We start from the raw sequence: 72,089 nt of genomic DNA on the forward strand, positions 1-72,089 counted from the left end.
TCAATCTTATTAATTCTTTCAAAGAACCAGCTCCTAGTTTTGTTGATTTGTTCACTGTTCTTTTGGTTTCTATTTCATTGATTTCTGCTCTGATCTTTATGATTTCTCTTATCCTTCTGGGTTTAGGCTTTCTTTGCTGTTCTTTCTCCAGCTCCTTTAGGTGTAAGGTTAGATTGTGTACTTGAGACCATCCTTGTTTCTTGAGAAAGGCTTCTATTGCTATATACCTTCCTCTCAGGACTGCCTTTGCTGTGTCCCACAGATTTTGAACAGTTGTGTTTTCATTTTCATTTGTTTCCATGAATTTTGTTCAATTCTTCTTTAACTTCCTGATTGACCAATTCATTCTTTAGTAGGATGCTCTTTAGCCTCCATGTATTTGAGTTCTTTCCAACTTTTCTCTTGTGATTGAGTTCTAGCTTCAGAACATTGTGGTCTGAAAATATGCAGGGAATGATCCAAATCTTTTGGTACCAGTTGAAACCTGATTTGTGACCCAGGATGTGATCTATTCTGGAGAATGTTCCATGTGGACTAGAGAAGAATATGTATTCTGTTGCTTTGGGATGGAACGTTTTGAATATATCTGTGATGTCCATCTGGTCCAGTGTGACATTTAAGGCCTTTATTTCCTTGTTGATTTTTTGTTTGGGTGATATGTTCATTTCAGTGGGGGGGGGTGTTAAAGTCCCCTACTATCATTGTATTATTGTTGATGTGTTTCTTTAAAAATTTTGTTGTTAATTGGTTGATATAGTTGGCTGCTCCCATGGTAGGGGCATATATATTTAAAATTCTTAGATCTTGATGGACCCTTTAAATATGATATGGTGTCCTTCCTCATCTCTTATTATATTCTTTGGCTTAAAATCTAATTTACCTGATAGAAGGATGGCCACCCCAGCTTTTTTTTGCTGTCCATTAGCATGGTAAATTGTTTTCCACCCCCTCACTTTAAATATGCACATGTCTTTGGGTCTAAAATGAGTTTCTTGTAGACAGCATATTGATGGGTTTTGTTTTTTTATCCATTCTGATACCCTGTGTCTTTTGATTGGGGCATTTAGCCCATTTACATTCAGGGTAAGTATTGAAAGATATGAATTTAGTGCCATTGTACTGCCTGTAAGGTGACTGTTACTGTATATTGTCTCTGTTCCTTTCTGGTCTACTACTTTTAGGGTCTCTCTGTACTTAGAGAACCCCTTTCAATATTTCCTGTAGGGCTGATTTGGTGTTTGCAAATTCTTTTAATTTTTGTTTGTCCTGTAGATATTTTATCTCTCCTTCTACTTTTGATGACAGCTTAGCTGCATATAGTATTCTTGGCTGCATATTTTTCTCATTTAGTGCTCTGAATATATCATGCCAGTCTTTCTGACCTGCCAGGTCTCTGTGGATAAGTCTGCTGCCACTCGAATATTTCTTTTTTTTTTTTTTTTAAAGATTTTATTTATTCGTTTGACACAGAGAGATCACCAGTAGGCAGAGAGGCAGGCAGAGAGAGAGAGAGGAGGAAGCAGGCTCCCCGCGGAGCAGAGAACCCGATGCGGGACTCGATCCCAGGACCCTGAGATCATGACCTGAGCCGAAGGCAGCGGCTTAACCCACTGAGCCACCCAGGCGCCCTAGAATATTTCTGCCATTGTATGTTACAGACCTCTTGTCCCAAGCCGCTTTCAGGATTTTCTTTTAGTGACTTAGTGACTTACAAGTCACTAAGACTTATAAGTTTTACTATTAGATGACGGGATATGGACCTATTTTTATTGATTTTGAGGGGGGTTCTCTGTGTCTCTTGGATTTTGATGCTTTTTCCCTTTGCCATATTAGGGAAATTCTCTTGTATAATTTGTCCCAATATACCTTCTTTCCGCCTCTCTCTTTCTTCTTCTTCTGGAATCCCAATTATTCTAATATTGTTTCCTCTTATGGTATCACTTATCTCTCGAATTCTCCCCTTGTGGTCCAGTAGTTATTTGTCTCTCTTTTGCTCAGCTTCTTTGTACTCTGTCATTTGGTTTTCTCTATCACTAATTCTCTCCTCTGCCTCATTTATCCTAGCAGTAAGAGCCTCCATTCTGGATTACACCTCATTAATTCCTTTTTGATTTCAGCTTGGTTAGATTTTAGTTCTTTTATTTCTCCAGACAGGTTTTCTTTAATATCCTCCAGCTAGAACCTTGAGAATTGTCATTCTGAACTCTAGATGTGACATATTACCAATTTCTGGATAGATTAAGCCCCTAGCCATTGGTACTGCCTCTTGTTCTTTTATTTTTTTGTGGTGAGTTTTTCTGTCTTGTCATTTTATCCAGATAAGAATATATGAATAGGACAATAAAATACTAAAATACTAAAAAATACTAAAAATACTGAAAGGGTGGCAAAGACCCCAGAAAAATGTATGCTAACCAAATCAGGGGAGACCCCAAACTGGGGGGAGAAGAAAGGGGATAAAAAGAAATTAAAAAAAAATATATATATATACACACATATATGTAATATCTTATATATATATATATTAGTGATATATATATGAGGGGAGAAGAAATGGGGTAAAAAGAAATTTAAAATATATATACATATACATTTTTAAAATTCTTTTATATATACATATATGTGTATTTATATTTTAATTTCATATAGATGTATATATATTAGTGTGTTTTAATTTCATATATATATTTATATATATATTACTGGTGAGTAGAAAAGAGCCACCCACTTGATCTTGGGTGTATTTTGGTCTCTTAGAAGAAATAGTCTCCCAAGATTTTAAAGAAAGAAAAACTTATATATATACAAAAATAAGGGTAAACACAATGAAGGGATGGAATATGACTGTAAAGATGAAAGTTTTTAAAAAATTCTAAAAAAGTAATTGATAAGTGGTTGGTAAAAGAAAGAAAGAAGAAAAAAAGGAGAGGGGAGAGAATGTGCTCAGGCTGGAGACTAGAACAAAGCCCTGTCCTATATTTAGGGTATATTTTGATCTATTACAAGAAATTGTATTCCAGAATTTTTAAGAAAAAAAAAACCCTATATGTAAACAAAAAATAAGGTTATATATAACGAAGGATAAAATATGACTATAATAATGAAAGTTTAAAAAGACTTTTTTTTAGAAAGGTATTGTTAAGATAAACTAGTTAAAAATGTTCAATGAGGAAGGAGGAAAAGTGAAAAAATTAGAATAAGAAAAAAAATAAAATTAAAAAAATTTAATTTGACTTTGTAAGACTAAAGGATTGTGGGGAGAAAGCCATGAATTCCATCCATTGCTTTCCCCTATCTTTGGAATTCTGCTGTTCTCCTTGATCGGTGAGCTTGGTCTTGGCTGGATATTCTTGCTGATATATATGGGAGGGCCTGTGGGAGGGTGATTCTCAAATGTCTTTGCCCGAGGTGGAATTGCATCACCCTTGCCAAGGGCCAGGCTAAGTAATCTGCTCCAGTTTGCTCTTTGGAGTTTTTGTTTCCTGAACACTTTTGGTAGAGCTCTGGAGAACAGGAATGAAAATGGCGGCCTCCCAGTCTTCAACCTGGAGGAGCCAAGAGCTCAGGGCCCAACTCCTCAGTAGCTCTTAGAGAAAAAGCTCAATCCCTCCCATCTCCCTGGTCTCTGGCCACACTCTGTGTCACCTGGCCTTTGACTGAGCATTTCTGTCTCTGATGCACAGCCCCATTTAGAGTCTCCAAACCAAGCAGATTCCTGCCTCCAGAGGAGGAAAGTGAGGTTACCACTTGGATCTGCCACTTGTGGGGTCCCTGCTCAAAGAGCAGTGGTCCAGCTGTGCTATGGATCATTAACCCTGAGCTGAGAGCTCACTCCTTGACTCTGTTCTGTAGTTGACTTCCCCACTCTGATACCTGGGAGCTCTGCCACACACAGACACCCCCAATCTTTCAGGGACCCCACGGGTCCTGAGACCACACTGTCCCTGAGAGGGCTCTGCCCCTGCATAACCTCTGGAATGATGTCCCTCAGGGGAGCCGACTTCCAAAAGTTCTGATTTGGTGCTCCACTGCTCTGCCACTTGCCAGGAGCCAGCTTCTCCCCTGTGGTCTATATTCCTGTCACCTTGGATTCACTTCTCCCCACATCCTACCTTTCAGAAAGTGGTTGATTTTCTGTTCCTGGAATTGCTGCTCTTCTTCTCTTCGATCTTATGTTCTTTGTGTTTTTTCTAAATGAGTTTTTATATACTTGATATCCTATAGCTGGAGATCTGTGAATTAGAGCTTCCTGCTTGTAGTGTATTTCTGTATATTTCCCTCTGGTATCTTTTACAGTTTCTGCTTTATCACCACTGATGCCCCATCATTGGGCTCATGCATATTCATAACTGCTACATGTTCTTCTGAATTGCAATCTTACCAGTATAAAATTGTCTTTCTTAGTCTAGTTTATTCACTTGGTTTTTTTGGTCTGAATTCTACCTTGTTGAGAGCCCTACTTTCTTTTTGTTTGCTTTTTTTCCCCCTGAATTTTTCTGGTTTTGATTGTCCTTTGTGTCCCACCTGAATTTTTTCAAAGTTATTCTCATCCTTTTTATATTAGTTGACATGACAGATCTGTCTGTGTTTCATTGTATTTTATTTTTGTTTGTGATTTTTAAATTTTTTTTTTACCATGTGTTGTTTACTTTGCTTCTTCTGTATCATTTTTCTGTATCATTTCTGGGTTTTCTTTGCCTTAGAGTTTACCTTTATAATTATATTTTAAAATATGGTTAGGCCTGTATTTGCTTAAATAACTGAAATGGCTTCTTCATGTGAAGTTGTGTGATAATGTACCTTCTTAAGGTCCTCAATTAATGGGTGATGGAGCCATAATTTATTTCTGTGGAGTTTTTTTTTGTTTGTTTCAGTTTGGTTTGAGTTAGCATACTATCTAAAGACTGTCTGGAGATACAGTTCAGTGATTTTGTACATTTTCTCCAATTCCCAATGTTCTTTCTGCACCCTAAGTTCATAAATACATGAACCAAATGAATAAAAGAATGACTTGAATAAATGATTGGTAAAGATGGGGAATTTTTAGGGAATTGGCTTAACATGATAAGATAAGAAGATGTGTGACATTTCTGAAGTGAAATTTCTTTTTGCTCTTGTTTTATATTTTTCCAATTGTCTTCTTTTCAAAAACATATATGTCAGGAGTATATTAAACATTATTATGCCTTTATGAATTTTCTAGTTTTTAAAAGACTTTATGACACTCAAGATGAAGAAAACTGGGCTGATGTTTTGTTTTATCCACTTGCCTTCTCTCTTAGATCCTTTGCCTTTTTATGTAGGAAGCCAAAAATTAGCAACAAATCATCCATTTAAAATGAAAGCTTTTCTAGAGATATAATAGTTGCAAATGATAGACCAGAGGGATACTTGTATCATGTATTGTGTAGAGAGGAAAAAGAAAAAAAGATGCACAGCTTACCTGACAGCCACTTTTAAAAATATCTTTGAATGAATTGAAAATGGAATCTCTGCTACATTTAATCACATGAAGAAAGTTTTCTGAGCTTAACATTTTCTTTCAGAAAATGACCAATTCATCTCATTCAGAATCTTAAGACATTTGTCATTTTACTCAAATATAATTTACAAGGAGAAAAATGTAGGTTTCTCAAGCTGGCAAGAGCCATTGTACTGGAAAGAGACCCAGTTGTTTTAGAATCAGAGCTCCATTTTGTTGATGGAATGTTTCTTGACGTCTCTGATGTTTGGTTTTCTGAGCTATAGGGTGGGGGTAACAATGCCTGTCTTTCAGAAAGAAGGTTGTTTAATAGCACAGTGTATTAGGGTTGCTGATGTACGTAGACAAGAGCAAGAATTTCCTTTGTATAATCCTTGTTAAATTTGAGGACTTCACAGTTAGTCCAAAGACCTCTACAGAGTAGCTCAGTTCATTTAAAAGCAAATGAGAATTTTTATTGCACAAGCTGGACTTCATAGGTCTATCATGAGGGTGGCCTGAAATGAGGACCCCCCAAAAAAGGTCCTACAGGATTATAACACTCTCAAGCTGTGGGGCTTTGGTTTATTTTCTGAAGAATGGCATTTTATTCTCTTCCTGACCAGGCTTATGGAGATTTAGGATTCTCAAAGCTTTCTTAAGCGAGTTGCCTCATATAAATGTTCCTATTGGTAAATTTGCTTGCTAATACACGTAATGCTAATAATAGACTCAGCAATGAAATTTAGTTTGCTTTATTAATTTTTCAATATTAAATTTCACTAAAAGATACATTAAAAATTAATTGTCATCTTTATTTTGCCAACTCTAATGAAAAGACATACATCATTAGTGATATGCTTATAATATAAAGTATGTAAGAAAATTTATGAGGTAAAAATCAATAACCTCATTTAGTGCATTTATATGTGTTCCTTCAGTGTCAATTATTCCCACAGTTATTAGCATATTCACATTATGGCATAAATCCAATGGATAGCATTTTTTAATATAATAACCTGATCTGGTCTCTTTTAATTCATTTGTGTTTCATGATATTTTATGTTTTATATGCAAACTCTTAATATTAAAAATAAGTTTGTCATTGAGACTTAACCAGATTTACCCTATGTTTGAATTGAACATTTCTAAAAGGTCAAAATGAGCCCGAAGCCACCCTTTACATTAAAATTGTGTATGTGTAAGTGACTTAAAATTTTAACTTCTATCTAGAGATAAGTGAATCTAAATTTGATAAAATGACCATACCTGGAAAGTCTCTTATTTAAATTTGGATTTGGGAACTAAATATTACCTTATGTCCCCCATAGATAAGAAAGCCTAAAAGACCACTGTACTTTCTACCATGTACTGCTTTTAAAATATTTTTAAATGAAATATAATATTCAAACCACTGGTTGTGAAACAGAAGGAACAACAGATCCTTGGTATTAGATTAGATTAAAATTGTCAAAGCTTGTAATTCAACAGGCTTATTTCAAGTCTGTATATCTTAGATGTGCATATGTGTGTTGTACACTTGTGTGTATACATGTGTTATATGTAATTTTTTTTCACCACAGTCTTGCATTGAAATGCATTGCCTTTTATAGAGCTTATGTGACAATATCATAATTATTTTTAGTAGAAGATAGTTACACTCAATCTAAATGTGTGAAAGACAAGTCAATGTAACCATAATGCAGGATAGGAAAACCCCATCCAGGTGAATCATAAGTAAATATACTTGCATGTGTAGCAACCACCATATTAAGATGCTACCTTCTGAGATAACAGCGCACAGGACAACCAATGGTTAAAAGAAGGCGAGAAAGTAAAAGCAACATTAGAATGAAAAGAAAATGTTGTCTGAAAATCTTGATGGATGACTTCACTGAACTGGATAGTCAAGGAATTCTAAAGACCTAATATTTATTATAATCATTGCAGAGCAATTTGAAGTGAGGCCAAGGCCCTCCAAACCTTGTGATTTAATTCCATGGTTATAAATAATCCAACAGGAAGCTCACCCACAGAAATGGCCCTCGGAAGTTGTAATGGAATGGAATTATGACCCACTACTCGGCCTCCTGAGCCACAATAAATGTGCTATAAGAATGTCAAATACATGTGATACCTTTTGTGAAAGATCATTTTAGTGGCACAGACTGAAACTTAAAAAGACTTATGTGGAGGTGTAGTCCTATAATTTTGATTAGAAGACAAGGGGTGCAAAATTGACCCAGTTTCGCCACCTCTCCTCCTTTCCCCCAAGTATATTACCGTAGCAAGGATATGGACTCTGTATTTTGGATCTTAAACACTTGCATTAAATATCTTGCCCTACCTGTACTTTTCTAAGCTTCCCCTCCCTGCAAAGAATACCAGAAGAGAATTCTGGGTTTACTAAGGCAAAAAAACCCCACAAAATTTTAAGTAGTTAAAATTTCCCCTGAGATATTAAAAAAAATGTTTAAGGTAGATTAAACCTAGACCAAAAATTAAATCAAATTATATTCTGTGTGCTCAATTTTCTGTAGGGAACCAAAAGCCACCGGAGTGTAAAATTCTAATTAATTATATGGAATGCTAATGGATTTTAAATTAAAAATATGTGCTGTTCAACACCACCTCACTCCAGACAGTTTTGCAAGTGGATATTACAATGAAACTGTCCTATAAAATTTGGAATGCATGAAAGGTATAATTGTCACTTCTCCAATTTAATCTGAGGAGAAGAGCTGTCCTTTTCATCAGCAGAGGAATCTTGCAGATCTGCTACTTTGTCAATTCAACCCGGAGGTTTGTTATTCTACGCCACATGCAGTGGTGGACTAAATAGTGATACTGTTTTCATAAGCACCAAGTATTGTTATAGCTTTCCTAATTTTACAGTAGTGTTTAAGACTACCTTCTTTCGCAGATCTGGAAACTGAGGTACAGCATATTTAAATGCTTCAGATGGTATAACTAATAATTATTAGTGCTGACACTCAAAAGGAAAGGTTTTCCATTCCACACCGCATCCTCAATTAATCACAGCAAGACCACACGGAAAGGACACAACAATGAATCCATGTATTTTATTTTATTTTAAAGACTTTATTTATTTATTTGACAGACAGAGATCATAAGTAGGCAGAGAGACAGAGAGAGAGAGGAGGAAGCAGGCTCCCCGCTGAGCAGAGAGCCCGATGCAGGGCTCGATCCCAGGACCCTGGGATCATAACCTGAGCTGAAGGCAGAGGCTTTAACCCACTGAGCCACCCAGGTACCTCGAATCCATGGTATTTTAAAACACCAATAAGAAACACTTTACTTAATATCAGCTCATTACCAGTGTTCTCCGTGATGCTGACTCTTCGATATTGTGATGCTCTAAGAAAAAGCATGAGTCAGCATTGCTAGCTCTCATCCATTCGCTTGCTTGTTTGTTCAGTGAGCATCTACTCTGTATCTCAGAAGTTGTTTCTTGTATTAAAGATTTAACAGTGAACATAACAGGTAAAGTCTCTTTTCTATGGCGTGTGGAACCTAGTGTAGGAAGAAAATGTTAAAAGAAAAAAGGAAGAACACTGTGTATCAGGTTGTAATAAGAATTAAAAGGAAAGAGCTAAAGTACGTATAAGGACGATAAGGTGGTTGCTATGTAGTTAGGAAATATTCACTGACAAAAGGACATTTTAGCAGATTCCTGCAGGACATGAGAAGGAAAACTGTGTGACTCTCAAGTGGAAGAGAGTTCCGGGCAGAGGAAACCTTAACAGCAAAGGCCCTGAGGTGGAAGAACCCTTGAAGTACATGAGACATGCAGTCAGTACAGGGACTGGAGTCAAAGGAGGCGGGGGCTAGTGACCATCTGGGCCAAAGCAAACAGGGGCCAGAGTAAATGGCCAGAATATAGTCTGTTTCTGTGGTGTCGTCATGGCTAAAGGTAAATAGGTACGTGTGACCCCTAACAGACTATGGCTGACTCTAGTGTCTTAGCAGTGAGGATTACCAGGGAGTGGAGGAAAGATTCAGATCTAAGAGAGCTGTGAAAGTTCCTCGCTGACTCATAACCACTTTTTTCTTTTACTTTTTTTTTTTTTCCCTGAAGAAGCAGTTCCCAGACCAGCATCTGTCCAAAAGTCTTCCATGGGAATTCTCTTGTGCTAGGACAGTGGACATGGGAACAAAGCCATTGTCCATTGTACTTATAACTGAGGCATCAAGTAAAGCTAAGTCATGAAACAGACACCATTCCATCTTCCTATCTTTGTAAACACTATCCCTAGATCTTCCCCTATTCCTGTTTCTCTTCCTACCTAACTCTTCCATGTTTTCAAAGAAGAAAGCCTCTTGCTTCCTCTCCGCTATATTCTCCCACTTAGGTCAGAGTTGATGTTTCTCCTCATTATTTTCTGCCTGCTACCCCACCCTACGATCTAAAATGAAAGCTCCATGAGAATAAAGACTCTGTTTCTTTCAGTGTCATATCCCCAGTACCTAGAAGACAGCTGGAAAACAGTAGACACTCCACAAATACTAATGAATCATTAATGAATGAATGAGAAGCACTTAACTAAATAGATAAGCATGTAACATCTTTCCCCATTGTGCACTGTCTCTTTTTCATGCCAGTTTTGGCACAGATCTTAAAACAGAGTAGGTGCATGGGGGTACCTGGGTGGCTCGGTCAGTGAAGCGTCCAGCTCTTGATCTCAGCTCAGGTCTTGATCTCAGGGACATGAGTTCAAGGCCGTTATTGGGGTCCACACTGGGCATGGAGCTGACTCCAAACAAACAAACAAACAAAACACAGTAAGCCGTTAGTAACTAGATTGTTGGGAGAGTGCATTTCTTGAAATTTAGGGTAATTCTATATAGTTTGCATCATGAAGAGTAGCATATACATGCTTCTCCCAAGATGCTGTTTTCCCCAGTCCTAGACAAGGTAGCTAAATAAAATCTAACTTTACAGGACTGTATCATTCGAACTACCATGGTTTAAAAAAATTGCATTCTTAACGTGGGATTTAAGAAATGAAACAAACAAGCAAAGGGGGATAGAGAGAGAGAGAAAGAGAGAGAGGCAAAGCAAGAAATAGGTTCTTTTTTTTTTTTAAAGATTTTATTTTTTTATTTGACACACAGAGATCACAAGTAGGCAGAGAGGCAGTCAGAGAGAGAAGGGGAAGCAGGCTCCCTGCTGAGCAGAGAGCCCGATGCGGGACCCTGGGATCATGACCTGAGCCGTAGGCAGAAGTTTAACCCACTGAGCCACCCAGGTGCCCAAGAAACGGATTCTTAATGATAGAAAACAAACTGATGGTCCCCAGAGGGGAGGTGGGTGGGGAATGGGTGAAATAGTTGGTAGGGATTTAGGAGGACACCTGTCATGATGAACTCAGGTGTTGGATCACAACGTGTTGGATCACATTGTACACCTGAAACTAATATTACACGCTATGTTAACTAACTGGAATTTAAATAAAAGCTTAAAAATCTGCTTGTGTTTAAAAATTAGAGATTTTTTTAAGGTAACCCTGATTCTACAGACTCTTAATATGTGTGATTTGATTTATGAAAATTGTATTCACCATCTTTCTATCTCCATGTACCTGTCCATCTGTCTGTCTACTTAGCTACCTGTCTATCCATCATCCCCTATCTCATTGCTTTCTTTTTTTTTTTTTTAAGATTTTATTTATTTATTTGAGAGAGAGACAGTGAGAGAGAGCATGAGCGAGGAGAAGGTCAGAGGGAGAAGCAGACTCCCCATGGAGCTGGGGGTCCGATGCGGGACTCGATCCCGGGACTCCGGGATCATGACCTGAGCCGAAGGCAGTCGTCCAACCAACTGAGCCACCCAGGCATCCCTATCTCATTGCTTTCAAAGCATACATTAGCAGTTCATTCCTTCCTGCCACCCGCCCTGCCTCGTCCCTTCTTTCTTTCTTTTATTCTCCCCCGTCCTTCTCCCCACCTTCCCCCTTTCTTCCTCCTTCCCTCACTTCCTGCCTTATTTCCTTCCTTCTCTCTCTCTTTCCTTCCTTTTTTATTTCTTTCTTCCTTCCTCCCTCCCTCTCTTTCCTTTCTTCCTTCCTTCCCTCCTTCCTTCTTTCCTGCATAGTCTGCACACCAAACTCATGACCCTGAGCTCAAGAGTCACATGTTCCACCAGCTGAGCCAGCCAAGTGCCCATTTTTGTTGACATTGTTTTTAATAAACACAGTTTCCTTAGCATATAAATGATTTTTCAGCAATGTTAATGTTTCTTGGGAATCTCAAAGTAAGGGCTTAGTATATAGTTTTCCTCTTGTTCTCTGATTTCCAGAAAACAATTCCCAGGGCTCGTTTTGTCTAAAAAACAAACTTTGGTAAATACTTACTTAACATTGTGATAAAGTGAGAATTCTAGGAAGTCATGTTTTGTTTAGTTAAATATGATGTTTAGAAAAGAAAAAAAGTTGGGTGATGGGTATGTGGAGGTTCATAATGTATTTATACTCATACGCCTGGAATTTGTATAATAGTAAGCTAAAATATTTTTAAATGTAGAATGTTGTCATTTCACTTGTTCTTTCATTGAGAATCAGTAGTTTGGGTCATTTCATATTTTTTAGCCAAAAACTCAATTTAGATATTTTCTCAGATCATCTAAACCAGGACCCTGCTGGAAATGAATCTGGAGATGCTCTTCACGCGTCAGGACAGCAATCACAGAAACAAGGCTCTGCAAAACAAAGTGAGATAGTGGGTCTCCCATTTGGTCGGATTCTACTGAATATCCTTTAAAAAGGCAGTTTCTGAAACTCAACAAATAAATGAGTAAATATAATAAGCAAATAAACCTCAGGAGCATGCCAGTTTTTCTGGATTCAGCATTTACTGATGGGCCTGAAACTGTGAATGAGGCAGTCATACCCGGAGGGAAAGCTCTGCCTCCTTCTTTGGGAGAATGCCTTTCCAAATGCAGCTCCTTGGCAATGAGCGCTGCATGGCTTGGACACGGCGTGCATGGCTAACCCTTTGAGATTTAAGGAACTCCCAGATGCCAGTTGGCTATCGAAGATTACGGGGCCCTCTGCCAACTCAGTGCTCCCACGGCAGTCGCGAAAACCTCTTCCTTATTCACCCATGTGTCCAGCCAGCTGGCAGGGATCTGAGCACTAGGCTGTGAGTGGGTTGCTGGCGACGAACGCCACATATGCCTCAGGAGTCGCAGACGAATGCTTGATACGGTGAGCACACAGCTTTCTCAAACATCGTTATTTAGGTCCGATACCAGTATGAACATGCTTGGTAGATTTATATAAAATATGAAACGACTAATTTACTTTTGCGATAAACTACGTCACATTTTCCAACTGAACTTTATTTACTAAAATTGTTTTCAATTTTTTTTTCTGCCCAACAATATTAATTTCAACTCCAAGCCAGCCAGTGTAATATTAGGATAATAAAAAGAATGACTCCAAAAGGACAAAAGTGATGCAAAACAAGTACTGCTTTAAAAGTACAGTTTGACTGCTTTGTTGAACATATTATGTCTTAATAAAACTCCTACTCACGATGCATTTTTGACCTTGTCTGATGATAAATTTTAAGCGTAATGTTTGTGTCTCAATGAACATTCAAATAACTTAAATCCATATCAACGTCTATAAAAATTCTTTTCTTTCTTCAGTAAGAGCTTTAAAAGTGTTAGTGCACTTGGATGCAGGAATCCAGGTTGAGGAATTCAACCCTGGGAAATAATGAGAGAAATGGTCAAAAATATTTTTGCCACAGGGGTACCTCGGTGGCTCAGTCTGTTAACTTTCAGACTCTTGCTTTCAGCCCAGGTCCTGATCTCAAGGTCATGAGATCGAGCCCCGCATCGGGCTCCACACTCAGTGGGAATTCTGCTTAAGACTCTTTCTCCCTCTCTCTCTGGTGCTGCCCACCCTGCTCTCCCCGACTCTCTAAAATAAATCAATAAAATCTTTAAAAAACTATTTTATGCCACAGCTTTCTTTATAACTGTGGTTAGCAATTACTTAAATGAATAATAATTGAGAAAATGATTTAATGATAAAGTCATACTTGAAATATTAGACCAGTGTGAACTGCTTGAAATATTAGGTATTCTTTAAACAATAGAAAATACATCTCCCGGGACACCTGGGTGGCCCAATCGTTAAGCATCTGCCTTCGGCTCAGGTCACGATCTCAGGGTCCTGGGATCAAGCCCTCATCAGGCTCCCGGCTCAACGGGAAGCCTCCCTGCTCTCCCTCTCCCACTCCCCTGGCTTGTATTCCCTCTCTCGCTTTCTCGCTCTCTGTTAAATAAATAAACACAATCTTTAAAAAAAAAAGGAAAATATATCTCTAGATCATAAATATTTTCTATTAATGGTTCATTATTTTTATATACATCTTGTTTTCCCAGACACTGTGTATAATGCCCCCAATTAGGGTAAACGCATTTATATTTCATTTATAGAGGACACCAAATTTAAACTTGATCTTTTTTTTTTTTTAAAGATTTTATTTTATTTATTTGTTATAGAGAGAGAAGCGAGAGCAAGCACAGGCAGACAGAGTGGCAGGCAGAGGCAGAGGGAGAAGCAGGCTCCCTGCCAAGCAAGGAGCCCGATGTGGGACTCGATCCCAGGACGCTGGGATCATGACCTGAGCCGAAGGCAGCCGCTTAACCAACTGAGCCACCCAGGCGTCCCTAAACTTGATCTTTTCTATGAATTTGAAATCTTTGACACTTTACATATTATAAATTTGTGCATATTCTATATGAATATATAAAATAATACAGTGTAGACTGAAGAAATATGCATGTAAAATATTATAATTCCAAGTGCATGCTGTCCAATTAAAAAGTTAGGCTCAAACTAAATATTTTAGTTTATTTGTTTTATTTAATTTAGAGGAGATGCAATTTAGCTCTTTAGGATATTAATTCAAAATCGCGCTTTGATTTGTCTTTTTAAATTTTGTGTACCTATATAACAAATGCCTCAAAGAAATAGCTCTTTTTATACAAGAGCCTAAGGGTAATATTTTGGGAATGGTATTGAAGAGACAGGAAGATGCCAACAGCATCTTAAATGCTACTTAGCAACTTAGTTAACAACTTGAGTAGTCTAGATCCTTTTTTCATTAATTTTTCTCCTTTTATGTGTCTCAGGGTTTTTTTTTCTTCCTTTGCCTTCCCTGTCTTCTACAGTAAAATCCTACTGATGCAGTAAAGCTCGTTTCAAAAACCATCCCCTCTTTCAACCCTTGCCAGCAAAAAATAGTTTCCCATGCAGATCTACTTTTGTGCGACCACTCCTAGGACAATCACTATATATTGCAGTGTGTGTGTGTGTGTGAGAGAGAGAGAGAGAGAGAGAGAGAGAGGGAAAGAGAGAGACTGTACGTGTGCACGCATGCAAGTTTTCACATGCACTGTTTCAGTTTGGGGGAAAATTGTGAGCCTTGGGCTCAAACTGATCTTGACTCACAGGTACATGTCCTCATAGGTCCATGTCCTTGGCCCCAGGACATTAATTCTTGCTGTCTATATGGAGACTGAAATGCACAATTCTGCAGTTTGTGTGAGACGAAGCAAGCGAACGTGTTAACAGTGTCTTAACTTCACTGAACTGTAGCAGCAGTTCAACTGGGATCAGTTTGTTAGTGTTGTTATTATTTTATTATTATTACTATTAGGCTAACATCGTAGTATATTATCATTTGATTTTTGTACCCCCCAATGTGCCAATCACACTGTTTGTATTAGGAGTTTCAAAACATTTAAAACTTTAATTGACCTATTTTAATACATAAAGTTGACTGTTTTTTATGTTGTAAGCTGACTTAGCTAGATTTGTTGCTTTCAATAAATGTCAAAGCATTTAGTGAATGATAAATGCATTATTTCTTAATTTGCTTAGCTTTTTCCACCCATTATTAACTTTAACCTTTTAATTTGTATACACATTACATCAGGTAAATAACTCCTTACAGCTACTCTAGTCTGCTTTGTGCTAACTGCTTTTTAATAATCTAATATATGCCTGCATTTAACTAAGCAGCGCTTAGGGACTTCAGTATTAAAAACATTTGATATTTTATTAATAGTATATTTGAGTAGTTTAGGAATAAAGGCTAATCATAATTGTTCTTTTCTTACAATTTGCAACAATTACAAATCCTCACAGGAATATTTAACATTCTTATGTTCGAATACCGATTTTTGAGTTTTCTGTATTATGATCTGTGCCATGAAAATGTAAATTTTTTTTTTCATGGTGTCCATTTCTAAAGTGGTGCTCTTCCTTAAATCATATTTACTTGGTTGTGATGCAATCTCAGTGCCTAAGGGAACAAACATTCTACATGATTTTTATGATGCCACAGGTCTCATTAAGAAAGAAAAAGCAGAGGGGTGCACATTTTAGAAAATCTAGCTTTTAGATTTGTTTCCAGCTGATGCCACCCTTTCATTCATTAATTCTTTCATTCATTCACTCAACTGCTTTTTAAAAAAAATGTATGTATGTATATTTGTATTTATTTATTTAAAAGATTTTTTTGTTTGAGAGAGAGAGAGAATTGGAGGGCGGGGAGCAGAGGGAATCTTTAAGCAGACTCCCTGCTGAGCGACAAACCCAAGGGCTACATCCTTAATCCAGGAGATTAGGACCTAACCCAAACCGAAGAGCTGGTTGCTTAACAGACTGAAGCACCCAGGCACCCCCCAACTGCTGTTTTAAAAATGCCTACTCTATGTCAGACCCTGGGCTGAATACACATTAGGAGACATAAGAGTGAACACAGATTATGATAGAATGTGTCCTGTGTTCTGTTTTTAATCACTGAGAAATTTATTTTCAAATACAGGGATGGTATATTCATTTTTAAAATGCTTATATTTTGGCTTTGAGATAACACAGCTCACAATTCATCAGGCTTTGTCATTAGAGTAATCAGAAGACCCCACAATTGGCTGATAAGATAACCAAGAGATTTAGGATCAAGAATCCTATCAAACTTTTTGAAATTTTTAATTCACAAAAATTAACTGTTTAGGAAGTGCAAGACATCTCACAACCTTTGAATTTCCTGATATACTACACTGTATGTACTTTACAGTATATAGGAAACTCAGAAAGCAAAATGTATTCACTTTCGTCCCCACCCTTTACCTTAGACTCAAGAATAAAACCTCCATAAAGTAAGCCCCACAATAAGTGCTGTGTCTACTATCATGTTGCATTAGATTCTGCAATATGGTAAGCATCAAATTATTGGAAAATAAAGCTGACTTTTATTTCTGTTGTCCTTAAATGCAGATAAAACAAACATATTTTCTGTGGAAAGAGAAGTAAAGCATTCTTTGTCAAAGGCAATGGATACAGTCCTTAACTAAAAATAGCCTGAATTTTTGAGCTTCAGTCTCTTAATACACTAGGTAGTCGATACGATTAATTTCATGAAACTGTTCAAACTTAATGAGAAGCTGGTATGTTTGAAACCAGTTATTAACTGGTAGCAAAGTTAAGCCACATTTAGCCTAATTAATTAACCAGGTAAACTATCCAATTTTCCCCACATAGCTGTCTTCTCTTAAATATTTGAAACACATTGCATCTTAAAAAAAATACCCTGCTATGTACAGTGAATTATAAATTAAATACTTTGCCTATGTTCCGTTCAACTTGACTGCCTTTATTCTGATTTTAGCCTTGTAAAATATGTAACATTTTATGTAGTGATTATACCCTCTATAACCAATTGATTACTCAACAAATATATTCTAATGTCAGACACTGTTTGCAGAAAGCTTATGGTGAAAACCATGTAATTTAAATGGATATTAACCTGATGTCTATATTTGAAAAAACTAATTTTCCACCATTACTGATTACGTATCAGTTCAGCCTTAAAATTCTCTTCCTTTAATGATCTTCCTACTTAAAAGGCAGATTTAATATCATTTCAGCTTTTCTCACTCCAGCGATGCATCCTTCAGTCAGGCAATTTCCTCATTGCATTTGCTACAAGGAATCAAGCATGCAAGTCTGCATTCCCCTGTACATGAAATGAGGGAAGCCACGCTGAGATACTCACCTCCACTATCACACATTCGGTTTAAATCTACAGTAATAGACTCATACTCCAAGAAGGCTTGCTGTGTTTGTTTGCAAACTAGTATACAGTACTTACAAGTCTGTGGTTTTATTGACATATTCCTTTCCATTCCCGCGGTTTTTAATTGAAACCCCCACTGCTTTGCCCAGCTTCACGAATGCAGAATATAGGACTTTTACGTGTACTTTCCAGCTCAGACAAGAGGAACTCAGAGGCTCCAGTTCTTAGAACAAAATCCATAGATTAGAGCGTTTCTTTGGTCTGGGAGAATACGACGAGTTGTAGCTTGTATGTTGGGAGTTGAGAGCTGAATTAAATCTGAATTTATGAGAAGTTTCTGTTTCTTTTTTTTCAGCATATACAGTTGTCATTCCGTGTAGAGTTGGGGTGGGATTTGTGTCCTCAACAGCCTTTTAAAAACATTTCCTCTTGGTAACACTGTGGCAATTATTATGAGCACTGAGGAGCCTATGTTCTGGCTTTATTACAGGATTAAACAGGTGCTTATCTTCATGTGCATCTTTAGTATCACAGAGATGAATATTCAACTGGCAGCGAGTCTTGTAACAAATGGTGGCGTTGCTCCTAAGGACTAGCTTTGATTAGTCTTTGCTTTCCTCCTTTCTCTTCTCTACTCCTCTCTCCATCTTGGTTTGACCAGTTTTCAAACTATGTTAGAAATGGAATCTTGGGGTTTGCCCCACTACACACTTCACAAACTTTTTTTTCCTTTCTTTTAAGATTTTATGTATTTGACAGACACAGCGAGAGAGGGAATGTAAACAGGGGGAGTGGGAGAGGGAGAAGCCAGCCTCCAGCTGAGCAGGGAGCCCGAGATGTAGGGCTCGACTGGAATCATGACCTGAGCTGAAGGCAGATGCTTAATGACTGAGCTACCCAGGTGCCCCAATGTGAACTTTTAAAATTTGAATATAAAAATTATTTTTTCACTAACTGCAGATAGGAAAGGGAAACCAAGAGTGCTACCATCTTCCTATATTTCCTTTGCCCAGGTCCCAAACTCATCTTAACATGACCTGCAGAGAGGACAGTTTGGGGCTGTTATGTTTATGTTGCTATCTCACCAATGATAGAGCGTAAAACATTAGACTATGCCAAGGAAATCCAGCATTACTCCCAGTTTTCCTGGCCAGAAAGCTTATAGTGAAAAATTAGATATAAGAAAATATATATATTTGGATATAAGAAAAAATATATATTTCTTACAAATCCCAATTTAAGTTTTTAGCTGATATACATTATATGATGAATTGCTTGGGATACGTTAAAAAGTCACTTGCTTTCAAGGATAAAATTAACAGAATAGAGTTAGTAATTTTAACTACTAAAATTTTTCATATTTTATGACAGAAATAGAAGTGAAGAAATTTTTTTTTGGTACAGAGAGAGAGAGACAGAGAGAGAATGCATGCATACGTGGGAGCAGGGGGAAAGGGTAGAGGGAGGGAATCTTAAGTAAGATCCATGCCCAACTCAATCCCACAACTTTGAGATCATGACCTGAGCTGAAATCAAGAGCCAGATGCTTAACCAACTGAGCCACTCAGGTGCCCCAGAGGTGAAGTGAAGGATGGTTATGGTAATCAATTACTAACTACAATTTGAGATTCATGCTCTATCACATATAAATCCCACCAATCCAATTACCAAAATAAAGTATTTCCTTTTGACAAAGCATTAATGATTTTAGGAGGTTTCTTTAAAAATACTTTGATGTTATCTTTCACTTAGCATAATATTATATTCATTATTAGTAGGTATAAGTGCTTAATAGAACTGTCCTCGTTATATATGAGTGATAATACACTGTAAGACAGACTCTCACTAAATGCTGTATTAATGCAATATGGAGAATTATGAGAAATAAGGTTCATAAAATGAGTCTTTGGTTCTATTTCTACCACCTCTCCCTTCTTTGTAAAGATAATTGAGCAATATATGTTTTCCTGCTGAGATACTGGCAAAATAAAGAATGTCAAATGCCAGTGAAGCAATGGTAATAATACAAAAAGTAATGTATATACTGAAAAATAACTGTCTGAAACAAAAATATTATTGGGTTTCTAACAGATATTTAAGATTTTCTACATTTCAGTAATTTTAATTAGTTTAAAAGCTTTCAAGATTGGAAGATTTCAGATTGATCAGTTACCTATCTGCTGATCTGTAGAACAATATCACGTCTGATAATAGGTTTGAAATTCACATGGACCAGTGTCATAATCTGACCCTGTGACTTGGGTAATTGAGGTAATCATTCCGAGATCAGTTTCCCCTAAAGAATATAAAGAATATTGCAGAATTTTTGCAAGGAAGGCCTAGCAATAATTGAGCTCATAAGCCAGCCTTTTAAAAAGATATTTTTCCAACGTACATATTCTATATTATGCTCCTTTTCTTATTCCATAGTTTCATTGAGTATTGGTCATTGAGAATATAGGTCCAATGTTAAATTGATTTAGCATAAATCCTTAAATCTTAAACTATTATGTACCAACAAGATTATGTTTATAAGCATTAATTTATTAGGGTCATGGTTATATTTTTCATATCAAACAAAGATACTACTTAATAGCAATATGTTTAACCATGATATCATCATATTCCATAAATATTACTTTCATTTTACTATTGTTATTAGTAGTGGTGATCTGCATATGGTCTCTGCATTACTCTGTAGGAAGAGATTATGATAAAGATGAATATCACAGTCACCACTGGAAAGTCCAAAAAGGGGGAAAAAAAACCAAAAGGAGAAAAGTCTCCCAATTACCAAGTATGTAAAGGGTACCAACATACCAACATGATAACAAGATGATATGATAAATAATTTGATTCCAGCTAAGTTTTAGATTTAGGTAAAATGAATGAATTTCTTAGAAACCATCACTCTATGCCAAAACTAACCCCAAAATAAATTGGAAACATCTCAAAAATTGAATATAAGGATTTTCGATGCCTTTTCCTGACCAACTTTTCACAAATATAAATGGGATAGGAAAGCATCATTTTATTGTTGCAAATCAGTGCCAATACCAAATTCTTATGGTAATGAGAACCAGGAATTTATTGACGAAAAAGGACTTGCTTTTGTTTGTCCTAAAATTAGCTTCTCTGGGTCATAAGCTCTTTGAAGTTAAATAGATAAAATGAATATGAAGCTACTTGGTGCTGTAAAACATTTGAGTTGTTTGTGAAGCACCTGTGTGTACACACACACACACACACACACACCCCACACACCCCACACACCCCACACACCCCACACACTTTCAACAGAACAAACTGATTGGGCGGCACCCATTTCAAAAAGAAAATTGAAGCGTGTGTTACCCTACCCCTGTTGCCATGTGTTCTTTATTAATATTTTTTCATTTCCATAAGGAGTCTGGATTTCACCTCATTTATTTGTAGTCTGAGAGAGATCCACTTTACAGATTTAAGAAAACAAAACAAAACTGTGGTTGCTTAGGAAACCCATCCAGCATATTCAGGATGGGCATTCAAATCAGATCTTTCTTGTCTAATATCCTCTAGGATATTTCAAAGGCTGTCCACCTGTCAGGAAATGAAATATTTAAGCTTCGTTCTATGTGGCTCAGTACCCGTGTTTACCCACGGCCCATCATTTCCACCAGTCCTGCCCTCCCACAAGTCTTGGTGCTCCAACCTCTCTGTTCTGCTTGTACTTTTTGAAATTCACCATGTCTGCTCCAGCCAAGTCAATTCTGCACATTTTCCAGAGGCTTTCATATTTAGAAACCTCTCCAAAAGCCTCTTTTGGTCCCTGCACACCTTTACATGGTGAGGAAGTGTTAAGTGTAATTTACATTTTCTTAAGAAAGTCTTTCCTGACCACTGCATGTAAGTCAAGTCCCATTGCTATAAAGTTTCACATATTCCTGTTCTTTGTTTTTAAAGCACATGTTCTGTTTTTGTACTTCCTTTGTGTTGATAATGTTCACCTATCTCTCTACAATGTGAACTTCATGAAAGAGGCCCATGGCTGTTCTCATTCCTAATATTCTCCCCAGTGCCTAAGAAGGTGGGCTTCTGGAGACAAATCAAATATAAGTTGCAAGAAACTGAACAGTATTTTATCCATCTGGGAGGAATTATTTGTTTTCCACTAGTACAGCATCCATACTACGACCCAAGAAGCACTTCATGTTGAAGTTATAACAAAGAGCTCTAAATTAAATAATTTCTTCCAAGAGAACATGGAAATTAATCTTGAAAATAAGTTTATGAGTAGACTCAAAATTTCATTTTTAAAAAAATTTTCCTCTATTATGTATTTAACTTTAAGGGCACTGGAACTTGTGCATTGTACCATGGCAGACATACCCATGATCCCTGGAAAATGTGCTCATGAAGGAAATGACTGTATACCTCTGTGAAGCTCAAAGTTCCTTTGTAAGCATGTTTAGTCCTGCAAGAAATGAACGAGTACAAACATGAAGCTCACTATATTTTTCACAGTCACAGCAGGAAATGGATTGCCATTGTCAAACATGTACTTGAAGAAAGCTAATGGACTATTTGCAAAGGCAGTGGCAGAGTAAAAGGAAAATGACAAGACATGGTAAAACGGCTCAAGGCCAGAACAGGGGGAGCCATTACTGCTGAAGCCTGAAGAGTCAAGAAAGGGAATCATTACTAGATCCCTGAGAGAACTGTACAAGGGGGCCACTTGGCAGGAGCCGTGAATTCGGTGGTGTAACATAACCATTGCTCCTCTTTGGCCAGGTATATATCTGGGTCGTGGTCTCATTTTACTCTTCCAGTCTCTTGCCATCTTTCCCAATGGCCGAACCTACTGGAAGGCAGAGGGTTAGGGGAATAGTCAATATAGTCCATATATTTCAAACTTTTGTAGCACAGAACAGGATGGAAAAGGGTAAGGAAAAGATTTGAAGGGGTAGGTGGAAATATCAAGCAATTGTTATTCAGAGTCAACTTACTTTTCTTCATTTGCATTGGATACCACAGTTTATTTTTAAAATCACAAACTACAACTTCAATTTTTATATATTTGGAAGATTCTTATAATATGATAAATTATGGAAAATATATCAGTAATAACTGCATCACCACAAAGTGTGCTTATACAACTACATATAAATACATAGTACAGTTACATATAAATAAATATATTTTTGATAAAGTGAGGAATATAATATATTCACAGTTTTTCCTACATTTTTCTTTATATAGAGCATCTGCATTGACCTGCGTTGTTAAAAACATACTCCACATGTATGTCATTTTAATAGCTGCATAATCTAATAATGCATGGCTGTACCATAGTTGTGTGTGTGTATATTTGTGTGCATGTGTGGGTGTAGTCACACATCTTGCTGTTGTTTTCTTCTTTTCCTTTTCTCTTTTTTAAAAGGTTTATTTATTTATTTATTTGAGAAAAAGACAGAGAAAATTGGGGGTTGGGGCAGAAGGAGAGAAACTTTAAGCAGACTCTGTACTGAGTGTGGAGCCCAACTCAGTGCTCAACCCCAGGACCCATGAGTTCATGAGCCAAAACCAACAGTCGGGTGCTGAACCAAATGAGCCATCCAGGTGCCCCCTTTTCTTTCTCTCTATTCTTCTTTTGTTTCCTCCTGAGTTGAATTTAGGCAGCTTTAAAACTTGGAAATTACTTATTCCTAGTCATGAAATTCCTCTTTTGAAAATAATAGGGATATTTTAAAGTATCAATAAGGAGTCATAGAGGAAAATGGATAAGACTTCAAATCTCATGAGGGATTATCATCAAGAAAATCAGATCTGAAATAAGTTGGAATTCTTAAAAATTATATAATCAATTTTTTTTGCCTGATTTTTCTTTGGTTCTTGCATTTGGAGTGAGGGCAGAAGGGATGCTTACCTTCTCAATATTTCCAGCTTTGCTTAGAAAGGGAATGTGTGGAAATGTCTTATGTATAAATTGAGTTTCATACAGATGAAAGTTAAATGGGGAATTCTTGCATGGAGTTGAAAGTTTCAGTTTCCTTCAGCACAGAGACTCAACTGTGAAATAATATTTGTATGTTAAAAGAAAAATATAACCAAAGGGAGTTATAATTTTCTTCTTTCTTACTAACTAGAATAGTTAACCATTAAGAATAAACCATTCCCAAGTTGTAAGACTTAAATTTTCCTACACATCAGGATATAATAGATGACTCAAATGGTTTTAGAATATTTTTTGAATAAATAAAAAGTAGAGGATACTTCCTTTCTCTGTTTTGACTTAGAGTCTTTATATGGACTATATCTCATATAGACTATAGGAAAATGACTAAGAATATTTAACATATTAATTACAATACATATATATTCTATGATGAAAGCTCACTAAATAGCAACAGCAACAATAAGATAGCAAGTCAAAGCTATCATTTTAAAAATAAGCATAAGTTACCTTATTTTTTCCTAATAGTGAAAATTGTTTGCCATTAATACTATATGTTTAAAATTACAAACCTAGCACTCTGGAAGCCAACACTCCTGAGACTTGATTACTTATGACTAATCATAAATAACCCAAATAAATGTATGAAAAGACTTATGGATTTCAGAATCTGGTACCTATCTCTATTTTTACAAATGAGGGAAATGTCCCTCCAAGTCGAAGCAGAAACTTAAGGAATATGTTCATAATATAGAAAGGGCCTTGAAATAGAAAGAGATGAGATGTCCAGCTCTAGAATCTAAAGACATCAGATGATGGAACAGGCAGGGTCTAGGGAAAGATGGCTTCTTTCATAGGATACCTCAGCTGGTAACAGAATACTTTCTTGGTGTGAATACATAACACATGGGGAACATAATATCCATTAAAAATTAGACTCATCCTCAATAACTGTGTTTTGAATGTGCTTATATATGTATATTATATTGATTAGCCCTTGTATAAAAGACATGAAAAGGGTAGCTGCATGTTCATCAGAGTATCTGAAATTTGAAATCTATTGTTGCATGGTAGAAGGCAGACATTTCCTATATCTGAAACAAAGTCTCAATATGAGTACAAGGAAGGATATTATCTGAAAATTAGAATTATATTTTGGTTTTCCACAAAACATAACTCTGCTTTATGTTTGGAGTAAATATTTTACAAAAAAAGTGATTCTGCAATTTAGTATTTACTATGTACCAGGCAATCCTCCCTATGTTCTTTTTTATTCTTACCTAGTATAGGAAACATGAGTCTACCTATGGTTCAAACTAAAAGAATTCTTTGAGTTGGAATGCGGATACAAAGCCTCAGATATTAATAAAACACTATTGATTCCCATTTCTTATTGTCTGTTTTAAAGAGGAAACAAAGCATAGTGCATAAGAGCAAGGACATTGGGGATAATCTTTCTGTGTTGAAATCTTCACTCTACTAATTACTCAGGCAAACTACTTAACATATTATGGAAGATTAGAGATTACTGGAAATTCGCTGCCCTTCCCCTTGAACCTCAGGAGTAGCTTTTGACCAAAAGAGCGCAATGGGAGTGATGCAGTGCCAGTTTCTAGGTCCAGACCTTATGGGACTGGCAACTTATACTTCTTTTTCTTGAAACCCTCACCTGGGAGCCCTGAGCTATCATGTAAAATGCCAGGCTATTATGAGACCACTCTGCTGGAAGAGCCAGGTATAGGTGCTCTGGTTGGCAGTCCCAAATGAGCCCAGCCTTCCAGCCGTTCTTACCAATGTGCCAGATGAGTGAATGGAACCCCTTTGGACCCCTAGACCAGCCTGTCTTTCAGCTGAGTACAAATGTGTGACATCCATCAATGTCATGAGGAACAGGGAAATCATTCAACATGGACTTGCCTAAATGCTTAACTGACAAAATCATGAGATTTAATAAACTAGCTGTTGTTATAAGCCACTAAACCTGGAGGAATTATAATAGCATGTACATTGTGGAGTTCTCAAGAGCTGAATGAGATAATACATGTAAGGCATTTAAAAATGTCTGATATATAATCAGTCCTCAAATATTAGCTATCTTAATAGTTATTATTTCGCTATACCTCTCATTCAGAGACTTAGCGAGGGAAGAGTGGTTGTGATCTGATAAACCTGGACATTCTTGGATCTTGCACTAATCCTAATGCTGCTTTATAATATCCTGATCTCAATTCTTTGCCTCACTGCATTGATTCTCTCACCGGCAAACAGACTTAACGTCTTCGCTTGGATTTCCCCAGAAACAGAGGCTGAGTAAAGATGTAAATGCAAGGAATTTATTTCAGAGTGAAATAAACACTGGTAAGGGTGTTGGGAAGTAAAATAGAGAAGTCGATAAAGGGTGCATTATCAAACTACTTTCTATGGATGACTAGAACTTAATTCCAATAGAAAACTCTGGGAGTCAGTGAAAAACACATGCTTCAAAATGATGTCACTCAAGGGGAAAGCAAGTCATTAATATATCAACTTTAATCGTTGATTGAGAGCTGCTGGACGGGAGAGGATTAGACCAGCGAAGTGGACTCTGGTGGCAAATCATCCTTAGGAACTGAAATGCTGGTGCTGTCAGTTAGCGGTTGGGCTGGTGTGCTCTGAAGTGGTAGGAACAAGGAGTTACATAAGGGCCGTCAAGAACATCTACTATAGTTCATGACATGAGAGATGCCTGGCTACCCATCTGCTTAGCTTCCCTGATATGAGATCTTCCATCCAGTGTAGGAGGGAGTCATTTGTATTCATTTATGTATTGGAGTGTCTATTCACTGAGACAGTTCAAGAAAGGATCTCACTCTGGAAAATTAAATCTCTGCTATCCATATTTTTAGTGATATTTGATGAGACTTGTAATTAATCCGGGGCTTTGATTTCTTGAGAGGGCTGTAAGTCCCAAGGCTCTGTGAACATACCCCAAAGTGTTGGCACTTCAGAAAATCCCCAAAGCTTGGAGAAATCACTTAGAGTGCCGATGTCCCTGCCATCCTGTGACATACAAAGTGATTTACTTTTAAAGGTGGTGGTGTGTGAAATCATTGATTTAACTGTCCACTGCAAAGGGACTTGGCTTTTTCTTTTGAAGTGTTTCCCTTAAAAGGACCTGGCTTTCTCCTATGATAAAGAAAACCTTTCACACTTAAAAAAATTAGTTATTGAATGACCTGTGAACAGTTTTAGCCTTCTCTTTGTAAAAAAGATAGGGGGAGGGGCAAAAGTATTGTATACATTTACATTTTAAATTGTGTAATCATGTTATTATCTGAAACTAATACCATGCTGTTAAAATTTAGATAAAGTGTCCTGTAATGCATACAAAATGTTCATTTGTTGAAGGCCATTAAGTTAATTTCCTGGCAACAAGATTAAATGCAAGGCATTTACATAATCATTAGTCGTGAGGTGTAGAAAAGATAATTAAATATTCCACCACATTAATTTATATTTAATTAACTATGCTTTAGTGATCCTTCTGTCTGAATATTAATATTGTGTAAATAAACAATTAGAATGCATACTGATTTTATTAAAGGCTTATTCTTAAAATTAAGCAAAAGATGCAAATATTAATTTAATTATATCTAATTTTGATTCCTAATCATGTTAATAAAGTTTGAAAAGGTCTATCATTGGCCTCAGTGATGACAACTTTCTATTTTATATTTCCAACTGCAATGTATCTTATAGATTTTGAAACATATTTAGTTTATGCCTATAGTTATTCAGTTTCATGACACTCCACTCTCTGGTTCTTTTAAGTGAAGACTGACACTGGACTTGAAAAATAAAAGTTATTAATGTGCAGTAAACCTCATTCAGCCATGGCCATATTCACTTGGGACATGTGCTATTTCTGGAAAATGACTATATTATATAGAAGGGAGCAACAATGAAGCAATCCCACATAAGATAAAATTGGTGGAAGATACAGCTGAGGTTTATAGCCATTGGCGAATCTAAAATTTCTGAATTTTTAAGAGTTTTTTTTTATGTAGTTTTAAGGAAATTCTAGCAAAAAAATCAGCAGACATGAGTAAGAGCAAGAACCTAGGTGTTTTCTAGTATTAGATGTTAGATGTTTCTGGAGGGCATAGATTACAATGAAGTGAAATCCTGACAAAATATGCACTATGTCCTTAAGTCTTGACTTTATTTGCCTGGACAGTTTGGAAGCCAGTAAATAAATTTTCCAGATCTTCATAAAGCAGCCTCAATAAGAGAAAAAAAAACCTAAATATTATATGGTGGGGGGAAAAAAGGAAAAATTGGTCTTTCTGAATTATGAGAACACATTCTTCCCAAAATAGAAAGTTACATTAAAATATCACTAAATAGCAGTCATATTTCCCTATCAGAAGTCATTTCATATTAAATGGTAACATCCCAAGCAAAGCTGCTTATGTTTTCAATATAAAATATTTATTTGGGTAAACAATTCAATACCACTTTTTTTTTAAAGATTTTATTCATTTATTTGACTGAGAGAGATCACAAATAGGCAGAGAGGCAGGCAGAGAGAGAGGAGGAAGCAGGCTCCCTGCTGAGCAGAGAGCCCGATGCGGGACTCGATCCCAGGACACTGAGATCATGACCCAAGCCGAAGGCAGCGGCTTAACCCACTGAGCCACCCAGGCACCCCAACAATTCAATACCACTTTTAACTCTACGTGGAATTTTCAGGGGAAAAGATGCATTTCACTAGCACTTATTTCCTTACAGAAACATTCATTTCTAGAATTACAGAAGGGGGAATAATAAGATAGCTTTTGTTTCTTTTCAAAGCTGTTGGGACTTTTTTATTTACCATATGAGATGGTTAATGTTCCCCTGCGCTGGCCAAAATATATTCCCTCCTGGTTTGTGAAAATCGCTATTCTTAGGGTTGGAAATCATTCCGCTTGTGTGGTGCGTTCATGCTTCCATACTTTACAAGCGAAAGTATGCAGACATCATATACTTTCAAAGGATGATTTCTGAAACACTCGGTCCAACCCATCCCTCATAAATCCTGATAGTGATTTTCCAGCCACTCCTTTATGAATTTGTGATTGCCCTCCCACAACACTGTTCATGTTGAAAACACACTATTGTCCTCCTTGACACGGCTACAGTATCCCTAGAGATGTTTACACTGATGCTTTGCAGATAATCATGCCATTCATTCAACAAGTATTTTTGAACACCTACTTTTCTCGTTTCTGACACTTCCAAGATGACTAAGACAAGCTGCATAACTTTAGAAACCCCATGTAAATTCTGGTGGAGGAGACCTATGATAAATGGCTATATGAGGAAATAAATATTTATGGACTCTTTTTCTTAGTTGCTAAGAAGAATCCCCACTTTCAAGGGTTGGATAAAAATATTTAGGCTGATGATACGTTGAGCAGCAGTTTCAGAGTCTACATTTACAAGAGAAAGTTTGCTTTTTCTAAGCCTCCACTTCTTTGAAGGCTAAAACCTACAGTGCCAAAGCAAAACTGTGAACCAGAAATTATGGGAGACATGTCATTCGATTCTGAGTCATGGAAGGCTTCACTGTGGAGGTTGAGGAATCACTGCCCACGGCTCTGGGGACAGGTGTCCCAACAGGTGTCCCATAGTCTCTCAGCAAGCCTCTGTATCCCACAATGGAATGCACAGATCACAAAATATAAATAATTCAAATGCAAGTCTCAGTAAACATTTCCCCTTTCCTCTGTTTGAAATGTTAATTTCCTTTTTGAAGTTTTTCCTGTTTGACGGAAGTATGCAGTTTTGCTTGTTTCATTGACAAAGACAGACGTAGAATGGGGTGAATGCATTACACGTTACAGGGAATGGGACTTCCAAAACAAAAAACAAACAAATAAGAAAAACTATGTTCAGTGTAAGTCAAGTTCTTCAACCCTCTCTTTTATCTTTTTAGAATTTTATCTTTTTGATAAGATCTACATTCACCTTCTTTGCAAATAAAATTATATTTCTTCTAGGGAAATCATGTCTCCAAACTGTCAGGTAGCTATTTACCATAAGTGTACTGTGTCTCTTTTATCTAATTTATATAGTCTTATGTATTCACATTATTTATCTACAGGTATCTACATCTGTTTATTGTATCTTTGTTTTATTACTAGAGTCATAATGTGCTTTAGATTAAAAAGGGGAGGATTCTCTAAACATGAAAGCCACAGATAAAGTAAAAAATCTTATAGGCTGCAAATTTCTATGGAGCCAAGGGTAGAAAACCATTCTTTCTAGCAGAATGTAGATCTTAGAACAGTTCTGCAATTCTGATAAGCATAAGAAATAGAACTTTTTGTTGAATCACTAGTTTGGATAATTCACCTAAGAGCTACCAATGGTTGTATTATCTTCTAAAGTTTCTAGGAAACTGATGATCCAATCTTTTCCTTAGAGATTTTTCTCATGTTACAATTTGCACAAGAGTTTGACTGGGTTGAGATCAAATGAGACAAAGGTGTCAAAATATCTTGTGTAGCTTTGCAACTTGCTAAGCCCACTTTGTGCCAATATATTTGTTACTTTTATAATCCTGACTCCTTATCAATGAACTGAAACAATTTGGGGAAGTAATTTCATCTTTGTGCATCTGTTTCTGTAGTGAAAATGAGCCAGTTGAGTTAGTTTAACAATTTTATATCTGATAAGCTAAGTTATTTGATTTATACCCCCTCCCCCTTTGGCTTGATTCATTTAGATATTGATACTGGATTCATGTATAAGTGCATACTTACATATGTGCATAATGGTAAGACAATTTTTGAATGATTTTCAGAGTTATAGAGAACTGAGTTCATTTTTTTTTCTTTCAAAAAACGTTTCACCCAAATTTCTCTAACACAGCTAGAAGTTGATAATGCTATGGAGGTTATGATTTTCCCATACATAATGAGGGAAAAAAATGAAGGGAGAGGCCAGTTTTTCAAATGACTTCAATTTAAATGCGGAGTTGAAGTCTGAATAAACTCCAGTGCCTTCTACATGAAGCATCCTAATTTAAACAGAAATTTAGCACTAATTTCAGTCTGTTGCCTATTCTATTTATGTGTTCCTCAAATGGTCAAATAAGTAACAAATCAAGGAAACAGAAAGCATGATTAATTTTGAGTGGGAAGGGGGACGGATGGAAGAATTCACAAAGGATTTATCATCCAAGAGTAGTCTTGAAGCATGAGTAGGCATTCCAGTCTGTGCCAGTTCTAAGGGCCTTCAGTAAAATTCAGTAAAATGGTGTTTTTAGGCCCCTTATAAAGTTCCCCACTTCAAAGGACATGAGGGAAAAGTCTGGAGAAAGCATGCTGGTGATTTTTTTTTTTAATTGCAGTTCTTCCATAATTTAGCACAACTATCTCCAGAAAGGAAACCTAACATAAGACCATATCTAACTGTTACTACCAAACTACTTTCTGATACTACAGTGAGATTATCTTCTAAGATTATTCTTTGTTCCAGTTTTTCTGTGCCAAGTTATCAATGGAGGTGATGGTTATAATTAGCCAGAGATATAGAAAGGCAAACAAATAAACATCAATAATAATAAATACCTACCTGTTATGATGCCCACAGAGACACAGTAGAGAAGAAAGAGGATTTTCTGATTAGTGCTTACTTTGTGTGTAAGGATTCTGGAAATTTGCTGTTTTCAAAAATTCACATGGATTCCATGTTCCAGGCTTGCTATTAATGAGGATAAAATACATTTTTATAAAATTTCCTTTGCTTCCCCTGAGATGTCAATGCAGAATCTACTTTAAGGTCGATTTTCTTCTATTAGGAAGGTGCTAATTTGGATGAAGTTAAACTACTTAAATGTCCACAGAGATTTGGAGAAACTAATTGAGCTCAAAATAAAGAAAATATTGAGCGATTGTGTTTTTAAAGTAAGATGTTCATGCAAGCATATGTACAATAAAAATAAGATGAAAAGTGGCAGAATGAAGGGTAGTGTCTCAGGCTCCGGCTCTTGGTATAAATATTCTTTAAAAATTTCATAGACTATTTAGGTAAATAGGAAGAAAACTCATTAACATCTCCCAACACTACATAAATCCCTACTTTGTGTCCTGACTTAAAGGAAGACGTTGCTGGTATATTTTGTTTCTGATTGTATTCTGAGATTAAGTTTATTTACTCTGGTTCATTTACTCTGGTAAGGAGATGACAGGGGAGTGGGACATGGTGGCATGATGTTATAATTAATCTTCTGTCCTGTGAAAGTGGAGGTTAGTTAAAAATTGATGTATGCATGATTTTGTAAAAGATTTTATTTATTTATTTGAGGGAGAAAGAGAGTGAGCATGAGCATGGAGAAAGATAGGGAGAAGCAGATTTCCTCACTGAGAATGGAGCCTGATGTGAGGCTCAATCCCAGGACCCTGGGATCACAACCCAAGCTGAAGGCAGATGCTTAAACAACGGGCCACCCATGTGGACCGGTGTATGCAAAATTTTTAATTGGGGCGGTAATGGAAATAGATCTACAAAAGTTTTGTTTTTTTTTAAAAGATTTATATATTTTTTACAGAGGAGGGAAGGGCAAAGGGAGAGAGAGAGAATCTCAAGCAGACTCGCTGCTGAGTGCAGAGCCTGACGTGGGGCTCAGTCTCACCACCCTGAGACTATGACCCCAGCTGAAGTCAAGAGTTGGATGCTTAAGTGACTGAGCCATGCAGGTGTCCCTGCAATCATTGTTTTGAAAAACTCATAGTCACAATTGTGTCAATTTTCTATTCTGCTGTACTTCTTTCTTCCGAACCATCTCCCTTTGAACATACTTTTACTGCTTATTTTCTGTAGGAAACACATTCCCTCCTAGCTCTGAATAACTCAGAAAAGCAGTTGGTTAGTGTGGATAATGGAGAGACATTTAAGGTTGTGAGAAGGCCTTGGCTTACAGCCCAGTAGAATCAGTCTTCACCTGTGACCTTTACAATTGCTAAGACTTGAGTGGGTTGCTAAACACCCTTTCTATGCCATTTAATGCTTTCTCTTTCTTCCCATGTCTCCCCTTTCCTTCCTTCTTCCTCTCATCTCTCCTTCATCCCTCCCACCCCTGCCTTCCTTCTTTCTTTCTTTCCTTCCTTCCTTCATTCCCTCATTCCTCCCTTCCTCCCTTCCACCTTTCCCCACTCTCTTATTTTTTTCTTTTCTCTCTCTATGAATCTGAAGGGGAGCAAAATAGATCACTCCAAGATATACCACTTACACATACTAATTATTTTGAGTTAAAGATACTTAAGAAGAACACTCTGACCTCCTTTGTCCCTGCTGAAAGCAGGAAATTAATCTCCCATGGGAAAGGTATACTCCCTGTACCAGGAGGGTAGAAGGCTTCCCTATCACCAGAGATAGGGCATTCAGGGCTGAAAAGGATGTATAAACAAACCTTGTTACTTGTTCACTAATTTACTACCCTAAGCCCAAACTTCTTTGTCTTGTCGATTCTTTAGAAATTTATTATTTCTTTGTCTAAAAAGTATAAAAGATCCTTCCTTCGGCCACTACTATTAGTCTCTTATTTTTATAAACTCTGCATGTACAAGATTAAATTTGTTTTCTTCCTGGTGATCTATGTCAATTTAATTATTAGGCCAACCACGTAACTTGAAAGAAGACAAAAGTTTTCCTCCCCTACAAATTTTTCTTTCTTTTCTCCTTTTTAAAACTTATTTTAGTTTGTGACATTCCATTTTGTGCTATACCCAATGAGGTGTTTGTGTCTGGGCTTTTTGTAGGTAGATATATGTGTGTTGGGGAGAGGGGATGTGGGCAGCAGTGTTTAGACTCTCTCTGTTGTTCTTTTCAGACCTTACTCTCTGTGAACTGTTTTGTTTTAGGCATGTTCAGACGGTTTGCAATGATGCAGTCATCTCTCACATAGTTATTCATGTAAGCCAGTATTCATCCAAAGTCTGACACTACTGAAAAAAGAGTATTTACTTATTCATTCATTCAGGAATTCATAATAGGTAGAGTTTTCAACACTGGTGATATACTAGAGAAGCATTCTCTAAGTCTACAAGGAACTTAGACTCTATAAGAAGAGATATCAGATAAGGAGGTGTGGGAGAGGAAAAATAATTTTCCCTCTACCTTCCTAGGTTCTTGGCTAAGATCCCACCTGTAATAAAAATAGATTAACAGGAGAAAAACAAGCATAAGTCTAAAAACCTGTAAACTTGGGAGATATTCCTAGGAAATACCTGAGAAAACAGACCTCACCTTAGATATCATCTCAGCTAAAGACAAAAGCTAGATGCTGCAGGATTGAGGAGACTCGTTATTGGAGGCTGCCCAGAAAAGCACGGGAAATAAGGGTATGATTGTATAAGTGTCACAAGCACATAGAAGTAACATAGGGTCATATGGAAGAAACACTTACACATTTGGGGGAGAGGCCTACATGCTTGGGATCTGGAAACACTTCTAACCCACATTTCAGAATTCAGTCTGACTTCTTTCTGAAGCTGCTGTCAAAGCTAAGACGTGGAAAGTGAGTTGATGTCTCAGTCCACACTCTCTAGGAAGAATGAGATTGAGGAGTAAAAAACACTTTATTCCAAGGAAGTATGAGCTAGGGGGAAAGGGGTGTGAGAAAAAGGAAGTAGGAAGAAAATGTAAAGTGATGCATAGCGTCAGTAGAAAACTCAGTAGTTTAGTCAGAGCGGACATGGGTAGAAGCCACATGGAGCTTCTATGACCTTCCTTCTTTTTTCTGCTCTTTTACTGATCAGTTTGTTTCATACATTGTTGTGATACTGTAATTTGAAATAGGAAATGGATATTTGGTCTTTTTCCCCTACTTCTGGCCAAGTCTTAGGTAACCTAAGGATGGGGACTGGTTGCCAGGGAACCCATCAAGTGATTTAAATCCCACCCCAACTGGCCTTCGGAGAGGAGAGAGTGACTGGAGATTAATGATTTAATCAATCATGATAATGTAACACAGCCTCCGTAAAACCCCCAAAACCCAGGTTCAGAAAGCCACCAGGCTGATGAACACATGGAGCTGTGTGGAGGGTAGGTGTGTCTGGAGAGGGCATCAAAGCTCTGTGCCCCTTCCTGCATACCTTGCCCTTTGCATCTCTTCCTTCTGGAAATTCCTCAGCTATACCCTTTTTAATAAACTGGCAATCTAGGAAGTAAGATTTTTTGAGTTCTGTGACCTGCTCTAACAAATTAATTGAACCGAAGGAGGGATCTGTAGGAACCTGTGATCTATAGCCAGTCAATCAGAAGTACACGTAACAACCAGGACATTCAATTGACATCCTGTATTGGAGGATGTTGTTGGAACCTACAATCAATAGCCAGTAGGTCAGAAGCACAGGTGATGTGCTTGCCACTGGCATCTGAAGTAGAGGGTGAGAAGGGCGGTCTCCTGGTACTATACCCTTTAACTGTGGAATCTGATGCTATTTACTGGTAGATAGTGTCAGAATTGAGTTGAACTCTCAGACACCCTGCTCGTGTTGGTATGGGGAAGCACCCTCCCTTCTCACATCACCCCTCCCTCAATACATACACATTGGATTTGGGTCCACAAACCCCAAATAGTCAGTCATTAACTCCAACACACTTCTGGGTTATGTCACCTGGTCTCTATGGGCAGATATTGGGAAAATCCAAGTCTCCACAGGTTTAGTTATGACTGACCTGGGCACTACGCTGAGCAGCACTGTAGGACACTGAATGCCTTGCCAAATCCAGTCTCACTCCTCCATTAGAGAAGGCTGAAGAAACCTTGTGTTAAGAGACAAAGCATCAGTGATGGTAACTAATGCCTTTGACCTTGGGGCCACTAGAAATAGCAGCTATCTCTGATGCAAAAGTAGCTCACTTGGCCATGGCCAACCAACAGGCAGGGCTGAATGGCTCTTAGAAAGGAGACACAGAGAGGAATCTGAGTGGCTCAGTTGGTTAAGTGTCTGACTCTTGATTCAGTTCATGATCTCAGGATCTTGAAATTGAGCTGTGTGTTGGGCTCTGCACTGAGCCTGCTTGAGATTCTCTCTCTGCACCTCCCCTCACCCCTTTCCCTGTCACTCACCTGAGCACACACTCTCTCTCTCTCTCTCTCAATTAAAAAAAAAGAGAGAGAGAGAGAGAGAGAAAGAAAGAGACACAGTAATTCCAGTGCAGAAAATCCAGACAGGCTCAGGAGGGGGAGACATGATACTCAGTTTTAACTTTTTCCTTGTAGTTCCACAAACGTCTGCATATATGAAGTATAGAGAGCAAACAGAGCCAGAGCCTAAAGGTAAATGATTAGCTAGTTGTACTTTTCTTGAAGGAATTATGAAATCATTGTAGAATTTGAATTATAAAATGTTTATAAAATAATATGTATAACTTCAAAAACGTAATTCAACCTAATTCAACCCTGATATCATGTCACCACGTGTGCTGGAATCCAGATGCCAATTTAAAGTTGGTGCATGGATCACCACCACTACCACTTCCTACCACCGCCGGATTTATAAAGATGACCAGTACCTCTTTTAGGGTCCCCAGACCCAGTTCTAACATGGGCAGAGGTAGTGGCTCCCCAACATACAACACCAAGCAAGTCTCAGATACCAGCAGGGTATCTGAGATTTCAACTCAATTCTGATACTCCCCCCAGAGATAGCATCAGATTTCACCGGTTAAGGGTACAATTCTATGAGACCCATCCCTCCCATGCCCCCACCATTCAGAGGCCAGTTACAAGCCCCAGGCTGTTTGTTACTTGTGCTACTGACTGACCGGCTACAAATGGAAAGCTCCAATGACCTCCTCCTTGGGTTCTTTGAATTTTCAAGAGCCACTCGCAGAACTCATTGAACCCTGACATGTTTACCAGTTTATTAAAGGATATGACAAAGGATGTGAATCAACAATTAGAGAAAGAGACACACTGGGTGACTGATATCTGGGGAAAAGGGCACAGAACTTCCAGGCTCTCTCTGGATGTCCCACTGTCCCCACACTGCCACATGTTCACCAACCTGGAAACTTTTAAAAATCTGTCCTCTGGGTTTTTATGGAGGCTTCATAGCATGGGCATGATTGACTAAATTATTGGCCATTGGCAATAGATTTAACCTCTAGCTCCTCTCCCCTCCTGGGAGGTCTGGGTGTGCTACTGAAACGTCTAGCTCTCTGATCAGATGGTTGGGTCTCCTGGCAACCAGACTCTGCCCTTGGGTGAGGTCCAAAGTCACCTTCATCAACAGAACAAAAGACACTTTATTTTTTATTTATTTTTAAAAATTTTTATTTATTTATTTGACAAAGAAAGACAGCGAGAGAGAACACAAGTGGGAAAGAGAGAAGTAAGCTTCCCACTGAGCAGGGAGCCATGCACAGTTCAATCCCAGGACCCTGGGATCATGACCTGAGCCACCCAGACTCTTTAATTGCCCTTATGGAAATTCCAAAGGTTTTGGGAGCTTGGAATCAGGAGCAGTGGAAGAAGACCAAGTACTTATGAGGAATATATTTCTTATAAATTCCAACATCACATTACCAATATTAATTTTTATCATACTGCCTTTTACAGATGTATCTTCATGTATCTCAAGAGGATATTGGTGATACCTTCCACAGATTGATGGCATGAAGGGTCTGCCCATCATCTGACAGACAGAAATTCCCCCGAGGTAGGAAGGGTCTTAGTCTAAAGCTGCCTTTGTCCAAATATTCAGCCTTTAACTGCAGTGCTGAACTCTTTCTCCAGCACAGAATAAAATGCAGTTGTGCTGTACCATTACTCAGTCACATGATTTAATTTTTTTCCCCTAAAATACCATCTCACTTACATGCTTTCTTCATTTTTTAATGCATGTGAATCCTGGAGCCAATTAGCTGGTACCAAGCCAGAAGAATGCTAAACCTATGCCCTGAGTTGAGCAGAGCCATGGGGCCGCAATTTGGTTTTTAAAAAAAATACATAAACAGAGTTTTTCCTTGATTTTCTTTTGAAAATCAATGATTTTGTGCTAAGCAGTTAAGTTATTCAAATAAATCTCAGATTATCTGATGCTTGAGAACAGTTTTCTTCCCTCTAAGGTACATTCTGAATATATTGACTATTTGGCTTGAGGGTTAAAAAAAAAAAGTGAATTACCTCCTTGCTTCTTCAATAGTTATCACATTCTTTCATCTCTCTGTTTGCATTTCCATGTGTTTCCTGAAGCAAGCAAGGAAGCAAACAAAAATTTACTTGTATACAGTAATTACAGATTGTGATTGATAAAAATAAATGTTGCCTTTAGGTTGTGCATATTTTCTCCTTGCAGGTGAAGTTAGGTAGAGGTTTAAGATTAAAGGGCAGAAAGTTTTGCACATTCATTTAAAAGACTATGTTTGCTATATCTGAATATTTCAGTTAGACTTTTTACCACCAGTTTCTAATAGTAGGAAAGGCATTCTTATTTCCAGTCCAATCAGACCTTTTTTGTTGTTGTTGTTATGTTTAGCAACAAGTGTTTTGCAAATGTAGCTTCAACTGTATAAGAATTTTCAGTTAAAGTGTAATGGAGCCTGGTGTTGGCTCTTCTATTGTCCTTATGCTCTGCCTAAAACGAGTCGACACTCACTATGTACCCTTCTCTACCCAGGTGTTTCAGCTTCTTGTAATCTGGCTTCCTAAGTATTGGTTCTTACCCTAAAACCGTCTTCACTCATGTTGTCAATTACCTCCTCTTGGTATAGTTTGGTAAATGATTTCCAGTCTTTATTTTAGATGACCTTCCAGTGGTCTTTGGCTTTGATTTCTTTGAGTTGCTTAGAACTTTCTGACCTTCTTTAAAGAACTTCTTTAATACACCATTCTTTTCCCTGTGGTTCTCTTCTTACCTTCTGATTATGCATTCTGAGTCTTAGCCGTGGATTCCTCTTCGACTACTCACCTAGTTGGAAATCCTCATTATTTCCCCCATGTCCAGCTTCTCTTCTCCCTTGATGTACTCTTTCCAAGAGGCATTTCTATCTGGTCAAACTGCATGTCAGGAGTGAAATGCAACCATACCCTAATACATATTTCCAAAACAGAATTCTCTCCTGCAGGCCAGCCCTGCATTATTTGTATCTGCCTACTTGAACTCTTAACCAGAACATCTATTGGGTACCTCTACTTCAAATTTACATATGTACATATGTGCTTACGTGTGTTTGTATCTCCTACAAAACTGGATCTTTTCATTTGAGTTTCTGACAACTTTTAAGTAACAAAAACAAGAATGATAATATAAAAAAAAAAACAAGAAAAAAACAAGAATGATAATATCCTTAATATTATATGTACTATCAGTGTATCCTTCTAATTTGTCTTTATATCCAATAGTGTATCTTTAAATGAGTATTTTTAGAAGGTTTAATTACTTCTTTTCTAAACCATGAATTGTTGAGTCTAACTCATCTCTCTTCTTTGGACATATCACCGTCAAATTCACCTCCATATAACTATTAAAGTTTTCTTTATTTTAAATTAAACATTTCATAGAGTCCTACAGATTTATGGTATTCAACAGTAATCCCATGCTGATGAGATTGACTCCTAGCCTCATTTTGTGTTACACAAGGCCCTTCATGATCTAGTATCCCGGAAAGTCTCTTCTTGCACCCCAACTTATACTCTAGGCTCAAAAAAAGTGAATTATTTGCAGATAGTTCAAAGTACTATCATTTTCTCCTCACTTACCTGTGTCTGTTCTCAAATTGTCTGCCCAATGGATGGAAAGAAGTGATATTTATCCACTGGCTCCCAGCCTCCGTTGTCAAGTATGGACCCGTGGGGGTTACTCACTGCCCTTCTGGGTTTCTTCTGTGTAAGTGCCTACATCACACCTGGAGACGTCAGAGAAGGTGCTGGTGGGTGGGCAGGCATAATGGTTCAGTAGCGTGGGCCTGAGCAAGGTGCTGTCCATTCCACCTGTGTCAGCTTGGTCACCGAGCAGGTACTGACGTAAGAGGTACGACTGAAAGCATTTGAAATCCTATACAAGACCTTGTCAACATGTCCATACTCACCTTTCAAGACTCAGTTCACTTACTGCACCTCTATATCTTTCTTGTACCTTTCCCCTTCTGTGCTACCATAGTGTTTCCCTGGCATGCTTCTATGACCGATACCATACTGTATCATAGCCATACACTTAGTTTTCTGTCTCCTAGACTGTAAGTACTTGAGTGAAATGAGGTCTCTTCCCCCTCAATTGACTTCTCTTGTGCATACTGATATTTAATGATACATATGGATCTCTTTGGTTTATGTAACTGCTGCCTCATATTCTATTGTGTGGATATGTTACATTGCAATTATCTATTCCCAGGTAATATATTTCAGTTATTTCCGTATTTCACTGTTTCAAATAATGCTGTAGTGATTTTCTAAGTCCTAGTTTTCTTTTGCTGTGGGTTTTTAAAAATCATTTATAAACATATGGAAATTATGAATACTTATGTAATGACTAGAAACATGCATTCCTTTTTTTTTTCATGCATTCCTTTTTAAAAATTGTAACATAAATGTATTTTCTAGCCATTGACAGAATGTAAATACTCCTATTTGGATAAGCCCTCTCAGTGCTTATGATTAGCAAGACATTTTTCCAGACCTTACATTGGGTCTTTTTATATATATGTTAACTTGCCATACTTCCTTCTTAGTATATGTAACATTTAAGCTATTGATAACATTGCTCTCTTTATAATTTAAATCTGCTTAAATATTTCTTGATCCTTTTACCCATTTTGAAAAGGATGATAGCTGAAACCATCACAGTAAAACGTAACCCCCTTTGTTCAAAGACCAGCTTATGTCTCTGCATTAATTTTCTTTCTTCTCTTTCACAGATAATTAATAGAAGATACTGGGAAGTACTTAACTTTACTTCAACCTATTTGAAGTTTATTACCCTTGTGACTCACACATCACAACCACCAAAACTGGATAAATTGTAAAATCTCCTACAGTAAATCTTCCCTTCAAGGACTAGGGCTCCCAAATCTCCCAAAAGTACGTTTTCAGACTGGCCTCTCTAATCACTGTTTCCCACAGAGCAAAAAGCTTTTAGCGCATTCATTATACATGCTACATAGTTGTTCATGGCGGCTGGACCCTCAAACTTGCATTTCTGAGGTGCTTTGGGCTGCTGCGCTCCAGTAGACTCATTCCATGCTCCCCCAACTTCCCATTCATAGGAAGCATCTGTTTTGACATTTAGTCATTTCAGAAAATGGGCATTTGATTCATTGGACAGAAATCTATCTCAAGAAAGCTGCATATATTTTTTAAAAAAGCTAATCAGGATGTGCTAAAACAGCTTATTTAGCAAACTTGCTGATTTCAATGTATTGTTGAATCAATTTTGTATATTGGTAAGCATCTGTACCCTTCCCATTCTGTGTATGCTCCATCCCAGGGTCAGCCCCCTGCCCTCTCGCACTTGTGTTGTTTTGCATAGTCTCTGGATAATATCTTGCTTCTAATCAATCTCTTTACATTTTTTTTTAACTTCCTGTACTCAAGGCTAACTCTTGACACCTTCATCCTACCCTCCATCTGTCTCTTATCTAGATGATATGTCTCCAAGATGGAAAGCCTGGGTCCCTGAGTCACTTGCCCAGAACATGAAAAAACATATGATAAAGTAGAAATAAAATAAAAAGTAGACATGTATTTTGTTAAGTGCCTCAGATCGAGGGGATAATTTTGTTCATGAAGCATACACTCGCCTCTCTTGGCTAATGAACAAGCCACAGATCTCTAGAGTCTTTCAGTGAGAGGTTGAAATACTTAACTTATCTCTCAGAGTCTTTCAAAATCAAATTCCTCTTTACTAATTTCATAGAACTCCAAATAATGTTATCTTGACTCTGGGTAACTTAATGTATTCAAATTCTTCTGTACTTGACTGTGTCTATTATCATTATTGTTATTTTATTTTATTTTTAACTGTGTTGCTTGCTCACAGTCTTTCAATTGTTAACTGTTGTTCCTTGGATAAACTCCCTTATAGGGTTTGTAAAGTCCTTATGTTCTGGCTGTTTCCATTTTCAATCTCATCTTTTGCCGGTCTTCTGCTATTTTTTGTTTTTTGTGGGTTTTTTTTTCGTACGACCTCCTTTTCCCCACTCTCAACATACGCCACTGACCATCTTTATGCTGCTAACTCCTTATCTACAGATCTCCACTGAGCAGTTAGTTACTCAGGGAAACCTGCACTTGTCTCGACATTGAAATCCTTCCCACATATTCCTACAGGATGCTGTAATCCCTCCACAGTAGCTGTCATTATACTATTTTTTTGTTACCTGGTTGCTTCTTTATATACCCACTCACCTGTCAGCTCTGACTCGGTCTGTCTCATTGGAGTGTATTCTTGATGGTTACTGCAGGGCTTGATGTATGAAGGGAACACAGCAGGCATTGAATGAAAATAGATTCTCTGTTCCTTTTTCTCTGAATACTCTATTCCAGTGCATATCCCATCTCCACCAATGAAGGCTTCTGGATGATGTTTTCCTGCACAATTCTCTCATTTGGAGATGCTCTTACAGACTTCACCATCACCATTTTAGCACGCGTTTCTTCCTTAGTTGTTTTATTGCCTGACTGGTTTCTTTTTTTTTCCCCAAGTGTAATCTTTGAAAAACAGGGACTATTTTGAGTAAATTATTTATGGTATTCAGTAGCGGCTTAGCTCGAGCTGGGCACTGTTTGGATAAGGATGAATAAGGAAAAAGTTGGACCTCGGGGCATTCGAAACCTAATAGATAGGACAAATGCAAACAGATAAAGAGATGGCAATAGTTTTATTTTTATAATGGATGCATGAGCAATGTTCTATGTGCCCAGAGAATATAACTGCGAAAAATGGTTCAATAAATGAAAAGCCATAGAAAATGCCTTCCCAGCAATACAATAAAATTATGGGAAATATAATTACCCACATTTATTGTCAATACTGGTCAAATGAAGTAGATCTCCAAAGAATAATTATATTCTGAATTCCTTAATTCTGTTTCATAATTAATAAGGAAGGAAAGAAGAAGGGAAGGAAGGAAGGAAGGAAGGAAGGAAGGAAGGAAGGGTTGGTCTCCTTGCTTCTTTTTCATTTCAGGCCTGTGTAAGTATTACTCTCCCCTCCTGGCCACACCCCCACATCCCCAACCCTCCAGACTTTAATTAGCTAAACCATTTATTCAGCTTAAATTCTCTATGCTTGTCACTCCTCATCACTTGGCCCAATCAAAAATATACGGACATCAAATATAGTGTCATTCTTAGGGTTTCTCTTGTTATCCAAGATTGTGCTGAACCTCTGAGTAGGTGAATTTGTGATGTTTTAGAAAGATCATTTAATTTTCAAGGGTACATTGATTCTAAGTAGACAGAGACAAAATATCTACTATTTAATCAGCATTGGGATAGTTACAAGAGAAAGATGTAAAATAAGGGCTTCACTAAGCTAATGAGAAAAGAAGAGGTGGCGTCCAAGCCAAGAGAAAGGTAAAAAGCCCAATTTATTTGACACAGACTCTATTTAAAGGAAACCTAATTTTATATTATGAATATTCACCCTCCCATCTTATTCTGCACATGTGAAATTGCTCATAGTTTTATTTATTTATTCCTCACTTTGTTCTGAAAAGGATTTAAGATAGCTTATGAGGATATTTAAAATACATCAAAGCAACATAATTAGAAATAGGTGAGAAAGTAGAAAAATAACAAGACTAGGAATCTAAAGTCGAACCAGAAATAGGACAAAATACAAGTTCAGTTTAATAAAAGTTTTATATAGTTACTGTTGTTTCTGAGATTTTAGCAGCTGACTTGGAAGGAATATGATGGGTTATGGCATTGATGACATATAGGACTATCAAAACAAATGAACTATTCAGGAAGAGATGGTCAAAAGAGGTGGGATATTGTCTTGAGAGGTCTCAAGAAAGACGCTATATAATATAATGAACAGCATTCTCAACAATGTTCTTATCAAACTTGAAATAACTATGGTGAATTCCATGAAAGAGTTCCCTGTAGTATAGGCTAATGATATCGTATTCAAGAAAATTTCAAAGTAAGTCACTGTTATTCCACTCTGCAGGAGTGGGTAGGGATGGAGGAGCAACATGCGAGTTTGGCTGAATTATTGGTACAGATTGGTACAGTGATAATACATTGTTACCATTTTCTTCATCTAGCCCTCAGTAAATTATTTCAAATTATTTCAAAGTTATGAGAGACCCAAATGAACATATTCCAATTAATAAGTCCAGAAGAAGAGGTAACTACCTATAAGGTTCTCACACCTGCTCTGGTTCTGGAAATATATTCTAGTCTTCAACACTTAGTAATGACTTTTAACAATACAACAAATTGAAACAGGAGAACAATAGAGGAAAAAGATAATAGAGGAAATGGTAAACTACAAAAAAAAAAGGTGATTTATACTTGGAAGCACAGATGTAAGTAACATATTTTTTGCCCTTCTGGTTGCCAGGTAAGAAAAATACCTTTCAGGTTTGTGTTTTGGGTACTGGTGTATTTTTATTTACATTAGTATATAGATGGTGTCCTGTGAAAGTTGGTGGCTTAGGCAAGGAATTGCCAAATTTAGAAATGTGGGACACGGAGTTGTACTTCTAGCCTTGAAATTAGCTCACTTAATTATGCTGTGTTTCAGTTTCGCTGTGTCATGATCATTCCATTGTTTCCCCACTCTGAAAATTTTATGACTATAATAATCGGGCTGACCAAGTTATTGGAGATACAGAAGAGTTCCATCTGACTGCTGTGTTGCGTCAGGCATTACCAAACTAAAGAATCAAGGTGATTCTGTAGCATAAGTGATACTTTTAAAAAGTACCAATCTTGCGGCGCCTGGGTGGCTCAGTGGGTTAAGCCTCTGCCTTCGGCCCAGGTCATGATCTCAGAGTCCTGGGATCAAGTCCCGCATCAGGCTCTCTGCTTGGCAGGGAGCCTGCTTCCTCCTCTCTCTCTCTCTTTCTACTCTCTCTCTCTCTCTGTGCCTACTTTTGATCTCTCTCTGTCAAATAAATAAAATCTTTAAAAAAGTACCAATATTGCTATTGAGTTGCCTATCAATATTGCCTATCAATATCAATAAGGCATTAAGGGGTAGACACTTTCCCTTTGATGTGCCGAAAAAAGGCTTGCCATTCCTTGTGTATTCTCTGCCTGAAAAGTCACGTCTCTTTCATGTTATAAATCTTGAAGGGTGAGTTGAAAGACATAGCTTGTATTTAGTTTGTGAGAGCCTTAAAACAGTGATGGTGGTATCTGTTTTCTAAGGCTCATTTGACTATCCACTAATGTCATGACATGAAACAGTTACCTCTCCCCTCTATGAGAATCGATGTCCTTCATGGAAAAATCACAGACTGAACTGAATATTGGTTTTATGAAATGATAAATGGTCTGATATTAACTAGAAAGCTCACTAGAGGGAAAGTGCTTAGAGAAGACACTCGTTTAATGAGATTTATATTTTTTATCAAGCATGTTAATAGTTATCTCATCTAAACTTAATAATAATCATTGAATAAAGTAGAAAGGCAGCCATTTTATGAATTAGCCAGTGAGAAATTTACTTAATATCTCTGAACATCAAAATTACGCAACTAGTGAGTGGTGAGCCAGGATCTCAACTCAAGTATTCTGTTCTAAACTCCCTAGATTTTCCCTGGGATATGCTGCCATTCGCTTACTTTTTTTCTATCATAACCCAAACCTCTTTACATCTAAAGCACCAAAGTATCCTCAATTTTCATCATGTTTCTAATTGTAGGTATTTGTTTGCTTAGAAAAAGAAGTTGACTATTAAAATTCTAATGATAAAGAAATGATCATTATTAGATTAGGAAATATAATATCACTCTTAATCATGTTTGGTACATTCTGATAAAAGATAATGAATCATAATCTTGGTTGGAAAGAATTCAGCACAACTTCTCATTTAATGATATGGCTATTTCTCTGTGTGACATTTCATTACAACACTAGAATCGAGGACTCGAGAATTTATTTTTCTTTCTGTTATTCAAGAAATATTACAAAATGCAGTTTCATTGTCATTAGGATGTACTTAAACTACTGGGTGTTATAAGATCTAATCTCTGGGATAATGTCTGCATTAAAGAATCTATGTCAGCTCAACCCTTCTCTTCTCTGAGAATAATAACAGAAAGCATAACTAAATGATCTTTAAGGTGGCAATAAAAAGCTTTTCTTGCTTCACAGTTTCTCATTGCTAGTTTCCTTTTTGATTAGCTTTCAAAATTCCAAAGCTAAAACTTTACTTCAGAGAAGTGAGAGAAGCATTTCCCCTCACTTGTTCGAACTTCCTTCAATAGTGTCTCCTTCCCAATAATTGTAGAGATATGGTAGATTAAAAGAGGTATGCATTTGAATCTCTATATTTCTAGTCAAAATAGGGGAAGAATTCTCTAATCACAAATATTTTTAATTAAAAGAAGATGAGATGTGAGAGCTTTGGTGGAAAATATTTTACTAGGAGCCCTTCATGTGAAGCTTATGGCTGTCTTTCTTGGCAGAAATTTAATGGGGTGAGAGCTCATTGGAAGGTCAAAGTCCTTGTTGGACTCATTTATTTTCTGTATCCTTGAAGTAGATCTGCTCACTTGGGGGCAGAAAGAGAAAATGGCTCCATAAATGCAGAGTCTTGATAATTACTGGCATATCTAAACATCTGTGTTTAGGTGCAAAAAAAAAAAAAAAAATCCTGAAAGATTCATGCATGTGTGGCACCCTTCACTTCTGAGGACTAATTGCTTGAGAGCCAAGATAGGCAAGTCAGCCATATAATGTTCCAATTTGTACTAAGCCCCTTTTCTATCATATTTCACCTACTGTTGGAGCTTGTCAAGTATTTATTATAACATAGGAGTATTACAACAGGTCCACATTTCACTTTCCATAATGAGAAATCCCTAAGGGAAGTCTTTATTGTCTTTTATGGCTGAAGAGCAACTCATCTTTCATTTTTTATATAGTATCATGAGCCCTAAATGCAGTGAAATAAAAAAGGAAAGGAAAGAAATATGGTACAAGATACTAAATATAAAACATATATATATATATATATAGAGAGAGAGAGAGAGAGAGAGAGAGACCTCAAAAGGCCTGAATGTTTTATTCAGAGATAGCCGTATCAATTTACTATCTACTGTCTATGCACACATCCTCACTAGAACCTGCATAATGTGGTTTATTGCTGTAGGGACTCAGGCAGACTGGAGTAAGATCACATCTCTGGAAAAATAACCACCTTCATTCTTTCAACAGATGCTTCTTGAGCTTCTACTGTGGGCCAAGCAGTTTTAGCAATGTCTGGTGAGGATTACAGAGACGTTTTGAACCGGATTTGCTTTTATATAACTTATAGCTGTGAAGGACAGATACACCATTTGAAGGCAGTATGTGATACGTGACCCAAATGAGGCACGAGAGAGAAAAGTGCTGTGAATATTTAGGAGAGAGCTTGGGAGAAACTTAGTGAAGGAGACTATAAGATATTTTTTAAGACACCTGATACAGGAGGAAACTTACATAAATCACTTATCAATGATTTCAGAATAGACTGGTAAGGAACATACATGTGTATTTAAGCCAGATACGCACTAGATTTTTAGGTTACTCTAAGGGCAACATGTTCCAAAGCACTGTGTGTACTTTGGTTGTGGGATCTGGATTCCTAATTTTGTTGATGGCGATGACAATAGAAATAACCAGGGATGAGAAGCACGGTTAGCAGATGGCATCTTGATCCAGGGTAGCACACCAGCCTTGGCCCCGCCCTTTCTGACAGCTCTGGGCTAGCAACCCACACAATGAGGTAGGAGAGCCTGGCCAGTTCTGCCCAAGGCAGGACTCCTCTCCTGCTTTCCTTGTGTCAAGGCTCAGTGGGGCCTGACCAAAATCTTCTCAGACTAGCACTGTCTTTGGCTTGCCTCCTGTTCTTTCATGTTGTAGTCTGAAGCTAGCCCATTCCATCTCCCACTCTCTTATCTTTCAGGGGCATCAGCCCCGGTAAATTTTTTGGCATCCACTTTCTGAAGACACTAACTGACACTATACCTACCTGAAACAAAACGTGGAGTAAATTGTAGGGGATTATTCTTAATCACATTTTATGGATAAAGAAAGAAAAAACTAAGGTTAGTTGGTTTGCTCGTTTTCACAAAGCTGGTAAATGGTGGAAAAGGGATTAAGTCTCCTTTCAGACTAAAGTAGCCATGTCTTTACATATAATTTCATGTTTGAAAGGAGCCTATTGTGAGTCTTTGTGTAGTGAAATTTCGTTTTGAACTGCAACAATCACCTTGGACGTACTCCTTTTATTTATTTATTTTTGTAAACTTGGATTTGCACATATTGGGTGTAAAAAGGACTTTTTGTAGGAATATATTTTTGTGCTTTTTTTTTTTTTTTTAACTGAATGGTCAGCATATATCTTTCTGGGAGGACTGCAATTATCTTCACTCCATGCTTTTGTTCCAATTGTAACCTTATCCCCCCAGGTTGAAAGAAATGCACTGGGACAAGATATCACATAGGGTCTTACTGCTCTGAGGATTGCCATTGTTAAATAAAGCTGTTGCTTTTTCCTTCATAGGTGCATCAGTCAAGGCCTTCTAATTCCCTTCATAACCTATGGGACTACAACTATAGACTTTTGGTTATTCCTCAAAAAGTTTTCTACCCCTGAGCATTTTCACAGTCTTTTGGACAAATTTACTATTTCCTCTCTCTCTCTCAAAACTTTTTCATTAACAGCGGTCTCTCTTCCTAGACATATTAAGCTAGGTAAACAGGGCATGGAAGATAGTTGACAAAAGTCTAACACGTGCCCCAGGTCCTGTTAGACATAATTTCTACCAGAAGCCTTCAATGACCTATTAAAATTGGTATGGTATCCCTAATTATTAGTTCTGTAACCAGAAGAATGTTGCACTTAAAATAAGAGAGAACCCCAAGGGCACAGGTGTCTAATACAGTGCCTGTCCACAGTGTAAAGATGGTCCATGAGTGACTATAGAAATGATTTTTATTGTAAAATACCTATTTGTGTCACTAACTTTGAATTACTGGAAAGTCTATCATTTTATTTGAATCACTGGAAATTCTAAAATTTCATTTGAATCTCCCCTCCCCCAATAGAGTCTTGCACATGATGCTCAATCAATTCATTTCAGTTCAATTAGGAAAAGCAATAATATGGCTACGATGGTGAAGTATAACGGAAGGACAATATATGGTGAATTTTCAATATTATCTATATCTATGAATTAATGTAAGCACAGGACTATCAAACATTATTGCCATTTTGTATAAAGAATTTCCCTTCATAAAAGATTCCTATCCTTTGACAGTGAAAGTGCCATAAACTGAAAGTTGTCGTGAATTGCCATTTTGTTCTGTCATTAGATGTTAATAGTTATGCAAAGGTTTTTACAGTCATACCATTAATTGGAACTGAGCAGGGAGAAATCACCCAGAAGAGTATTAACCTCTTGGCCCTCTTTTAATATCTCTACCCTTAAGGGCAAATGAATTCCCTGGGAGTAGTCATTTGGAACTGGTCAAATTGCCCAAGAATTTCAACTTCTCTGGACAGTATCTCTGGTATAAATTTTTCTCTAAATAATAACTTCATATTTGTGTGGCGTTTCGACCTTTGTGTAATACAAAGTATGCCCAGCTTTGGGGAAAGTGTAAAATACACTTTACAAATACATTTGTATTTGTAAAATACAAATTTGTTAGGAAAAAGAAATTAAAACTCAGCCATTACTAGTTTTAAAAGAGAAATATTTATAATCGCTGGAAGTCATACTTAGCTGATAACATTTTTGGGTATAGTGTGTTTGCAGTCAGATGTGAAATCAATGTACAGTGGGTCAAGACAAGAATATTTCTCCTCTAGGCATTTCTTAAAAAGAAAAAATAAAACAAGACATGGTATAGCCTCAATGTCTCCAATGACTTAAATTCTCCAGGCAGTTCATATAAGATGAAAATTTAAAAAGAACACGAGAGAACAGTGTTGCATGACTCGGTGATGTTTCTTGGGAGAGTCAGTCTGCAGGACCTGAATACGAACTTCATTTAAGTTGGCTGTGTTCGACCGTTACTTCTCTTTTGCCTCTGCACATTAACTTGTAGCAAGTTGCACCATAAATGCAGTGACTTACAAGAAGCAAAGTGACACATTCTTTTTATAAAAGAAAGAAACTCTGTAAAGCTAGAACTGAGAATATAAAACCAAAGCACTCAGCAGATAAATTACAAGTCATTTATCACTACTCTAGGACTTTATACAAGGAGAGGCTCCAGAGCTCATAAAATTGGTTAGACAATTTCCGTGATCTATGGGGACTGACCAACACCTTCCTGAACTCAGAGGATCATAAGTCAGAAGAACAACCAGACTGGAAGCTCTGGGTCTAGCATGAGAAGAAAAGCAGACGTAAAACAAAATTAAAATGGCGGCAGTGGTGGTAAAATATTGTTCATCAGAGGTTTGTAGAATTAAATGAGACTGTCATCGAGGTGGAGAAATTCACATTTAAACGCTTTTCAGACTTGAGGAGGCCTGAACTTGACAGTATGTCCTTGAGTCCCTTTGAATTTTCTTTGATTTCATTTAATGACATTCTAGGCTTCCATAATCTTCTCTCCATGTAGTCATTAGGATTGGCAAGGATCAAGGACCAGGGAAACCTCAAATCCAGCAAATGCAGAAATTAAATATTGACGGAAGGTAGACATAAACAATCCCAAACTGACCAGTTCTGTAAGTAGAGGATGGACTTTGATTCGTCTTTTAAGGCCATTGGTCATGTCAAAGAATATTTACTCTATAAGCATTTCTAAGAATACATAATTTTTTTTTAATTTTTTATTTTTTATAAACATATGTTTTTATCCCCAGGGGTACAGGTCTGTAAATCACCAGGTTTACACACTTCACAGCACTCACCAAAGCACATACCCTCCCCAATGTCCATAATCCCACCCCCTTCTCCCAAACCCCCTCCCCCCAGCAAATAATTTGTAGTTTATCTTCCTTGCCCTATAACTCTGTACATTTAGAAAGAAGGGGCCAGCAGGCATTATAAATCATCTGCTCGCAAAAACTCTTTACTTCCCTGATGGGGGTGTCGAGTCTCGGAATGCGGAAGGGAGTTGTGCGTAGGTAGGGTTGGAATAAGCCAGGAATAGATTCCAGGTTTCTTGTGTCACTATCAGAAATAACTAGGGGGCGCCTGGGTGGCTCAGTGGGTTAAGCCTCTGCCTTCGGCTCAGGTCATGATCCCAGGGTCCTGGGATTGAGTCCCGCATTGGGCTCTCTGCTCGGCAGGGAGCCTGCTTCCTCCTCTCTCTGCCTGCCTCTCTGCCTACTTGTGATCTCTGTCAAATAAATAAATAAAATCTTTTTTTTTTTTTTTTTAAAGAAAGAACAAGACAAGGTTATTTATTAGTTTAACTCTTAGAGAAGATGATATGAATTCCAGGATTCTGGCTATTCCCCAGAATATGATTCTTCTGTTGTTGTTGTTGTCTTTACTGATCAAATTTCAAATGAATGAAGAAATCCCAAGGCTTTTTAAACATTTTAAAAACAATTTTATTTATTTATTTGAGAGAGACAGACAGAGATAGTGAGAGAGAGCACGAGTAGGGGGGTGGGAATAGGGTGGGGAAGGACAGGGAGAAGCAGGCTGCCCACTGAGCAGGGAGCCTGATGCTGGGCTCAATCCCAGGTTCCAGGGATCATGACCTGAGCTGAAGGCAGAGGCTTAAAGGACTGAGCTACCCAGGTGCCCCAGAAATCCCTTAGCTCATAAAATATTTACTGTTGCCATATAGGAAATGTGCTAATGTAGGTACTAGGTAGAAAGAGATGTATACATCAAAGATGTTAATGAGGGGTGCTTGTCTGGCTCAGCCATTAAGCATCTGCCTTTGGCTCGGGTCATGATCCCAAGGTTTCTGGGATCGAGCCCCACATCAGCCTCCCTGCTTAGTGGAAAGACTGCTTCTTCCTCTCCCACTCCCCCAGCTTGTGCTCCCTCTCTTGCTGTGTGTCTCTCTCTCTGTCAAATAAATAAATAAATAAATATCTTAAAAAAAAAAGATGTCAATGAAAAAATGGTTGTTATTTCAATGCCACCTATTAATAGGTTTAAATTTTGTCACTTGAAGTGACTCATTAGCTGTTGCATGGGTTAGGTATGCTGAATGGGATGTCTTGAGATTGCCAGCTCTGCTGAATGCCCAAATGCTCGCAGGACTTCTTAGGGAGTCCGTGGATGTCTGCATGAAGGCCGATATGTGTTTATACCAAAAGCTGACACATCTTTGGAAGAAAGGAGAAATGATTCTTTTTTATTTATTTATTTGACAAGTAGAGGTCACAAGTAGGCAGAGAGGCAGGCAGGGAGAGAGGAAGAAACAGGCTCCCCACTGAGCAGAGAGCCCGATGTGGGGCTGGATCCCAGGACCCTGGAATCATGACCCAAGCTGAAGGCAGAGGCTTTAACCCACTGAGCCACCCAAACGCCCCAAGGAATGATTCTTGATACTTATTTGTCTCTTATAAGTTACGTGACTTTGCTCAAATCCCATCTTCTCCCCAAACCTCGGTTTTCTCAAGCAATATTCTCCAGGTACTTTCATATCTAAAGAACAGTTGGCGACTCCCTGAATTTAGCGGTGAGAGTTTACTGAAAGATGAGATGTTGAACAGATGACATTTCTAAGTTCAATTATTTTCATGATGACCATAATTACAGTTGCAGGTCCTTGAAAAACAAGGACATTTCACTGAGTTATTGCTCATTATATCATGGTGTTAATGGTCAGTAAGGCCAGGGGTTTTTGCTTTTATTGGCCACACAGGTGATGTTTCTCTGTTATTCCTTGGCATCACTCTATCGAAGGAAATGGTCACAATGGTACTGCTCGAAGAAAGGCAAATTGTGTCAACCACTAAGAGATCTCTAGACTGAAAATACAGACAGCTGAGTTCCCCTGTTTATAAGAATTTGGGTAGATTACTTAAAATCACTGGATCCCGGTTCCCACAACTGTAAAATGAGGTGCTTGTGCCAGATTTTATTTCAACCCCATTTTTCATAGAGGAGAGGACTTTAGTTCACTGCCCTCTCCAAGGCATTTCTAAACCTGGCCAGCCAGGTAGGCTGTGGAGTGGGAATAAAACTTGGGTTTCATTTCCTTATGTTCAGTGGTAGGTTAACACCCTCCAGCATGATGTGTTGTGGGGCCAGGGGTGGGGGGAGTATGGTGAGATTTCACACTGATACGAGATCATCTATTTCTGATGGCCATTAGGGATACTAGGACAGTGTGCCATATATTACCTTTCTTGAAAATAGTGCTAACTGCTAGAATTTTTCTCCGCAGCAAGTGTCTTGGCATAATGATAACAGTGGTTGTTCCTCTTTATTATGTTTAGGGGAGGGTGACAATGTGGGAGGAATCTAGGGTGGACACCTGGATTTTGTCTTGAGATTCATCATATATGTCACTTATCAAACTTTCCCAGTCTTCCGAACACTGTGCTGTATACTATAGTCTCTGAAAATTGTGTGTAAGATGCCTATTAAGCTGGAATGTAATTAGTAATGAATTCATTTATATGAGTGAGAAAACAGAAGTGAAGGGAAGATAAGTAAATAGCACTTGAAGTTTTATAATTTGCAAGAGATAATTTATTGCTCATCAAAAATTCCAGAATTTGAACTTGCCCCTGTTTTAAAGCCAGTCTTTGAATATACAGAAGTCTATATACCATAGTAATATTAAAAGCAGGAAATTCTATTTCAGATAGTATCTTGTCAAACCCCTTACCAGTGAAGTCACTGAGATCCAAAGAGATTGAAAGGTTTATCTTAAAAGGCCAGCAGGTGTCAGACCTAGAAATAATCAGGATTCTTATCTACCAACCCAAAACTTTCCCTCCTAGAGACGTTTTCTCCTCCTCAGAAATACATTACCCCTTTCATCCCCCTGCCCCCCACCAATATGGGGAGTGCTTATTAAAGTTGAATTTGTAGATGATGACATCAAGAAAAAAGTGGGGAGGGTTGGATATTGATTGAACACTTATTTTGTGCAAGTCTCTGGATGAATCAGTTCTGCTTTTTAAAAAAAATTTTTTTTTCCTTCCTGAGAGAAAGAGCCTGTGCACTCATGGCAGGGGAGGGCAGAGGCAAATCTCATTTTCCACACCCAGTGAGCCTGACTCAGGGTTTGATCTCGCAACCCTAAGGTCATGACATGACCTTAAATCGAGAGCTGGACCTTAACCACCTGAGTCACCCAGGTGCCCTGAGTTAGTTCAGCTCTTTAATCCTCAAAAAAAAAAAAAAATTATGATGTGGTAGAGACAGACAGAGACACTGTTTTCAGAGGCTCCTTGACTTCACAAGAATGACACCAGAGCTAGAATTCAAATTCCTCGTTGGCTTGACTCAAAGTCTCTTTTGATAAAAACACTTCGAAAAGTTTAATTCTAAAATTTTAGTTTAATTTAAAATCAATAGTTTGAACTAAACAGTATATGACGTCACCTTGTTATTAGTTATGTTTTATATAGACCCTCAAGTTCTTCGAATCTTAATGCTTCTCCCATGAGAGAAGAAGAGCTTCTTTGAACTATTACTGCTACAGTTTTGTCCTGTCGTTTTTTTTTTTGGTGTGTGAATTTAGCATATCTGAATAGTTTGTAAAGTTTCTGCAGTTGATATCTGGGATGATTTTGTTCTGTCGTAGCTCAAAAACCATGATAATAGAAAATAGAGAATGCAATTCCTTTGATTTTCTCTAAGGCCTAAATAAGGGCTGCTCATTTACAGAATTGTGAGAATTTATTGCACATTTACCTGTTGTTTGGACATCAGTGATAGAAGCTTCTTGATTTACCACAAGGATATGTTCATAGTATCTTTATTATCTTGGTTTTAAGATAAGGCAATATGTATTTGGAAAAGAATTTAATGGATCCACTGTAAAGAAGCTTCAATTATCCTTGCATTCAAGCTGGCGACAAACAATGAGGAAAGGGGCTTAGATGAAACTGGATTAACTGTTAGAGTTCTGTTAACTCCTAGCAAAGACTCAGGTGTCAGACACTGTAGATCAGGCAAAGAGAGAAGCTGCTTCTCTAATTTAGTCAGGGGAATACACAGATCCAGTTCAGTATCTTGGATAGTTCTTTGAAAGGCAAAACAAACAATAACACAGCTGGAAAGAGAAGTCCCACTGAAGGTTTTTGTGTTCAGATCATACTCTGAATGTTCAAGATACTGATTCCCGAAGGACCATTTTTTTTTTCTTTCATGAGAGCAAGCTACAGGAATTTGCCTCTTTGGGGATTGGGCCTCATTTTTATCATGTGAAAAGATATTCTTGATTAAGAAAAACACACTCTAAACTCACTTGCTCTTTTTGCATTATTTATAGAAAAGATGCATATCCTGAAGACTGTGTATAAATATTTGTAATCAACATTATATATCTGTGCTTTGCTTAATATTTTAAAAAACTCAGAATAAAATGGTTTAATACAAAAGCTATGTGGACGGGAGGTAATCTAGAGTGGGTGTCAGCAAACTACCTTCCCCAGACCAAACTGCATTGCCTGAAAGTTAAGAATAATTTTTACATTTTTATAGGGCTAAAACAACAACAATAACAACAAAGAATATATGTATTTCACAAAATTCAAAATACTTATTTAATGTTCCTTTATAGGAAAAAAGCTTGCTAACTCCTGGTTTAGAATAATGATTTAAAAAAAATATTTAAACTTTACAACTTAATCTCATTTCTATTCTTATTAAAATTAAACATGAATTATTTTACTTGAAGTCACCTTTTGGTATAGGTAAATTATTAATAGCCCATTTTATAGGTGAAGAGCTTGAAGTGAAGTAACAAGCCAATGATTAGTTAGCTTTTCAAATTTGTGGGTAATATGAACCTCTAAATTGCTTCTACTACTTTAGATTAAAATATCAGGGCACTTATAATTAGTGACAATATATTATAATATTTAGCCTCTACATGAATAGGACGACATCAGGATTGAATAAAATTCCTTTTTATACACATGTAAAAGGATTTACACAAATAAAATGTAGATAAAAATTGATGGGACAGAATCTGTGTAGCAAAAACTACACAGATTTTTTTGTTTTAGGCGTGAGTTAATCATAAACTAAATGTATACTATTATTGTTAGAAGTAGTTTCTAGAATAAAGATATTCATGGTCCCTTGGAATTCTACATTGGGGATGATTTGGTCCTGCCATAGCTCTAAAGCATGATAATTGCAGGAAATGCAAGAGATATTCAATAACACACACCTGTAGAGTAAACGTGTTTGAATTTATTCATATAGTGGAATATTAATATTAAACAGAATTATTTAGTATGGGAACAAGAACACATTCAAAAGATAAGAGACTTATTAAATGAAAGACTAGATTCACCGTGCTCTCTGGATCACTAGTTGCAATCATTCAAAAATACGTGATGAATTCTGAAAATGAAGGAATCCTGAGAAACTTCCTAAATGACACACAGCAAGTAGGTAACAGTCTGTCTTCATTATAATAGAGTCAATATTGGGGATGATGATTTAGGAGGCCTCGCTGGCAAATATCTAAATTACACAAAGCTCAGAGAGGAGCATCTCACTTAATGGTAGCAGGTTCTATCAGTCTGTTCCAAGGTATTTTCATCTTTTGGACACTTTGCCTGAAAATATCCTATTTCATTTCAGTAAGCCAGGCCCCACAAAGTTTCAAAATATCAGTTGGAACAACAACTGTTTCAGATGTTTTGCTTGACAGAAAACATGGTTTTTCTCTCGGGGATGCTATTGAATGCCCAGATTAACAAAAGCACTGTCTCAGTTTACTTTAGCCCCTGTCATTAAATTTATAATTAAATAGACTTTAAAAAAAATGATAACTTATGTAAAGCATGTGAACAAATGCTCACACTATGCCAGTAAGTATACAGAGGCAGACGGGGTCACTAAGAACTGAACACAGTATTTCAGATGATAAATTATAGATGATGATGAGGGGTGGGGTTGGGTAGCACTACCGGGACAAATCAGAAAGACAGAGACTAATATGGTTATAAATTTGAACATTGGTCACTCTAATTTTTTTTTTTAAGATTTTTATTTATTCGACAGACAGAGATCATAAGTAGGCAGAGAGAGAGGAAGGGAAGCAGGCTCCCCGCTGTGCAGAGAGCCCGACGCGGGCCTCAATCCCAAGACCCTGAGATCATGACCTGAACCGAAGGCAGAGGCTTAACCCACTGAGCCACCCAGGCACCCTTGGTCAATTTAAATTTTAAGTTCTAGATGAAAAGAATTTAAAATACAACTCTCTGGCCACTTCCTATAGATTCATCCCCTGGACTTTGTCATGTAGCTCTGGACAGTCCAATGGTGAACATAGGAAGAGAACAGCTACGTGGTAACAGAATATATTTTTGTCGATTACATTAGCGGTTGCTGAAGTCATGTGCTACTGGAATTCTTTCTATTTTGTGCTTTTCAGTCGTTTCATAAAGGTCATTGTGGGTCCAAGAACTTCTTGAACAGGAGATGTTTCTGACCTAGACTTATTATATGAGCTCTATGGGAGATACAGCAATCATCCACTGTGTTTCTTGGAACCCAGCAGCATTTAAAAAAAAAAATAGGGATTCAGTAAAAGTGGTTCTGAAAATAAAAGCCTGTAGCCTCAAGCATTATTAGTTTGAAAACTTTTCTTCTTTTCTAATCCATACAACTCAAGAAACTGTAAAAGGAGCTACAGTGTAAACTAAGGAATGTAGAAGCAAGGAAATAGTGAAGTTGTTCGGTGATTTTGTGAACTGAAGTAGTTAAGCTGACAGCAACACAAAAATTTTAGATTCATCAGATCAAAATCTACAGCTGGGAAGAGTTGCAGCACAAATTTGCACATTTGTACTCAGATTAAGGACAGTTAAGTCATCTCGAATAATGACACGGTATATCCCTCATAGCTAAAATCTTGATATTTTTATTACTTGCAGTCATTAACAAAAGGTATTAATTAGTTTTTTACCAGCATACATGCATTTTTATTTCAAAGTGAAATTTAAAAAAAAAAAAGAAATTATGCTGTAATCGTCTTTGGAAATTACCACCATAATTTTTATGCTTGACAGGTGTTCATGGAAGCAATTACACTGAATTCATCTTCCAACATAATAAAAAGAGATGATGTTCACTGAGCACTTATTATGGGTTAGGCACTATGCCAAACACTTATCATAACTCATTCCATGCTTTCTCTACCTTATGTAGAAGGCGGCCTTATTATTTTTGGTTTTCAGAAGACCTATTAGGAGCTCAGAGAAATTAAGTGATTTTCTCAAGTTCACATATTTGATAAATAGAAAAAAAATCAGAATTCTAATTCAGGCAGTTGACTTTATATCCTCCGTTCTCAACAACTATGCTATATTTTGCCCGTAAAAATTATAATAGGAAAATATTAAAACAAGACTAAAAAAGACACTCAATTCCCTACCCTGTTGTTGATTTCAACTATTCATCTTCCTTCTTGTCATTTTTCCTTATGCAGGAAAAACTTTTGCATGTTTGAGTATCCTTTACATCATTTTTAGTTCCTTTTCTCATAAGTAAATCACATAGTATTTTGATATAATATTATACTGGAAATAATAATTTCTTTTTTTTATTTTAAAGATTTTTATTTATTTGATAGATCACAAGCAGGCAGAGAGAGAGGAGGAGGGGGAGGGGAGGCAGGCTCCCCGCTGAGCAGAGAGCCCGATGCGAGGCTCGATCCCAGGACCCTGAGATCATGACCTGAGCCAAAGGCAGAAGCTTTAACCACTGAGTCACCCAGGTGCCCCAGAAATAATAATTTCAATGTTTGCTTGAAATTTTACCACATGGAAGAATAATATAATTGTTATTCTCCTGTCCTTGAACTTTCACATTATTAGCAACTTGATGTTGTTCTATCTGAAGCTTTACTTTGTATTATTTCCTGAGGATAAGCTACCAGAAAAGGGACTCTTTGCTGTGAAATGTGTAAACCTGGCGATTCACAGACCTGTACCGATGGGGATAAAAATACATTATATGTTTATAAAAAAATTTAAAAAATTAAAAATATAATAAAATAAAAAAGGGTAGAAAAAGTGACTCTTAGATCACACTCTTTTTTTGTGTATGTGTTCAAACTGTTCCTTTAAATATGACTTACACATGGCCTTTCTGATTTTTTTTTTTTTGCATTGTTGTGGAATATTGATGATTTGCTTTAAGAGTATGTGTTTGTGGCATCTGATTGACATTGATTGAAGGGTTTATCTGGTTAATTGGTAAGTGGTTCTCCCTCATTATTATAGTTAAGTCGTCTTTGACCATGGTGTCCCACTGAACATAATAGAGGCTGCCTTATGCCTTCCCAAGATGTAGAACTATGTTTAACTTAATAATTATCATTTGTCAGCTGTCATGATGAAAAATATGTGAACTAACAATATAAGAAAATGCTTGTAAAGCACGGATCAGTTCTTTAATAAAAATTAATAAAGGTTTTTCTTCACCACAAACCATACATACCAAGTGAAATAACCTTCTGATATTAGTTTTTTTAAAATCTCAGTATAATTTATAATTAAATGGGTCTAAATTCACACAGCTGGTAATGGCAACCAGCTAGAAGGATCCTTGGAAATGATCCTTTGCTCCACCTTGTATCAGCTTGTTGGGTTTTTTTGTTTGTTTTTATTGTTGTTGTTGTTTTTACTCTAGACATTGCTGTAGCAAATAGCTACACATTGTAATTCTGCTGCACACACAAACCTGGAAATATGAGGGGGTTAACCCCGCATGGGACAACTCCTGACTAGATGCTGGTATACTCCTCTCTTCCTTTCATGGGGGAGTTCTGAGGTTCATACTACATAGCCCCTCAGGGACTCCCAATAGAAGCCTCTTCTCTTGTGTGTATATCCTCGTTGCTCACATTGATGACCAGATCCATAGCATACCTTTGATTTGTTTTCCCTGCTTCCTAATGTTTTTTCCTTCAGTTCCCTTTGTTCTTTGGGATAATGTCCAAAATTAAATTACTGGCATGAAAACCCTTGTCGCTGGCTTTGCTTTTTGGAGGAACCTAGGTGAAAGCATGGAGTATTTACTTAATTTCAAAAAAGATAAAAAAATTCAAAGGAAGTTCTTAGGACAAAAATTCTGAAGTTCAAGATAGAAGACATAAATTTCCAATCTAAGGAAGCTTATGGTTCTTTATTTCCAGTATATAAAACATTAAGATTAAAAACTGTGGAATTTTTTTAGAAGAAAAAGAAAATAATATTTTCAACTGCCAGAAGCAACAATAATTAATTAATATGTTAATGTGTATCATCTAGTTTTTTTCATACACATAAATATATTTTCAGTGCAAAATTACATGAACTATATGATCCTAATTTTGTACATAAAGCTGGTTTGTTCATTTCCTTGTATAGACTTTATTTAAAGTGGGCTTTAAATTAGAAGAACTGTATTGCACCATATGGATTTGCTTTACCTTTTTACTATTCTCTTATTTTTGGACATTATTCATTGATCTGCAAAGATAAATACTCAAATGTGTCATTTATGTGTGGTGCATGTGTGGTGTGTACTTGTGGTATATATTTCATATGTATCTGCTGTATGTGAGCGTGGTATTTGTGTGTCATGTGTGTTATGTATGTGTTGGATGTGTGTGGATATCTGTTTTATGCATGTGGTCTATCTGTGTTGTGTGTATATTGTATGTGTACAGTGTGGTGTATGTTTAGTGCATGTGTAATATATGCAAGTTAAGTGTGTGGCTTATGTGTTAAGGGGCTTACGGTTTTTGTGTTGGGTGTGTGGACTATACAAGGTGTGTGTGTGGCCAATGTATGCTGTGTGTGGTATATGTTTGATGAGTGTGTGTTGTGTGTTTTATGTATGTTGTGTATATGTGATGTAAGTAGTGTGTGTGTGGTATAAAAATATTACTCAACAAATATTTACAGAAATATTAGCAGAATAAATTAATGACAAATGAGCCACATTTCTGTTGGAGATTTTAAATTACATTTACCACTGGTGTATGAGAATTCTCCCTTTGCTATCTGTCTTAGTTATTCTGTGTATGTATGTGTACAATTTGAAGGAAATTGGTCTGTATTTATTCATTGATATTTATATGATAGTGAAGTTGAGAATTGCTTTGAACTTTTCATATTTCATTGGGTGTTTGTACTTTTTGCTTTTATGGATTAATCTGTTAAGTCTTTTTTTTTTAATTAATCTGTTAAATCTTAAAACAGCAGCAACTTCTTCCTAGACATGTCTCCAAAGGCAAGAAAAACAAAAGCAAAAATGAACTATTGGGATTTCATTAAGATAAAAAGTTCTTGTACAGCAAAGAAAACAGTCAACAAAACTAAAAGGCAACCTGTGGAATGGGAGAAGATATTTGCAAATGTTTCATCAGATAAAGGGCTGGTATCCAAAATCTATATAAGAACTTATCAAACTCAACACCAAAAAAACAAACAAACAAACAAAAAACACAAGAAAAATCCAGTCAAGAAATGGGCAGAAGATGTGAACAGACATTTCTCCAAAGAAAACATACAAATGGCTGACAGACATGAAGAAATGCTCAACATCACTCGGCATCAGGAAAATACAAAGCAAAACCATACTGATACCACCTCATACCAGTCAGAATGGCTAAAATGAACAACTCAGGAAACAACAGATTTTGGTGAGGATGTGGAGGAAGGGGAACCCTCTTACACTGTTGATGGGAATGCAAGCTGGTTCAGCCACTCTGGAAAACAGTATGGAGGTTCCTCAAAAAGTTAAAAATAGAGCTACCTTATGACCAGCAATTAAGCTACTAGGTACTTATCAAAAGGATACAAACATAGTGATATGAAGGGGTACCTGCACCCCAATGTTTATAATGGCAATGTCTGCAGTAGCCAAAATATGGAAAGAGCCTTGGTGTCCATCGACAGATGAATGGATAAAGAAAATGTGGTACATATATACAATGAAGTATTACTCAGCCATCCAAAAGAATGAAATCTTGCCATTTACAGTGACATGGATAGAAGTAGAGGGTATTATGCTGAGTGAAATAAGTCAGTCAGAGAAAGACAAATAGCATATGATTTCACTCATATATGGAATTTAAGAAGCAAAAACAGATGAACATAGAGGAAGGGAAGGAAAAATAAATAAGATGAAAAGAGAGAGAGAGGCAAACCATAAGAGACTTTTGAACTCTAGGAAACGAACTGAGGGTTGCTGGGGGTGAGGTGGGTGTGGGAATGGGATAACTGGATGATGGCCATTAAGGATAGGGCTTGAAGTAATGAGCACTGAGAGTTGTATGCCACTGATGAATCATTAAATTCTACCTCTGAAACTAATAATACAGTATATGTTAATTAAATACAATTTAAATTTTTTAAAAAGCAATTCACAAAAGAAAAAGTAAAATTCCATCAAGAGTTCATAAAATAGAAAAGAATGATGAAAAGGACAAGGTAAGTGTTCTTAGTAAAGGTGATCTAAACCCTACACACATACACATAGAGGAATGGTTATTCAAACCAAACTAAACCCATCAGATATAAGTTTTTCCAGTATTTTAATCTTACATGGATATAAGAAGAGAAAATATTAAGGACTATCACCAAAAAGGGGGGAATGACAAATAGAAAAATAAGACTTTCACTGTCTTTCATTTCTTAATTGACCAAAACATACTTATACGCTAAACATAAATATACAAACTTTGGCAAAAATCTGAAAAGTACAGGTGTGAGTGGATATTTAGGATGTGGGATAATGATGTAAGGAACATAAAGTTGGATCAGACAAATTATGGCTACGGTTCCACTAAGCAGAAATTCTGGATTTGGTATTGTAGCTCAAGGAGTAAGAAAAGGCTCTCATATTGGATAGTTTGGCTGGAACATGGAACAAATGATGAAGTTGAAATGCCAGGACTGCCTTGGTATATTGTAAATGAAGGGATCCTCTCCTTAGAGAGGCTGGAATGTTAGAATGGATTTATCATGTAAAATTTGTTCCCCCCACCTTAGGAAGGTCCAGAGGACATACTTCTCACAATGACTGAGAAATAAATTTGTGAAGGGGAGAGACTAACCTCAGTGAAGAGCTCTGTGGTCACTCTTCTCTGTAGGTCAGAAATTATAGTGGAAACTGTTATCACTGAACTAGGATCCTTAAATGCAGTGGGGGAGTTTAAAGGAGGAAGGCAGAGATGATAACTGGATTCTAGGGTGGCAGGGGCCAAGAGATAGCATTTAATCACCAAGGACATGGGGGGATGGTTAGCATAATGGACAGCAGAGTGAAAGCAGTAATCAGAATAGTCAGGTTCACAGAGACCTGTGGCATCAACTAGTTTATCACTGTGTCTCTAGAGGAGAAATAGATGTCAGTCTACTAAATCTTTATTTGATCTGAATAAGAGGAAGACTTCTAGGTAAAATGATCTAAAGTCCAACTTGAATCATAAGAACAGTGTGATGGCCCCTCAATCAATTCCCAGGCTTGAGTCAGTTTACAGACTTAAAACCCCTTAAATGTAGGGAAGGTTAAGTCCCCTTGAGGAAGGACCCTGATATACTGTCAAAATTTTATAATATTAATATTACTGTCAGCCTTCCCCCAAGGGACTTATGGCATTTTATTAGGCATTGGGGAAAAGAAAATAATCAGATTCTTCATGGAAATAATTGGCTCTAAACTGACACTAATTCCAGGAGACCTAAAATGTCTCTGTGGTCCACCAGTTGAAGCTGGTCTTACGGAGGTGAAGTGATCAATGGAGTTTTAGCTCAGGTTTATCTCATAGTGAGTTCAGTAGTTCTATGAACACATCCTGAGGCTACTTGGTAGTTTTGAAATGTGTAATTAGAATAGACACACTCAGCAACTGGCAGAATTCCCACACCATAAGGCTTCTGCTTAGCATATTATGACTGACTCATGCAAAACTGAGGATGATACCTTTTCTCCAAACCAAAATGACTCAAAGCCATGCACAGAGATTGGATGCACCATGAAGCCCTGAACATGCTCATTTAACTCTCTTCCTTTTAGGACTTAGCACAATACCAACAGCTTTCGGCCTTTGTGAAAGTAATCACTGAATAAAATAGTTTTCACACCCTTTTTGTTTAATATCTATGATAACGACTACGTGCTAATATCTTCTACCATCATTGCCGCCATCATTGTTCAAGAGCCACAGGGAGTTATACGTGGGAAGAAATGAGATGCACTCTAGTCATAGTTCACATTGCATTGGTTTGTGTCTGTCTTTTATATTCTTGAAGACTAATGTTTATTATATGCCATAATAACAGCAGTTGCCGTACATTCTAACTCACATTGAGAAATAGTAAAATGTAATCCCTTAAAGCTTGGCATTCAAGTTACTCTTCAACAAAAAAGATTCAAGTGGTTCGGTTACATTTCCACACACTCCATTTGGTACTGACTTTACTGAAAACCACACTTCTGAGATGTTTAAATTGTATTTTTGCCCACTGAAGTGAAAATCTACCCTTTCACAAATGGGCTATGCTGTAGTTTAGTCCATCGGCCAGTTTATTTCAACCTTGTGCAGTTAGCATTGCTAGAAGCATCGCAAAGCACGTGATGGAAGAAATCTCTAGGAAACGAATATGAAAACAATAATCTCCTTGCTAGGCGCCACAAAACATTTCTTTTCTTTTAATTTTTTTTTATTTTAATTTTTATTTTTCTAAAGATTTTATTTATTTATTTGACAGACAGAGATCACAAGCAGGCAGAGAGAGAGGAGGAAGCAGGCTCCCCACTGAGTAGAGAGCCCGATGCGGGGCTCGATCCCAGGACACTGGGATCATGACCGGAGCCGAAGGCAGAGGCTTTAACCCACTGAGCCACCCAGGCGCCCCAACACCCCAAACATTTCTTAAAGCCATTTTTCAGGCAAGAAGTGGCTTGGGATTTTAACTGCATCATGAAAGCTAATGAGGATGAGGAGGATAGTGTCACTAATGATCAGGAAACGAAATATGTAAAGCAGGGCCAACCCCTTCTGCTGAACAGTGCCTCAGACAGATGCTGTCTAGATGGACAGCTCAGAACAGGAGTTCTATGATTCAGCAGAGAAGTGAGGAAGTCAAGTTAGGAAAGTACAAAATAACTTCCCCAGGACTGCATTTTGACTACTCTGAAGTGTGTACGGTGGCAGTCTTTCTGGTTTTATGTAAAAGTATATGTGGGTGGAAAAGCAAGAATTATGGCTTATAGAAGGCGTTAGCTATCAGGGGAAATTCCTACTGCAAAGGAAGAAGAACTGAGTTGGGAAAACCCAGAATTTATTGGCCCCTAACTCATACTTTTCTTTTTGCAAAGCAACTTCGAGAGATAGGAGCTACTTCACGAAAAAGAAAGAAAACAACCATGTTGTGTGTCTTTGTTTTAGGACTTTGGCTTTGCCTTTCCTCGTATTTCTATTTTCTATTTTCAGAAAAGGAAACATGAATGACACATCCTAATTTCAAAATTCTGTGGTTTTTGAATTTTTCTACCATTAGGAAGGAATGATACTCAGTGATCACTTTGTTGGGATTAATCCGTAGGAGGTGAGGATGCTGTCAGTCTTGGTCGCATATACCCAACAAACTGCCTATCCTTGCTTCCTTCTACATCACTGACATATTTTGAGCCCCAGTAGCTTTGGCCTCAGTGCTACACAGTACAAATGAGCATTTATATTTGTTTCAGAACTGGCAGCATCTCTGCTAAAAGGTTCTGGACTCCCTGTGCTCACAGATGTGTCTTCGGTAGTATTAGAATCACGTAACGATGACGGTAGCCGTATGGTCCAACATACTTTTGGTGGCATCCTTTTGTCTTGTAGATATTGTTTTATAAAAGCCTTACGTATAAAAGAAATGTCAGTCACCTTAAAGTTACTAATTTAATGGATACTATAGTATAAAAGGAAACTATACGAAACTTAAGCTGTGGTAGGAATCCGGAATTTATTGCTGTGGTAGGAATTCAAAAATGAAGTTATAAATATTATTCTCTTGTACAAATTCATGGTGAAGGTGTGTGAAACATGCTGAAAGCAAATATAGTTACTGAACATCAATAATTAGGAAGTATGGATTTAGTAGTGGTTTTGGCCCTTCTGGTTAAAGTAACAGACTACCGTGGTTTCCATTTGAAAACATCCTAATAATAGATAGAATTTACTATGGAACAGGAAGGAAAATGGAATAATTATAGTTTGCCACAGCCCCTTAAGGCCATCCAAACATCTGTGCATGTACAGTTTTTCACACATAGAATGTACTAGAATTATGACTCTCTCTGTCCATTGGTCCACCCTGATTGGTTATTTGCCTGAAAATAGGAGAAAATTTTTCTTTAACTTGGGGTTTTAAATAATCAGCAGAAGGTCTGTTCTTAAAGAACGAATGAATTTATGCTTTGAAAGGAGGAATAGGCGATGGATATATATAGTTGTTTAAAATTTAACTCTGCATCAGGAAATAGGGTCATAGCATCATCTCTCTTCTGTATTGGTGTGGTCTTTCCATTCCTTTGACCAGTTTCTATTTCTACTTTTTTTGTGGGGGGGCACACAGAATTGAGATTGTTTGAAAATGCTCTCTTTGCTAAAAAGCAAACAAAAATAGAGTTTTTCCACTTTTCCCCCCATACAGAATATTCAAGAGCTGTACTTTTCCTTTGCTTCTATAGATAAATTTGTTTGGGGGCTGGGAACTATATCTCTTTACCATCATTACCTCTTTACCTGCCCGCCACCTACTGAGCATTTAATTAGCTTCTCTTAGTAGATTAGTGGTTGGTAGTTGTCCAATGACACATCAGAGCAATACAGAATGGGTCCATACGCTTCTAAATACAAAAAAACAAACCAAACCAAAACAACAACAACAAAAAACCTTAGTAAGTATTGTTAAATAGTGAATAACACAATTATTTAAAGGTGTCTCTCGTTTTATCAAGGTATAGGCAATTGATGGATCTACCTTATTACTGAGGATATTGTTGCAACACCTGTTAGAAGCCCAAACATGTTCTAAGCATTGGGGAGAGGGCAGGATGCCCGTACTCAAGCATCCCATGGTTTTGTGGGGACTAGAGTGAGTATGCCTACTGTGCTGTACAAGTCACACATGGCTCAATTCCAGGGAGATATTCCGGAAAGGTCTTTTAGAAGGTCTGCAAGCATCTTCCTGAAGGATGGAGCCAAATCAGGTGGAGGAGGAAGGCATTCCCAAGGAGACATAGAGTGAAGGGGTCTTTAAACAACCAAGCAAATTGGCCAGCAGAGTAAGGCACCAACATAGTAAAAGTGGAAGAAGAGGCTGGACAGGAATATTGGGCCTCTTCTCATGCAGGCTTTTAAATATCAGGTGAAGTGTGGAGAAAGTATTGGGTAGAGTAGGTAGGAACGGGTCTGGTTGATGACAAAGGCAGGACAAGAATTGCGGGGAGCCAGCTGACCATGTCTGGGTCTGTATGTGTCGGCGCAAAAGTCCCGGCAACAATAACGTAAGCCTTTAAAAACCATTTCCTGCGATTAGATTATACACAGAATATTCAGACTTTAAATGACCTCTCAAATTTTATGTAATCATCCTGACATAATGCTATCCATATTAACCCATATCTCCTGGGTCAGTTACTTATTTTTTATTAACTCTAGGCACCGGAGTCTTATAAATCCAATGTCGTTTTTAACAAACTTCCGTAGCACAGATAGAGAGCAGGATTCACTATCTATAACGTCAAGGAATAGGAAATAATTTGCGTTCTTACCAGAAATCCAGTGTCAACAGATATCAACTCCTCGAAATGCACTTGTTATTAAAGTAGTACAGTGCATATAACTCACAAATGACTGAAGGAGGAAAGAGACTTTGATAAAAAAAACTAACCTTAAAATGCAAAAAAGGACACGATGATTATTGATGTCATCGGTTTAAACTTCCTGCCCTAAAAAAGCACTTTAATTACCATATGCTTATCATGTTGGTTGAATTCATTTATAGAGAGAATACAATCATTAATTATCATAATTAAGACACCTGAATTCAAAATGAATGGCATTCATTCTAACCTCCGTTGTAGCTATGTTTTATCTCTGACAGTTGGGTTTCCAATCAAATGTTATCTGATTTTTTCCCCTTAATCATTAAGAAATGCTTTACTAATTAGCACATAAAATTCATGCTACATCAGACTGAATTGAATCAAGGCCTATTATCTTGAGCAGTGAGACACTTTGAAATTCTCAGTAATAGGGCATGAATATGTTATACGGTTCATACACATTTCATGAACCTCCACATTAGCACTATTTTTTTTTTTTCCAAGACAGTGCCATTAGTTATGCCATTTTCAGGACCTTTAATTCGATCATGCTGTTTAACAGCCTGTTAGATTGTGGTGCTATAAAGTCATACATTAATTTATCTTTGGTTACACTTCGGCAAAATGATTGTATTTGGTTATAAATATCCTGGATGGAATGAAAAAGAACAGACTTGTTGAAAGGTACAAAGCACTGTTGAGATAAACCCTGGCTTTAATATTTTATGAGTGTCATTTAGGATTTGTGCCAGATACCTTCTCTCGGCCCTTCAGATCCTCTCTCCCTGACTTTATCCCTGCTCTCTGACCAGGGGCCAGACCTGTATGACCACATTGGTGGGCTCCCCGATGGCTGGCTTCTCTTTGGGTTTGGCGAATGAGGATCTGTAGCTGAAGGTCGGGGGAGAGTGGAGAATGATGTCAGAGTATTGTGTCCCTCACTCCTTCTCTGTGACATCTCTAAGAGTGACTGTGTCCCTCAGTGGAACGTTTCTGTTTTGGTCTTTTGGATTCTCTGTTTACAGATCAGTAAATGTCCTTTTTCTCATCCCTTCCTGAGCTTCTGGTGTTACTGGTCCTACATTAATGAACACAAAATGTTGTACATAAAATTACGGCCATGAGGGTCTTAAAAATAAGAGCAAAGACAAAAGTTAACAACATAGCTGGTGCTCAACACTGAGAAACAACCCCAAATTCTGGATTCCTTGCCAGTGATCTGGCAATGCAAAACCCACTTTCCCACTTGGTAACAGTCAGCAGGAATGGCATGGGTTTGTACTCTTTGGGTACTTGGAAGATGTACCTTGCAGTCCACTGCACTTCTTATCACTCCTGTGGCCTCTCTTCTGCTTCATAGATAGCTTCAGTCTTCTGCACTCCTGGCAATACTTTGCATTCTTTGTAGACATTTAAGTTTGCACTAATGGGTCTTGTCATGAGTGGTTGGTATACCTGTGCAGTTCAAACATTCTGGAATTAATATGATATATCAATCTATGTTTCCAAAAGGATTAAATTATGGTTGGGTGATAAGTCCATTCCATTTGGCTAATTCTCTTCTTCGATTAGGTCATTGGTCCAAGTAAATTTCAACGGAGCCTCTCCTTTCAGTTTTCAGAGAATCAACAGAAATTTTGCTAACAGTTGGCATTTTTTATTTCATTTAAGCCTCTCCTTTCAGTTTTCAGAGAATAGACAGAAAAAAAAAAAAAAAAACCTTGTTGTTTCAAGTCCCACAAATACTGAGGAACTAAAGTTGAAATATGTAGAAAAAGTGAATCAGGAAAAAAGTCTGTTTTTAATTTTTATGCAGAGAAAATTTATAATGTTTATGAAAATTAAAATATATCCATAGAGCAAGAACCTCAGATAGCTAATGTTAATACTAAAGAATTTTAATTTGTCATTTATAGTGTGTTATTTATGATATATAATATATTAAAATTTTTTGCTTAGTATAATATATAATTGATTAATTATATTATATATTATTATAATTATATTAATTATATGATAAAAATGATTGTTTTACTATACAAAAATTTTAATGTATTATATTAGCAAATTATATCACATTTCTAGAAATAAATTTAAATCAGTGTCAGACAATAGTTACCTAATTTCTATTCTGCTCTTAAAATAACTATGTTTATATTATTACTCTTTTAGAAGATTTTATTTATTTATTTGACAGAGACAGAGAGAGATCACAAGTAGGCAGAGAGGCAGGCAGAGAGGAGGAAGCAGGCTCCCTGCTGAGCAGAGAGCCCGAAGCGGGGCTCGATCCCAGGACCCTGGGATCTTGACCCGAGCCGAAGGCAGAGGCTTTAACCCACTGAGCCACCCAGGCGCCCCTATATTATTACTTTTTCAAAAATCATATCATCTTAACCAACCCAATTTTTTAACAAACTGTATCAAACTTTGCTATTATAAATTTTGAAATTTATAAATTTTTGGTTTGATCATTCTTTTACATCTATCTTTTGCACATTTTAAAATTTTTAAATTATTTCCTTAGAATGTTCATGATATAATCCCAGAAATAAATAAAACAGCTGGGCCTTTTTAACAAATATTTTGACAGATTTTCGTTGTTTAAAAAATAGATTAATTAATTAAAAGGAGCTTCACCATGTATCAGGCACTGAGCAGACTGCACTGTTTTGACATGTATTAACTTACCTCTTCCACTCAGATTATAATCGTGGAATCATGAAATGTTGAAGATCAGTAAATATTTACAGTTGACCCTAAACAACACAGGTGTTAAGGACACTGACCGCCCACACAGTGGAAAATCCACATAGAACTTTTAACTCCCCCCAAAACTTAACTTCTAATAGCCTGCTTTTGACCAGAGCCTTCTTGATAACGTACACAGTTGGTTAAGACATAGTTTATGTGTTATATATTATTCATAATATGCACCGTGTTCTTATAGGAGAGTAAGTTAGAGACAAGAAAACGTCATTAAGAAAATCATAAGGAAGAGAAAATAGACTTACAGTCCTGTACTATATTTATTGAAAAAAAAATCTACATATGAGTGGACCCATGTAGTTTAAACCCATGTTGTTCAAGGGTTGACCCTACTTAGCATCTATTATGTGCATGGTAAAGCGCTAAGCTCAAGGCATAAACATGGATTAGCCCAACTTCCTTCACTTAACAGACCTTTAATCTAATTGAAATTTGAGTTTTGATAGTTGTTGAGTTCATGAATTCCTAGGCTCTCTCATGCCAGATACTATAAACATATACAACGATACAATAACGTAATAACACACACACATGAACACTTACACACAGAGCATTTTTAAGAGATGAATAAAAAAAATTTTTAAGAGCTTATTTGTCAGAGAGAGAGGGAGACAGCACACGAAGAGCAAGGAGCCTGATGCGGGACTCGATCCCAGCAGGATGCTGGGATCATAACTTGAGCTGAAGGCAGACACTTAACTGACTGAGCCACCCAGGCATCCCTAGAATTATTTTGTTCATGTTTTCCCACCATAGTATTCTTTCAGTAATCTAAGAAAATCTGGATGCCATAAAAGGAAGCCTGCAATGAACCATTAAGCAAAGATTTCATGCTGTGATTATGTCAGTGCCTTGATTTAACTCGTGTGTGTGTGTGTGTGTGTGTGTGTGTGTGTGTGTGTTTATGTCTGTGTGCACCTGCAGACCAAGAATTCCTAGGGATGGGTGGGTGACACTCCATAGTACTGGAGTCCGCGACTCGCGGCTCACAGACGTCCTGGCTCCGGGAAGGCCTCCAGTCCCCATCTGGTCTACCTCTTCTTTACACAAGTGAGAAACCTGAAAATCAACAAGACATGTTAACCTACCTAATGTCATGTGGCTACTTAGTGGCAGGACTGTCTCCTACAACGTATTCATCTGGAGGCACAGGACAGATGAAGCCTGAGAACACACTGGGTTTTTGTAGTCGACTCTGCTTTCCTTCTTTCACAGACAGCAGTGAGATTTGCAGTCACACTGTGTGGCATCTTTCACGTGGTCCCGGCGGACTGAATAAAAGACAGTGCATTGCGTGCAATGTTATTTCAAGATCATAAGATATTTCAGAAACAGATGGCATTCTACATGAGAGATCACAGGAGATAGCAGTTCACAGCAGTAATTAAAAGGATCCTGAACAATAGAAAGGCTTTTAAATTAAGCAGTAAACTTTACATAATTAGGCATTCTTTTTTTGTTGTCGTTCCTGTTTGGCACAGGTTTTAGACAGGAGATTTTTTCTTTTTTTCTGTCAACAATATCTTTCTCCCTATATTTTATGCAGAGAAGGCATTTGAATGTTGTTTCCAGTCAGAAATCAGAATGGGAGAGTGAACTAAGTTCCAGATGAATCACTTAAACAGAACAGTTCAGGAATTTTCCTAGGGTCCTAGAGTGAGCCCATCC

Source organism: Mustela erminea, chromosome 19 (assembly GCF_009829155.1).
Source record: "Mustela erminea isolate mMusErm1 chromosome 19, mMusErm1.Pri, whole genome shotgun sequence".
In the NCBI taxonomy this organism is placed as follows: Eukaryota; Metazoa; Chordata; class Mammalia; order Carnivora; family Mustelidae; genus Mustela; species Mustela erminea.